General features: G+C 36.3%; 3 long non-coding RNA genes across 3 annotated transcripts; 2 read left to right on the plus strand and 1 right to left on the minus strand.

The window, feature by feature from the left end:
- The first annotated feature begins 1234 nt into the window (after positions 1-1234).
- On the plus strand, positions 1235-2056 carry LOC125387226. The gene is made up of 2 exons (XR_007227805.1): positions 1235-1586; positions 1712-2056. It is a non-coding gene; the product is annotated as an uncharacterized LOC125387226 (long non-coding RNA).
- A 14647-nt stretch (positions 2057-16703) lies between these two features.
- Positions 16704-21870, minus strand: LOC125384667. The gene is made up of 2 exons (XR_007223308.1): positions 19978-21870; positions 16704-19860 (listed from the first exon to the last, which is right to left on the minus strand). It is a non-coding gene; the product is annotated as an uncharacterized LOC125384667 (long non-coding RNA).
- Positions 21871-58277: 36407 nt separating this feature from the next.
- Positions 58278-69040, plus strand: LOC125387237. The gene is made up of 2 exons (XR_007227823.1): positions 58278-58451; positions 68025-69040. It is a non-coding gene; the product is annotated as an uncharacterized LOC125387237 (long non-coding RNA).
- Positions 69041-72089: the final 3049 nt, after the last annotated feature.

Here is a 72089-nt window from a genome sequence, read left to right on the forward strand (position 1 = left end):
TAATCAGAAATCATTTATAGTATACGTTACATAATTATATAGTACTTTGCAATAAAACATATGTATTTAATGAGCCGGGACAGAGTCGAAGAGAACTTTTCTGAACTTTGTTGAAATTTTGTTAATGTTTCGATAGAGTTTGCTAAATTTTTAATGATACACATTTGTGTTAGCGAATAATACGAATGCAGAAGAACAGAAACGCTAAGACAAGAATACAACATAAAACCGAATACAGTTCTAACATCACGTGATCGTATATGAAATATAATAAACCGTCTTAAAGAAACAAATTTTTGTAATATATATACTCCAAAATATAATTCATCCAGACTCAATATAGAGAGATGCGAAAACACAAAAGAAGAAAACGAAGAAGTAAACAGTTGAGTTGCTAAAAACCAATAAATTACGTGAAATATGATATCTAATCGTCACAAAAATCCATCAAATAAAAATAACACAAAACTCAACTAAATCCATAATAACATAAACTCAAGACGTGATCGAAATATCGATGCACTTGTAGAGAACAATTTTCGGTGCTGCAGCATCAACGTAGACGCATCATACGAAAGTTTCAAAGAATTTTGAAATTACGAGGATAAATATAAATGTTCAAAGTCGAACTACGTAAACGTTTAATTATACGGGGTAATTTGAACGCCCGTTTAATACTATAACGATATTCATTTATCGTAGGATATATTATAATGGTTTGAAATAATTTGAACATGTCAAAAGCATTATAATCGGAATTACCCGAAAACCAAGCAGCTATTGAATTAGAATTTAAAATAGGATATCGAAAACGTGAAATTGCGTAACAACTATTCGAGCGACGCACGCGCCAAGATTTCGCAAAGGATGCATCCAGTGTAAAGACGCTCTACTAATTATGAGTGAAACTATATGCGTGCGAATATGTCATGCATACACACACGTCTACTGACCTATACTTACAATTGCGCGCGTATTGGTGCAAAAGGCGTTATTTATGTCCTCTTTGTCGGGCCATCGATAACCGCTGTAGAGAACTGTGGCGTGGTATAGCGTGGCGTGGCCTAGTGCAGCCCGTGTCGGTGTATACGCACATAAATAATGCGAGCGCAATTTCCCATGTAATTGATGGGGTACCCCCACCTTCCTAGCTTCCCTTCCCTTTCCATAATGGTGAGTGAACTGAGCTCTGGATGTTAGCCACAGAGCACCCTGTGGGGCGTAAACTCGACAATGCCTTCGTCACGCCGCGCATTGTTTGCCACCGCCGAGAGTTCACTCTCGGGGTTGATTTACTGTCCCGAGTTCGCTCACGAGCCACGGACGGCTGCCGACCCCGCAAAGAGCGTGTACCGAAATTTTCGTCGAAAGATCGTCGCTCTTCTGTCATCCTGTTCCCACCCCGTTTTCTCCGGAGTCTCTGCGCTGAGAGATGGCTTTGCTTGCTGGTACGAACCATTAGAAGCAACTGCTCTTTATCCACGTTTTCCTTACCACGTTTTATTCTCGACTTTTGGACTCTAGTTTACCAGGAACAAAGATTTCATAAGTACATTTATGGTTACATCAACTGAGCTGATACCCACGTACGTCTAATGCGAACCGTATTTTCTTCAACAAGTTCTCATTTCCATAACAGCTAAGGATTCGAAACGGCTGAAGAAATATCGATTAATTAGTTTTTGTAATTTTCTACTATGTGTTTCCACAGACTCGTCGAGACAACACGGATCCTTGTTTTATCCATGTTCTCCACAGGACCGTTACTTGGTATTTAACGGTACAACGCGGCACGGGCATGGCAAAAGACAAAAATGTGTAATAAGAGAAGTGATTTTCGTAATACAAACGATCAAATTAAGAATTAATATTTTCTCAATATTTTAAGTCTATGTAAAACAATACAGAGTGAAGCTATAAGTAGGTATAAACTCTATATTTGCAATCTATATTTGCAATATATATCCATTGAGTTTAACGTTCGTTTATATGTCAACGCCTAAGACATCACTTGTAGGGCAACGTAAGCAGCCAAATACAGTTTTGAATCAGATGATTTTTCATTCACACTTATATATTATACACGATCTCCTTTCAGTCTTTTTCCCCTTCTGTTACCCTCTCTGACAGGCACAATTTCGTACGACATTTTTTATTCGCCACAAGTTCATGATCAACGTTTTCATGCAGGCAAGTAATATATAACAACTGACAACTCGCCATCAATTTTACGAACTGCATCATAAATTATATCACACCAGAAGGTGATATGATATACAAAAAGAGTTGAAATTTTCAGGGACGATGAAGAATTTTCTATTACCATAATTTCATCGCCTCGTATCCTCTTTTATCGTGAAATATCGGGTATTATACGGTAATTTCGTTTGTTCATTCACGACTAGATTAATTTATACGTTTGCGATATAAAACAAGTCGTAATGCGTAATACAATCGATAACCTAATGTAATAATACTTAAATGGCTTGTAGCTTTCAGTACACGCTAACTACGTTAATATCAAAATTTCGTTAGGAAATAAAGAGTTGTTCGATAATAAATAATATTAAAAATACAGAGTTTGTTCAATGGTGATGCAATGTTTAAGATCATCGGCATGGAACAGCCACGGTTTACGGTAATTGCGAGAAAACTAACCACTATTTACTTTCGTGGAATAAAAAATCGCTAAAAAGAGTCGACAGTGTCGGGTCGATTTCTTCGCCCTTTCTTTTCGACCTACATACATACATAGTCGTGAGTTGGAACGCGGAACACGTTGTTTCTACTTCTGTGTGCGCAAGTAGGTATATGTTGTCTTGTTATGTCGTCCTGGCAATCGGATCAAACATTAAGCCAGTCCAGACGGGTAGACTAGATTAGGAAGGGTTAACCAACGTACCAGTACGGTGATTTAAATCAATGACGGCGGCACATCTGCTGACAGAGATTAATGATTAGACGCACGAGAACGAAGCCTGAAACTCGGTGCTTTCAGAGATCGGACAGATTAGAAACTAATTTAACGAGCTGCTTTCATCGTGCAATCCAATATCCATCTCGATCCCTTTTACTATACATATTGTGCGGGTATCCACTACCGGCTATGTTGATTGATCAAGATCGACGATATCATGTACACGATATTTCTTATCCCATAAGTTGCGTCAAACTTTGACTTTATAAAAAGCAACTTTGATAAACCTCTTCACCAAAAGCCAATATCTTGTCAGCCATTTCAGTTTTTCCATGGCTTGTCTGTCCGATAACGATCCATTTTGATAGCGTTAAGATAATCATTTTATCAAAACTAATCATCGAAATAAACATCTCATTTTTCAAAAGATTTCAAACTTAAGTATTTTTAAAGTATCAGATATTGTGATTGCTTATTTATATATCTAGTTATCTACCTTTCTTGGAATTAGCAATTGTAATGTGTAACTATAAATATCTGTGGAAATAAATAAATGATTGATTTATTTATCTCCCTTATTATAGATAAGGTAGACCATTTCAACGAAAATTATATTGTTTCACTAAATCGAGTCATTAAATTAACTTAAAAATCAACGTAACAGATTAAAACTATACTTGCATATTATTGAAGCTTATTTTATAAGAATGGTGTAAACGTTTTCTCAAATGTAGTGATACTAATTTTTACGGCGTTCTTATAAGAAAATAAAATAGTTCCTTCGTCAAAATTTTCGTAAAACTTGTAGAAATACGTATGATGTGAAATATACAGATACATATGTTCGAGTATTATCGCTACACCAAAACAATATTGTCGCATTGCATATGTCGCAAATAGTTTGAGGAATACTTACCTGCACCGAATTACTGTATACATGTATAATACATAATATCTCTCTATATAACCTAATATTCTATGATATGTATACGACAGAACTTTTTAAAAAAAATTTTTTAAAGTACGATTTAAGTCGAACGGTAACATATTCAATTTAACACATTCAATAGCATCATAATATTACACGTAGCGGTTATACATTTGTGTAAAGTGCTTTCTGTCGTGTGGGAGAAGTTCTGACTGTGCTAATGGTTCGGTTTTTTTTAGATGTTAACAACGAGTCGTGTGCTTTCTTATGAAACGTAAAATATGTAGGCAATTGTGCTTTTAAAGGTGTTGGCGATAAAAGAGATAATATAGTTTGATAATTGTGATTCGTTAACGTATATCCTAAAATGAAAGCCAGCAATAGCGAGAGTATACTCGTATGATAGCAGTTTCGAATATCCAATGCGGTATATTGGGATTGGCGTTGCTTGTTTAGGACAGCGAGTATAGAAGTTTGACTTTCGTAGGGTGGTCACTTGCTGATTGTCAGCTCTCTGTCAGTCTGTCTGTCTATCTTCCTCTCGCTCTCTTTCTCTTTCTCTCCTACAAAACTCTAATGGAGAACGCATATAGATTGGGAGGACACTTAGCGAAGTTAGCGCCTGTGGCTACTTTATTTACGTCATACACATGTCGACACCGACGACAGTCCTATGTATACAGTAGCATTCGCTGGTAACTGACTATACAAACATTATCCGTATAGTTCGTATTTATGCACGGCTTCGCTATGTTTACAATCTTAATTATTCGTTGCTAAACTGGCATCAGCTCTGTCAGTCGAAACGTTCGAGCTACCGTACCATTTGTCTAAGGAAACAACTTTAACCACTTAACGCTTTTGGATCGGAACATGATTGCTTTGTACTTCGCCTAGAGAGACTGTTTGACAACAATAATAGTTATTAAACTAAAATCGATATATTTTACATGTAAAAAAAAATCGTATTAAATTTTGCATTTACTCTTTTAGTGTTTTTATCTCTCTCTCTCTCTCTCTCTCTCCCTCTCTCTCTCTTTCAGATCTTGCGATAAACTTTTATTTTTATTCAGACAAACTTACTTTAAACAAAGAAATATTCTGAGATTTATGACTCATTTATTTTACTTATTATTTTACTTATTTACTCATTATGTAGTCAGAAGCTTGGGAAAACTATTCATTTATAAAGAATGAGAAGACACAAAATATATACAAACAATGATTACATTGTTTGTAAAAAGGAAGGATGAAGGTGTGTTTTAACCATTTAAATATTTTCTTTATTTGCAGAGTATATAGACTTCGATACTACCTATAATAGATTTCGTTGAGTCACAATGTCCTTTTATGTTTCATACAAAAACATTGTTAAGCCCCTGTGTTGCCTTCACGCTTGTCCTTCGTGATCGGCACTCGAATATTTCATACCGACATTTTGAACATTAACTCTATTCGTCAGGGCTTGTGCCATCGAATGGCGTGGCAGTCAACCGTGTGACACTCGGTGCATACATGTACATCCTTTTGGCCTTCTTTGTGACCTTTACACACTGACAAACAGCTGTTCGATTTTGGACACAGTCATTACGTATACATATCGCCACGTTCCTCATCTTTTGTCGCACAAGAATGGGTTGTTTAGACAGCCTTCGTTTCTGGTATTTCTGTGACCAGAAAACTAGCCCTCGCAAAATTTCCCAGCAGTAGGTATTGTATAATATTTATTCATTCTTCGACATTTTATTATTTTACGACAATAGTGTTCTTTTATTATTTATTTCATCCCAAACATTTATCAGTTATACGCAACCAGACATTTCTTTTTTTTAATTTTTCTTTAAAAAATTGTATAACCTACTATGGGAAATAATATTTGTTTATAGCTGAACGTTTTTTTTTACTTTGTTTATAAATGATAATAATTCTATGTTTTGTCGCGTATATAAGTCGCTTTATTTACATTTATCATATCCATACATGTAAAAATATAATTATGTACATTTCGGAAAAACTATCGCGGATAATACATAATACATATTACGTACCGCAATTTCACATTATTAGCAAAAGCAACAAAAATATGTACAGACCATATTTTACATAAATTTCCAGTAAAAATATTGTAATGTATCATTTAAATTCTACAAAATCTTTTTCTGTTTGCGATTCTTTAAAAACAAAAAGTTATTAATCTACAAAAGAAGATGCAAATTGATTTTTTAATTATTTTTATCAGAGGTATATGTTAGAATTATTAATGCATGAAATTAAATAAAAGAAATTAAGATATTTATTTTCATATTTGAAAGTTACACTTTTATTCAATTTAATATAGTCTGATTGAGTACATATTTGAAACTTTTTTAATGAAAACGATGTTAGCAAACCATTCTAACTATTTTTATGGAGACAAAAAGAAGATTAGAACAATTTTATTTTTTATAACTACAAAAGTGGTATGGCCTTGTTCTTTCGTTTACATCTATTTTTTCGCGATAGGTATTGTTTGACCATGCTCGGAGTTTTTTTTCACAGTTACACAATAAGTACTTTTGAGATTTAGGAGCATAACGAAGTCGACGTATCTAAATCCTTTTCAGTCGATATTGAAAGCATTATTGTAACAAATTTTGTTATGTTCATTCGATAAATTTAGTTGTGTACAGAAAAATGATAATTATTTTAGATAGTTATTGTAACTTTGGAACGTAAGTACTATTACGTTCAGTGAAGGCCATTTTATTGAATATGATTATAATATTTAAATACTATGATGATTAGAATCTTTAATTTTTTCAAATTCTTAACAAAATTTAGTAATATTTTGTGTTATATAACACATGTGATGTGTATAAAATAACAGATTGGTAATGAAATATCTAAAATATAGTAGGTAATAGTGGTGTCCTAGTGAAAAGCATTCCATTCATTATAGATATCAGCAGGTATCTTTATATTTATGGCCGACAGTATACGTATATATCTACCTGCTTATTTTATGCCTCCCGAAGTATCCAGTTGATGTTTCTAAGTTTTATTCACTAAATTATTTACTTGATTAAACGTATGAACTTGATTAATTTTATGATTCTTTTACATCATAGAGGTTACTATAATTTCCATATTTACTTTTTGACACTACGTTTACGAAACATTTCTTCATCAATATTTCATTTCTTCAATCAATACGAAATAGTAAGACATTCCTTACATATGTGGAAAATGTAAAAAAGAAAAAAAGAGACCTTTTTGAACAGCTATCATTTTAAATCTTCGGTATAAATAGATACATAATGAAAAATAACATGACATTAATGACTTTAACGGAGCTATAGCAACGCGTCGAGGAAAGTTGAAAAAGATATCAAGCTAATTCTAATAAACGTTATCCTTATACTATGCGCAGTTACGATAAATCGTATTCATTGATTTCCATTTTGTCGTAAGATTCTATGGAATCGAAAATGCGAAATACAAAGTAAGATATACAATGTTATCTGTGGTAACATATTCAAAGTAAAAGTAGAAGTGCTGCTGTCTCGAAGCGTCTCTCGAAAACGACGAAGAGATCACGAAGTAGTGTTCTTATGAGAGTACTAGAAGATAGGATGCGTTCGACTACCGACGTTCGAGACTGCAAATTATTGTCAGCGTAGCGGGTCCCCGGAACCGACTAACAGTTTTGTAAAAAGCTTTTGTGAGTTTACCAGCATCGTAACTTCAACTTTGTCGCCGACAGCGTTTCTACTGTGGGACAGGAGACAAGCGAACCTGTATATAGGCGAGCTAGAGTGGTTGGTGGGGTTTGGACGGGTTGCACGGAGACGCGAAGATAAAGCAGGAAGGGCAAAAGAGACGCCCTCGCTGAAATTACAGCCTCGTAACTCTCGGTAAGCGGGAAAGAGCGTATGTGACAGCGGGCGGACAGGCAAACGGGCGAACTGGCGAACCGGCGAACCAGCGAATAGGCGGACGAACTGCGCATGGTTTCCGGGAGTTTTATAGCCATCAGGGGGGGTGTTTCAGGGGTGTTTCTGCCCGAACTACCCGCCGTTGCCTTACGGGGTTGCACCGTTACACGGTTCCCGCATTCTCGTAAACAACTGGCCAGACGTGCTTATCACATTTTCGCGATACGTAGCTTTACTACCTCGTTTAATCTCTATCGATTTCTACTTTCCTAATAAAAATGTTAAACGCTTCATCAGGTGAACATTTTGTATACTTTAAATTATGCTTTTATATCCTTGATAAAAAGCGTAATGCTATCGAACTCCATTTACCAACAAAATACATAGCTACCGGTAAGTACGGTTAGTTAAACAAATTCTCAATGTACTTAACTTATATAATGTGCATAACTTCAGTAACGTACCGCGATACCACTGTCTTAAGCGTAAGTGGCAGTAATTTTGTTTCGTTTTTATAAACAAAATTTAATATTGTGTTAAAATTTTTTAAAACTAATTTATATATACATTTCGATTCTGTTATTTATACAATGCATTATATATACCTAGCTACCACGTCATTTAAATTATAACGCTTGTATGCGAAATTTGTATACGGTGCAAATATTTATTTCAGAACGATGAAATTATATCCATAATTCAACATTTATTACTATGATTTTAATAAAGAATATATGTTTCACATATGACGAGTGATAATAAATAGATATATCTATCGCTTAATGAAAAAAATCATACAACGATAAATACGTTATTACAAGCAAATGTTATTCATGTTAGTCCTAAAATTCAAAATCAAACGAATATAGAATGGGATAAGACAAGATAATTAGGGTGTGTTAAATTTTTGAGCCACGCAGTTTGAAAACATGTAACAGTCGGGGGCGACTATCGAATATCGCCATTACTGGCTAGGTGGTCTCCTCTACCCCATTTCGGCCATATTCTCGACACCGGTGGTAAATCTGCAGGATGTCAAGGGCGAAAGGTGTGACATATCTTATCGTAAACGTCTCATAACGGCGTTGCGGCACTAACGATGCGTGACACACGACGACGTAAAGCCGTGGCGCCTTGTCGGAAAGCTCGCTCGGCTCGTAAACCGCAACTAACGCACCCTTTTCTTCAACTGCCGCCGTATTAATGTCGATCAGGGCCACCCTAGCATAAAATACGTTGTCTTTCTATTGTTTTCTTCCTCTTGTCGTTACATCCTTTCTTTTTTCAAAATCTTTACCAATACATAGCTAGTCCAGTTTATCATACAGATACCACTTGTGTATTGCTTTTCCTTTAATTTTATAAGCATGTATTTATATACGTATAATACGATATCGATGAAAGGAATTACATTAATTTGTATTGTTATACGGATATGTAGTAAGTTAGTCTTTGATTTGTAGCGGATTGTATGTTATTAACTGTAGTGAAAATGTGCTTACGTATTATTTTATGTTTTATATAACGAGAAAATTGTTTATAAAGCAGATTTATTTCTGCCAAAAATTGTTATTAAAATTCATATCCTGTCTGAAAGTCAATTATTTTTGATGGCTAATGATAGAGTCAGAAAACACGTTTGCTACTTTATAGGTATAACCTTAATGATTTGTATCTAAGCAACGGTAAGTCTAAGAATTTACAGTTGATAAAAAAAAAAAAAAAAAAAAAAAAAAATAAAGGAAATCGTCCATTGGTAATCTACTTATAAGCGGCGAATTTGACGAAAATATCGACTAACGTGTTTCTCTGGCGCCGCGTCGCGCCGCGCCGCCGCGCCGCCAGAAAGTAAATTAGGCGATCCTTTACAACCTTCGCTTCGGTCTTCGTCGAAAATAATAGTAGCTGGATCTTATAGTAGTTAAGGGATCGGCTGTATCCATTTATTAGCTGCAAGATGACGGGCAGTTTGGAAATCATCAGCAGCAATTAGACACGGTGGGCTCAATTGTTTGCTTGGCGGCACATTTGAGGGGTGTTCTTCAAATTATTAGCTCGACGTTGAATCGCTCCTGGCATCGGCATCGCTTTACGAGAGAAGGGTTCTTCATGGAACTAATGTAAACTGCATCCTATTGTCTTCAATCCGATCAGTGTGAAGGCCACATAGCTATATCAAAATAACATAATACTGGTATTAAAATACCAATAATGTTAGTTGCTATATTTCTGATGAGCGAGCAATAAGGTATAGGTCAAATCTTGGTCAAAACGATTAATTCCAGTTATTTTCGTAGCATGTCTTAAGCGTTCCAAATACCACTTGGTTGGATAAATTTTGGTCAAAATAATATATCATCATTCTCAAAAATAAACGAGTTATATATTTCATTTAAAATAAATTTCACGTCAAAAATTTATTTTATTTAAATTTTAAGTTTTCGCGGATGGAATTGATGTCCACTCAACAGAGATGTATTATACTGTACCTTTCCTTCTATTTTCTTTAACGGTATCTACTAAAATATTTAAGGCTTTTTCAGTACTACAATCCTAATTTTGATCTAGAACTATAATATCGATTTGTTCTAGATCTTTTGCTTGGTCGGTAATAAAGTACAATATTAAAAATTGTCAAAGCAGTCTTTCTTCGATAAATATTATATGGAATTAGTATTCCTTAGTGTATTGGCGAATACATCTCGTTAGTTCATATAAAAGTATCGTAAGCTGTTTATGTCTAGACGTAATTATGATAAAAAACTAAATGATGGTGCACACAATCGACAAGCTTCAAATTAATCGTAGTACATCCGATTTTTCTATCACACTGTGTTCGCAACTGAATTTTCTATCATATATACCGAGAAATCATAATATTCGTGCTCCTATAAATTATCTGTCAGAGAAAGGACCATAAATAACAGTAATTATTCATATAGTTATTTACATATCTAATAAAAATAGAACATCAGCCATTTTATTGAAGGTCCAGATTATATATAGCCCAAATGTAAAGTACAAAGGATTATAAGGAACATTATTTCTGGTAATATAATAATAATATTTTAAGAAAATTACCGACACAAATTTTTTTGACAAAGTTGAAATTTATTATAATTTATGGGACTTTGTTTACGAAAATATACAATCATCTTATTGTTGGAAAACTGTCCAGAGTAAACTAATAATAATCAAAACATGCCATAAAACCCATCTGTTTGTAATGACCGTAATTCTTAGTGGAGGTAAGCGAGGCTAAGAAGAAAGGGTCATAAAGAAGCGGCGTTGTGTGCCGACGGCAAATGCAAATAGAAAATCGTAGACCGGCAAGACTCGTAAAATAACACTGCCATAAATTATGCGTTTTCATTCTTACGAACGAAATGCCATCGATATTTCTGTCCTCGCACTATTGACCTCTGCTGCAGTTCCGGTTAAAAAATTTTAACATTACTTTGTAAACACGCACACGTTTGCTATCTGATATTTTTTAAATTCCATGTGAATACTTACATTTTTATAGTCACGTAGTGACAATTACAGACACCTATAGGCTAAATGAATATACACGTATATTACATGTAGCACAGTAAAATATTTTCATTATTGGGGACATTTTCGCGTTTGAATATTTTTAACATGTAAATTCTAACGCTATGTGTAATATCTTTGTAGGTTATTTGTTCGACAATTAAATTACAAAAAAGAAAATTAAATCGTAAAGGAAAGACCGAAATAGATTTAATTGTACCTGTAAGTGAAATAATCGTACAGATAAATGTGATATCACAATGTGTTAGAATAAGCGATATATCGAAAGTTGTATATGCAATTATGTGAATCGGGACATTCCGTGTGTCCTGAAATCAATTGGAAATTCATATATAGTGGCTCATTTGGCGGATTTGAGCGATATCCTGGCGACTCGATGGCGTAGAATTAACGACTTGCCTTGACGCTAATGCGGCACTACGAGCTTTTGCCGATTGTTTGCGACGCTGCTCGCACACACGTGTTGTGACTCAGAAATGATAACTGATGATTTATCCGTGACAGGCTGCAGGTACTGCGGATGGATTATCGTTCTGATTGCAAAGTATGAAATAATTAGGGAGCGGACCGTCGACCATCCATCATTGAGCAACGATGGCCGCTTGTCAGGCGCCGTTCATTTATCATACTCGCTCAGCCATCACCCTCTTCCTATTCCCATCGCATCGGCAATGTTCCATTGTTCGTATATCGGACGTAACTGTCCGTTACTGCTAATTACCTCCTGCCCCTGCGAAAGATTACGCAGTCAAGGTATCAAACGTATTAACGTGCACATACCTCTAGCGACTAGACTCTAGTTACTCACAACCATTCGTATACAGATACATGCACGCGTTGGCTTAGCGACCGAACAACGACTCCATTAACCGTGTTTACTTGGCCAAAGATCTCGCCTATCGGTCAACTATACAGTATATGGATGCTGTCGTATACGCCGCGACGCTTTGTCGCACGCGAATGCATTTCCACAATAATCTACCATGCAGTTAACTTGTCGCACGAGGGGCCGCACAGTTACAATAGACACTGAATAGAAACTGAATTCGTCCTTTATCTCTTGGTTTCTCATTTCATTCTATCTTACAGTTTAAATAACCAATTTGTAACGCGAATTCATGTTACAACCTAATAACGACAAATTTAGATTCGATTTTATAGACAATATTTTGTAATAACTGTATGGTTTTAAAAGTAAGAAGCACGCTTTTAGGATCATCAACAATTTTCCACTGCTGCCAAATAATGTTAGGATGATATTTATATAAATTGAATTAACCAACATATTGACATGCCTAATAAATACGTGTAGGTAAATGTTCATGTATTTTCTAGTGAAATTATTATTAAAACAACAAATAGAAAGAGACTACATATGTCCTTTTTTTTTATTTCTTAATATTCACAATTTGTCCATTTTGGACATTAGGTCGAATTTTTTAGCAGTTATATTAACATGTAGGTGGCTACCCCCAACGGGGTACCATCTTCGCGTTTGCTAGATTATATCCTTTGTGAGATTTGCTGAGTGCTTCCTTCTTAACCATCTGTCCATGTTTAAGGTGTTGAACGTTTTCGCAGCTAGCCAGTTTGGGTGTGTTGCTATTCTTATTTTGTAGTTTTCTGCGTATCTGCTAATTTCTTCCTTGACCGTTGGGATTCCTAGGTTCTTTTGTCCTCATTTCTATTGTACCATGGTGCGTTTACTATCGTTCTAAGAATTTTAGCTTGCAATGTCTCTATTTTGTTTATATAGCTCATTGCTGCTGTCCCCCATAGTGGTATTCCGTACGTCCAGATTGGTTTTATGACCGTTATATATATTTTTAATTTATTTTCTATGCTTAATTTGGATTTTCGACTTGTTAGCCAATGCACTTGTCTCCTTGTTGTCTATTTTGTCTATTATTGATCTAGTATACTGTTTCCATGTGAGTTATGTATCTAAGTGGAGTCCTAGGTATTTGACTTGCTTTGTTTGTGTTATGTGCGTGCCGTTCAGAAGGATGTTTGTTGGTGTCTGTTTTCGCAGCGTGAATGTAATATGGTTGCATTTATTGGGGTTTGCTTTTATTTGTTTATTTGTCACTTTAAGCAATCGATTCAGTTTTGACATCGTTTGCAGCTGCCGGCGTAAAAAAAATTAAACGTAGCTTTGAGTTATTAAATATTAAACAACAAGCAACAGAATTATTAATAATAATTTTATAATATATGTATGTCAAGATTACCGTGATTTTTTAAAATTGCAATCGCTGCTACTCTAACGTAGAATTACTGCAAGTTTTATTCTGACGTTATTATTCCAATATTTAAATAAATGTATAACGATAGTATATGATAGATTTGCAATATACCTAGTAACCCCGGAAACCAGTGATCTCGGATCGGAGCTACGATAGCTGTCAGCAACGACGATGATAATTAAAAATTGACCTGAATACGTTTTGATAAAGTTACTTACGATACGATAGATCAATAAAATTGAGATTTATCGCTATTGAAACTCAAATTTTCCTATCGAATGATAGAACTAAATTCGCAAATGTTGATATGCATTAGAGATAATTTACGGATAAATTTAATGGGAAACAACCGAGTAGCAGTGATTCATGTTGCAATTCGCGTATCAACGTTAATTGACTTTGACCTTTTAAACAGTGTAGGGTAGCGATCGATTGGAGATGTTGCATTGCGTTAACGTGCACTAGACTAAAAGGAAAGAAAGCTCTGGTGTATTTACAACTCGACATAAACCCTATTGTTACAGCCGTGACAGCTTGTCTAAACACTTCTAAGTATTTGACTTCCCTTCGTAAAGTTGGCTTTGACCTGTTCCGGTTTATGCGTTCAGTTTTACGCACATTAAGACGAGAAATTGTGCTTTGAATTATGCTCCTTTGCTACTGTACGTTAATACCTGACGTTTTTGTTCTTGTTAAAGGAGATAGCATACATTTCCATTTGCTTTTCGTGCTATCGAAAACTCGTTCCTTTAACTATTAATGAGATCCAATGTTTTCGGTATAATTATAATCAATCATATCATAAATCAAACTTTCCTAAATCATAGTACAGCGTGAGTCACGTAAGTAAATGTTACGCTTCCTAAAGCACAGTACCCAACTATAGTTTATTTATCTGTTAACATTCGAAACGATCCTAGTAACGTTTTGTAACATCGCACGAGTTCTCAAGACATTGGATTGTCAAAATAATTGGACAACGACAGTAGGCAAGGGGTTTCATAGTTTACATACAAAGATTTAGTTCGGTCAAAGAAAAGAAAGTAGAAAGTGAGAGCTTTTTCCGGAACATTCTGAAGCGGGAAAGTTTACAGGGTCTCGAATCCCACAGGAATCGTTCCTCTTTTTCTCTCCCTTCAACCGTACATCGATTCGTTTGTCAAGTAACTTTCGAGTTCGGGGGTAAGCCAATATTTCACGAGGAGCGGAACCAAGATTGAGGCTAGGAAGCGGTGGGAAGGCTGCTGACCACAAAGAAGATAAATTTGTTCCGCAATTGAGACGGGCGTGCCGTAGTAAATCTCGTCTATTAGGTATCTCCTCTTCTCTCTACCGCAGGTATAAAACTATAAATTGAGGTTGGAAAGACACCTCCACATTGAGAGTGACCACAAAGAATTACACAAGAACAAGAAGCTTTCACGTGGTTCGTTCGCTTACGCTCGGGTCTTGCCGTTTTACGTTTTGCATAACCAATGCATTCTATGATATCATTTGATAAACCATCTATGTTATTATTTAATATTAAATTTTGCATGGATTAAATATAACATTGTCAAAATACATTTTATCGAGATTGATCGGAGAATTTATGCTAACTATAAAATTATGTATTTGCATTTTGTAATTTTACTGTGCTTATTTTCCTTAATATTTATTCGGGTGTTTCGAATTTATGTTAACAAGTCTTGCGTTTTCTTTACACACGAACGAAATCACTGTTTTAGAACTTTTAATTAACGGAATCATAATAGGTGAAATAAAAGCTAAACAGAGAGAAAATTAAAACTAAGTAGAGTTATAAAGTGTTAAGTAATAAGATGTTACATATGCGACATTTTATTATATTTTTTATATATTTATACGATAATAAACATATCATACATACAATACATATATATTTTTTTAAATATATGATATATATTGTGTATATATATATTATATATGTTATATGTTTATTACTGTATAAATATCTGTACAAATAATAAAGACCAGTAAAGCTATTTATGAAAATATTCCAGCGCTTTAGTAAGATTTTTATTTGCCGCAATATAATCTCTCCATCAAACGAATATAGAAATATAAGTTTTTAACGATGCATAATCTGCAAACAGCGTTTTAAAATGTGTTCTTATTTACATTGATATTACCATTGTGCTCGATATAGAAGACGTATCGCGTGCATTAGAAGTCGTTTTGTCCCTGTCCTTGATACCATTTTTTGACATCGAACTACAAAGTGAACTATAGACTTAAGTTATAGCTTACGTGACCGGTACTTATAAGTTTTTTGAATAATTGCAAGGTACACAAGGGTATGTACAGGCCAGAATTCGATCGTGAACAGAGAAAAAATGTACGCTGTCAGAAAACGTCTCTACCTTTTTCTTCCCGAGCCGTGGTAATATTTTGCTTATTATGAATTATGACCGGGCATTTTTAAACACAACACAGTTCCGTGTAAATCGTGGAAGGATTATGAAATTCAATTTAGCATGCGATGTCATAGAGTCACAGCATGTAAGATGCAAATAAATCAGTCACGTAAGACCGTAGTTACGTTGAACATGTTCCCGATAGATCTCGGAACGTTCGATCTTGCTCGTAAGTCAAACGAAAAGTACAATGCGCCTACTCGATGTATCTACCATTAGCGTAAATGGTATATCGTGCGATTTAACCGTGGTACTTGTTGCAACGCATTCCACCTGTCACGAATCCTCCGAATTTGCGAGACATTTAATGTCATGACATTTTGTCTTTGTCGACTGGATGCTATTGGATTTTATTGTATATTTGCCAGTTAATATTTATGTTCTGTCGTTTTCTCTACTTTCATTTCTGGTATATTTTTTGAACATAACACAACGCAAATCACTTTCTCAATACGATGCTTCCTAAACCTGGCTATACATAATACTCTTTCCAAATAATACATATTCCGATCTGTAGAAAATTAAATTTATAATTTATAAATATCTTTGCATTGATTTACTACATATTCAGTTTCTAATGCCAAGACGCATTATCATTTTAAATTACTTCATTAATATCATGTACTCCCTTATTTGAATTACAAAATCTGCAACTAGTTAACTTTGGATCACAAAGTCAAAAATCGTAAAATCATTAATAAAAGAACATACAGGTAATAGCGCATATATTAACATACACGTTACATTAAAATCAATCTCGTATGACATTAACGTTTTTTCGCAAACTTAACTGCTAAGAGCCGGAAATAGGTAGGTACTGTACCAAGTGAAAAATGTCATAGTGATTATACACATTGTTACTACGTTATCTTAATTATGCGATCGAAGAAAGAGGTAGCAGGTGGGAATTAAACCGGAATTTCACAAATCGCAATTACAAACTGACTGGCTTCATTTAATAAAGGCCTAATAGGCCTTTATCGCGGCATAATTAAGATCGCTATTAATGTTCATGGGCGTTGTGTAAAAAGAGGGCAAAAAGTGGAAAGAACGTTTAAACCTGTACAACATCACTCTCCGATGTGTACAGATAAGAGATTTTTAAGAGCGTTCCGGAGTCTGTTGGATCGAAACGCACCTCAACGTTACGCAACCGCATCCACGATGCATGCAGCCACGTATACGTCGAACATTACCTCTGTCGGTTCTTAGAGAGCATGATGTACATACGTACGGCTGTTCGTCCGTTCGTTGGCATTCTGAATCATTCTCAATTCCCCGAGTTCGCCGCAGACGCGTGTTGAGAATGATACATTATTTCCCATGCGAATGTTTCTTTGCTGCGTAATGGGCGATAAATAACATAAATTAATGCCTTATTCCAGACATGTCGGTTATTTATGCCCCGGAATAACTTTATCCCGACGCGTGATTACCGGCAGGCACGCAGCCCTGCGTTTTATTCGCCTCCCCTCCTCTCCGGCCCCCGCTCCACTACTCGCGCCGCGCTCACTCGCACCTTCATCCTCTCTTTCTTTCTCTTTCGCCACCTAGCCATCGCCATCATCCTTAATTTCCTCTTCTCCAGTCTTATAATCCTCCTATCCATATCGTAGGTATGCGCTGATACTACCAAACTTTAAATTGTTTCGGACGTTCTCAATAGATTCACGAATTTCTATGATCCGTGATATTCATACAAATAACTTTTTTCGTTACGTGATACATCGAATCAATTGTATAACATCTCTCAAACGATGAAACTGGTCCATCCAATTGGAAATGTTTAAAAGTGTTCCGCCCTACCGTCTACGGTATAACTTCATCGAGTCGGAATTTCACGTGATGAATTTTATATCTTGAAGATGTCCGTTAAACGGAGGACTTTTACACTTCGACAATTTTTTCGCTACTTTAACGACGGTCTCTCACCTTTTTATTAGACATTTGCTAGGTGCAATAACACCGTTTCGCACGCTGAATCCATCAATTAACTCCAATCAGCGGAGTATATGCTCGGTTAATTATGAGACCTCATTATTACATAAAACAAACGTCTGGTTCTAAAATTGTTAGGAACCAGATTAAGACCGAACATCTTAGATGAACGCATGGATGTTGCACAGAAATTCCTGTTACATTCTCATCAGTCAGAACACGGAATACCAAGATTGTTTCGGTCGCACGAACACGTAAATACACGAGTAGCTAGCAATAAATCGTGGCCTACGGAACAAACGCGAAGAATGTAGGCGAATCTCCACCGCTGTTTCTATATCCGTGGCAAAAGAGCAAAGTTACGAGGCGGAGATTTTGAACGCGATAAGCATTGTTGCATCTACGAAAAAGGGTACACGTGTACCGTGACGAAATTTGACGTAGCAGACGGTTCGTTACTTCGATTCGTTTTCACTCGGAAATGACTTTAACATCAAGCAATCTGGATGAATTAACAAAACAAGGAAGACTCGTTATTATAGTGCCATGTACTTGCTTCTCAACGTATAATTTTCTCAATTATGATTCAATTTGCAATAAACACGAACGTAGAAATTTAGTTCTTTGCTTTACTGTTCGCCTTAGTGTCGGTATTTTGTTATAGTTACTTAGAACGCGTAACGTAGTTTAACAAAGTCGGAAATGAAACATCCGGTAAAAGTAAACGGTATATTAATCTTGTTTTCGTGTTCTTACATAGCGTTTCCTCGTTGGAAGGTTAATATGTAATAAGAAAAACAAAAATTGTATTCTAGCACTAAATCACCAACTAGGCGTAACGAATAAAGATATTTAATTAAATCAATTTACACTGACATGATACGAATAATATACGAGTGAAATTCTTGAATTTCTATTCCAGGAATGCTAAGCGATCTTTTAGGCATTAATAAGTAAGAAACAGTGTATAACGTAATGAGGTTGGTATGTATAATTACTTGTATCTACAACGAGTAGCGGCGTTCCTTTGAAACTGTATTCAAGTACTGTTACTTCTATGAGAGCGTCGATCAATTAATTCCAATCAACGCACTATTCAGTTAATTAAGAAATCTCGTTATTACATAAAATGGCACCCGACATATTTGTTTCGCTTATTTTAAAGAAAAAGTTATGACATACACGTTGTAAAGTTTATGGAGAGGATAGTTTCCCTTCTCAGTTACAGCATCGCACAAATACTGCATTTACTAACTTGTTTATACCGCTCAAGAATCGAAGTAACGACGTGCCGCTGTATTAATACGTCAAATACGTGTTTCTCATTATTATTATTCTATCAAATATTTCTACATTTTTATTACTTTCAATATAAAATTTAATCGATACGAATTTCGTTCATTCCAAGACAAATAAAGAACGCATCGATCGATAATGATAATATCTTCAAATATTAGATATTAAATATTTTACTGGAAGGCTTATAACGCCGATACATGATATTAAATTGTTAATATAATTATAATATTTGAGGCAAACTTAAAGCCATCGTTAAAATATGACAGATAGTAAATATGATTTCAATGTATAAATGAACATTAATATCAAATATCGAGGAATCTACAAATCATAAGTTACGATGATTAATATTAGAAATCTAGATACTACTACTTTCACCTTACCTACATTTTTCTTCCGTTAATACCCTTGTTGAAATATTGCACGTACAAAATTTCATAGTTGTACATATGTATTTGTATTTCTTAAAAAAGTTATGACATAATTCACCCAGAGTAAAAAATTCTCTGTATAACTTAAACCATTAAAATGGCTTAAAACACTGTCCCAGGCTTTTGAATAGAAGCCGTACCCAAAAAGGACTTTTTTCCAAGACGCGAATTCTTCTCAGCATTACAGCTAGTTCCATCTGAAATTTCAAATTAGTTCAGAATAGAATGCAATGTGGTATTTTAAATAAAATATGTTAATTACTTCAGCTTTTAAAAGTTACGTATACAACAACTGATTATTCATGATTACTTACGTCTAGTATTTCAATAATGAATAGTCCATTGTGAAAGTGTCAAAATATTATTGAGTATAATTCAACAGTGTTTAACAGGCACGAAATCAAAAAAATCGCTAGTAGGCAAAAGGAATGGAATCGCAAACACATAATGTTAAATCTAGGTTAAATTAAATAGAAACAAATTCCAAGTTGCAAGTTAGTTGAGAATCGCTTCAGATGGCGGTAAATACGTGGCCATTGTATAGTCGGTAAAGCTGTTACCTTTCTTTACTGTAATTCTTTTAAACAACGATTACAAACAGCCAGAAATCAAACATTATTTGTAGTTTTCGTGCATATATCTACGATATATATCGGCATAATTTTGTTTTACGTTTTCAACTCTATTCTTGGCAACCCTATACTTACAATTAGTACATAATACTCTTTCATTATTACAAGCTACATACGTACATACATACCTATAAAAAACAGACACATCGTTGATGTTTTTCTTTGGAGTTTCAAGGCGATTTTTTCGATCGGTATTTTATTTTAAGCGCGTTCAAAGATAATTTTATAAATATCTTAATATGAAAGAGAATAATAAATTTGAGAAATTTCTTGGAAGCTGTTAAAACATGTTTCCTTGGACTATTCGCTTTTTTAAGAATTAGTAAATGCTTTAATATTTAATTATTTAATTGTACGTATATTTCACGTACAAGTATAACAAACATATACAAGCAACGTAACTGATGAAATTACGATAGTAATAAAACTTGTAACATTTGAAGATAGAGCTCGTAAATACACGTATAAGTTGTTACCTTACATTGTTAAAAGAAAAACGATCGATCACAAGCTATAACACAAAGAATAAAAAATGTGGCGAAACAAACACGTTTGCGTGATCATCAAATAGTTACTGGAGCGATTAATACGTATACGCGGTTGGTAGTGGAGGCTTTACGGATGACTTTGGGTAACCTCTTCTAGATTCGAAGTTGTGTCGAGGAATTCTGTGGAAGGAGGTTGGCTCGGTGAAATATGGACTCGACGGTTGCGTCGCCGCCGCAACATTAATTGGTTCTATCGCCCAAACGAACACATGTCGGATTACTCGTCTCGCTCGGTTGGTACATGTACATACGTCAGGCGGCAGCACTGTCGACAAAGAAGAAGAAGCAGAAGCATCGAAGGTGGAGGACGAAAAGGAGGAAGAGGAAGAAGAAGAAGAAAGCAAGTAAGAGCAATAGCAACCACAGCAGCAACTATGGTGTAGCGAGAGAAAAAAGAAGGAAGAGAAGTAGAACGAGAAAAAGGAAGAACGAGATCGGGACAAGTCTGTCCTTTCATTAATCAGCGATTAAGCCTCTGGCCTCGGCCTTTATGAATTATTATGATACCACATCTCACGACATCGCCATCAGTCACGACTCGTCGTGTATCTCAGTAACTATCTCCGGGGCCGCCTGGCAGACGGCTTTACATTTATCACCGTCATCTTTTCAGCATGCTTGATTTATCTTCTCCGCATTATCATCTGGCACTTTGACATTTTGTTTGAATGGATAAGAGCGGCTAATGTCGTTTCGTCTTGGGAGCGGATACACATGGAATACGCGTGTCTGTGTACCACGAGTCCATGTATGTGCGCAAAATATACGTTTGTATTTCGATTAGCGCCATAGAGCTGACGAACTTTAACTTGCTAAAAAGCAATAAATTCTTATTCTTGGATATCAATATCAATCGTACGGGTGCACGCTACAAATCTAATGTTTTTTAAAGTAGCAACGGTATTTGGATGTTAAACTTAAATACCTACTTTCAGCCAGTATCGTCTAACTGTTTTATTAGTCTAACTGATGGAACTTTAAGTCCTAATTTAAAAGTCTAAGTCATTTTTTATTAATACCAAATAAAATTTTTTCTCTGCGAAGCAATTAATACGTATACATATAATAATACGAAATAATATGGAATACCGTGTTTGAAATCACAGTATTATTTATTATTTTCTAATTATTTTATGATTTAGTAATATTAAAACATAAATTTAGATGCTTACGATATCGTTAAGGGATGTATTAAGTAGTCTTAATGGAAATTAGAATCTTTGACTGAAATATCCCAGTTTTCTGCAAATATTAAATACAAATATTATTATTTAATCATACATATCCAGAAACAATATATTCTTCATTCATCACCAGTCAATGTAACAGTAAATCCATTAATCAAACCTGGTGACATTTTGACGCGCGCAGTTATTAATGCTTTTTCTTACCACAGTTAAGATTGGCTTCCCGGCTGATAATATCATTCGACCAAATACAAGACGTCGATATGGATCGGTCACTTCTTATAATTGTAATTAGTTGGAATGTTATGATAGCTTCCATAATAGGATGTTTCGTTAAATGAATGGATAATAAAACGGTATATCGTAGTAACTTGGAACAAACGAATGACAAACATGAGCTGAATGCGGTTCGTGCGAATAGTTTTCCACAATATTCATTTCATAGTATTATCTGATTTCGAATTTCTTATAATTCTTCTCGATATTTGTGTAATCAAATAATACAAATTCAATTATCATTTGAAGAAATGATTATAGGTATTTGTACCGTACAGTATTTAAAAATTTAATGTAATGGTTTTTGATAACGAATAAAGATAATGTACGACCGAAAGAAGAAAAAGAATAAATGAAAATATAGTAGACAAGCACTTACCGATTATAAATACGTACATGTTATGCAGTTGTTGCGAGTATTCTAGCAATATCGCAGAGGAAGACGGGAGTGTAGCTTTAGTTCGAGGTACTTTCACGTATGACACTGGTCTGAATTGTATTTATGTATATACCATTCTATTTTACGTTTCAGACTCTCGTGCCAATCTCTGATAAATGTCGTCATTAATAATCATAAGTGTAAGTTACGGTCGGACCAACGGCCCAATAAAAGCTATGGGGAAGTTAATGTCGAAAGAGAGAAAAAGGGAGACAGAAGGCCTGAGGATTAATGCTAATCAAGAATAAATTATAATCATACTAACACTCTCTTCACGGCCTCTGGGTTTTCGTTCGAAGCGAAGGAAGAGAAGCGGGACAGGGAAGGGAAGGGCTTTAATTTATTGGACAACCGAAAAGACATTGCGCGTAAGCGCATAACTTGTGTTTATCAGGATCCGGCCATTTACTCCTGAAACATATTACCGGTTTATCTGTTGGCCGGATAGCTATTTTATTTTAGAGACGTTTATCGTATGCTGCAGCACAGAATATATGTTTAAAATATATTCGTGTACAAATGCGTTTACACCCGTGACAGGAAAACGTTGGTGGTAGGTAAGCTGTCCTGCCTGTTTTCGCGCTAGCACCAACGACGAAACAGCCACGTTTCTGCTTCATTCTGTTTACTGTCGAACGGGCGCGTTACACGCTCGATAGCTCGACGACGTCGACATTGAGTGCCGATCATGCTGTTTACAAAATTATGCTGCGATTTTCTGTAAATTTGAAGCAGGAAAGCACCGTTACGCGTCAAATCCCCTTTTACACGTTTGAATATGTTAAACACGCGCGAAACGTTCCTACGTAAAGAGGAAAACCATTCTTCGCCGTAGTGCTCCAACAGATTTGGTTTTCCACAAAATATTTTAATAGTGGAAACTGTGAAACTTATAGTGCGAACGATCTCCAAACGCGTGAGAAGAATTATATCTGAAATTATAGGTTTTGGACAAGTTGGAAAACTTATATTCAAAGCATTGCACAAAAAAATTGAACAAACTTAGTAATTCAGTTTCTCTCGCTATAGATAAATATTCGCGTATGTTCGAAAGTGTCTCTCAAAAGCCATGGGATCGATGATCTATCAAAATTAATTCAGCAATACAAAGGAAAATGTATCACAAACATATAAATAAGAAAAATATACCATTGCGATATCGCTTATTAGGTATACGACTTCGTGTCTGTAATTGCCGTAGCAATATAATCTAATATATATATGTATATTAATAAAGTAAAGAATGATTCGAGCAATGAGTTTCTTCTTGCGAATAAGAACTTGAGAAAATAGTTGTTACAAATGAGGAATTTATCGGGCACGCAGCCGTTAACTATCCACTCTCGTTTTAGCACCTTGCTGGTACTAGCAACTTTCGTTTTCCTCTTTCAACCAACTATGAATATACAACTCTCGTACCAATAACTTGTCGAGAGATATTCGAACAGCTATTTATTTATTTTAGTTAAAAGTACGAACTAAAATATACCTAATACTTTGGTTGGAAGTACAGACGTTTTGAAAATAATGTTAAAATAATATGACATAGTTTATCGATCAATCTGATATATAATAAATTACGTATCTAAGCATATGCTGGGATCATGCAAAAAAATATAATTTTTAAGTTACACAAGTGTCAACAATTTAATCTGAGATCGAGCCATTGACGTGATATTGAATTATAACATCGTAAAAGTTGCAACAACATTGCTATTTTATCTCGGCCGTGTCATAATTTTAAAAACTAACGTGAACGATAAATGATAATACGAGTACGAGCAGCGAGTAGATTATAAACAATATAACATTGTTGATGTGGTATAGATAAAAGAATAAACAGAAATAGATCATCGACGGATCAAGAGGTACATACGTATGCCACATTTATCTGTAAACTTGAAAAAATGTCTTTGCCGCAGTTATTTTTGAAATAGTAGAGAGATAAAACTTGCTGGATCGGTGGTATAACACTTAGAAGCGAGTCGGGAAGATAGTAAGTATATAGGGAGAGAGAAGATCGAGCAGAGCACCGCTTATTTACTCAAGCCGCGAGTTGATGTATGGTCCGCTGCTGGACGTTGTCGGTGCCTTTCATTCGACCGCCTCTTGCAGAGACAAGAGATAACCTCGCCTCTGATCAACGACTCTCTACAGCTCTCTAAAGGCCCTCGCTACATGATCCAAGCATGGGGCTGGCATGAATCTCGAGCCATACGTGGTGGAACCGAGGCCCCAGGCGCGGATCGTGTAATGGAGAACCCGAAGATCGTTCCTCTTTCTGGCCTTTCGAGCCAAGCTAGCCGCGGACATCAGCCTGTGATTCGACCAGCAGCCAGATTTCACTGCTAACGCGATAATTAAAGAGGAATGACCAGCACGATTTACGGTACCTAATGTGCTGCGGTACTGCTCGTTAACTACACTCTGTTAGCTAATGTGACGTAATAGTACTGCGAAACGAATAAAACTTGTTACATGCGTTTTATTCTCGTGACAGACGATTTGAGATTTCAAACGATGCAATTCTTCACGAGAAAATACATTCCGTGATCGACAAAGTAATTTATACCAACGGTCGAATAATTTGTAAACTTACTCAAATAGGTACGTGCATCATTCGGTTTGGATTATTCTCATTTCATTAATCGTTTCTTTTCGTTTCATTGGAATACAGCTACGTACAATTACCGCTCTCCAAAAATTTAAATCGTGTCTCTTATGCGCGGTATGTGCGAAAATAATTATGCAAATGAAACATCGTAATGTATATGCATTTTTGAGGTATAAAAGTAAAGTGGTTGAAGTGAAAAGATATGTCTGGTTTACTCGCTATTTTCGGCAATCAATCTCGTATTCGTATCTTAATATTGATGAAGTACTTTTCAAGATATATGATCCTGTCACTTATTATCATACTTCAATGTTATCTATTTAAGAAATCTGATAATAGCGATTTATCCGATTAAACTTCGATACGCGAGAAGCAAATATGAATTACTATAACAGCGCAACATATACATACGTTCTCTATCCGTGTAGTCGACACGTGTCTGGAGATTATTCGTGATACATGACGGACGTTGCAATTTAGATAATAATTAGAATATGCTTTGTAGAAAGGATCGACTACGAAATTACGCTTCAAAGGGAAATGCATTTGAGAAAATTTAGCGAGAAAGAACGAAGAGTCCGATAGTGTGATCGTTGGCCTTGTAACGCTACTTATAAATCCGAGCCTGACGGTAGAACTATCAGAGTCCGGCATGGAGCTTCTCGTATAATGCGTGTGGTGCTGCCCACGGGGATATACATGAATTAAGCGACGGTTATTGCCCAACGAAATGCACGTTGGAAGTTTATCACTGGACTCATACACGCATACATGCGCTTGTTAACACGCCTGCTTACCGTAAGATTACGCAGTATAACATAACCCGAAGCAAACAAAATAACGCCAGTGTACGACGATTTTCACGGCATTCCTTTATCGCGATCAGATGTTCCGCGCCGATTCGACTCGAATGTACACGTGTTCGCCTTCTACCTTTTCGCGAGTAAATGTTTCCTCGGCCGTCATAATGATGTCATCGTCGATGCGCCGCTTTGCCGGCAAGTACGTATTTCAAAAACCTTATGCTCTTTATTATACTGTGAAATGTTACTGGTGCATCGTATATAAGTAAGTACTATATAGCACGCGGGAACCGATAGATGTGCAAAACCGTTTCCGCCGTCGTACATCCTCGCTGGTTTAAAAACCTCTGTGCATCCGTGCAATTTTTCTTTTGCCCCAACGTCTTTATAAATTGCGTTGTATATTTACGTTCCATTGGATGTGGCCATTGGATAAACTGTTATTAAAATACTTGCCCGGATTGAAAATTCTCTTCTACAATGATAAGATAACTAATAGAAGAATGATAATATAACTAAGATAAGCGACGTGTACCTGAACTTTATTAGTAGGATAGCGAAGTACATTAACAACTTTGTGACTTCGCAGTAACATTAGTGTGTTAAAATTAGATCAGATATTTTTCTAAATGGTACTAATAACTTATCGAGATTAAACTTGGTGACTATCGTGATATGAAATTTTAGTTTCAGCAATTCATGCGTTCGGAAGATATACGTATAACAAATCCTGATTCTGATATACATATAACAAATACCTAAATATCCGACACTATTGGACGTTCCATCTGGCACCTAGACATAACTCAGATATAATCCAATCGAACCGTTTTCATTTTCAAAAGTATTTGTTCTATTGACCGAAACATAAATATGTATGTACAACGATTATGACACTCTTGATGTATCTACGTATGTACCTCATATATGCTATTCGCATATCTCACTAGTACTTATTTCTTGGAAAAGCCGATTGTAGCTATTCGGAGTTAACTAAGTTTAATTCATGCATAATACAGCATATAATTAGGTAATTAACAAGTAATATTTCAAGAATACGCTAATTGTCGAACTCAACTCTAATAGCATCGAAAGTCTTGCATATGTATATACTTACGTGATGATCTGTATCTTTCAAACGCATAAATTGTCAAAACAAGGATTTCATATTTCTGGTTTATACGTCTATGAGAGTATAATAACGCCAATCTGAACGGATGGTATACCATTATGGGGAATGGCGGTGAAGAACCATATGGCCAAATTTGAGGCCTAACAGTCTATTATTTTACGCTCCATCGTTAGAAACAAAAAAATAAGGAAGGATCTATACGTCATTAGAGTAAAGGAAGAAATAATTAAGGCAACCAGCGATTACAAAAAGAGAATACGCAGATTAACTCATTAGCCAATAATATATAAGATCAATATATTCCGTGTAAGCTTAAAAAACACACCCTGAAAACTTAATAAACAAATAAACAACTGTAAACAAAAATGGAAGCATCGTCGTCGTGCTATTTTGCCACGTTAAAACAATTTGTCTAATGTCTACTGACAAGTTGCAAAGTATATAGCAGATATAAAAATAAGAAATTCTGGTTTACCCACTTTCCTCGCGAGACTCATCAGGTTTCATTTCAGTCTGAAGCATGTGTCATTAAAGTATAGCGCTTTATCTTTAAAAAAAAATTATATTTTTGTTACAAACATTTTATTCAACTTTGAATAGTATGTACGATTTTACTTACACGTGTAGTATTCTAGTGTAATAATTGGTTTACATAACGTAAGCAATAAATGGACTTGATACAACTTCTACCCAACTAAAGAAAAGTTGAGTCATGAAAGATATATTACGTGTAGTCTAAAGTAGAAGCGCTAGAAGATCCGATGAACGATTACAAGATGTCTAATATGGCTGTGGTTACGAAGCGGCGTACAAATAACGTGAGCAATGCAAACAAGAGAAACTGGAGGGAATGTTGCAAAATACGGTCGAATCGAATCTCGGTGTACGAGCGTTTGGAATTCTCGCGGACTGGCTACCGATATAGCCGGTAACAATGGAAATGGACTTGGTGAGTATTGAGTGGCCCCCACAAGTGGTCGAACATTCCAACATCGAATCGCTGGTAGAGTTCGAAATGTGAACATACACGCATTGCAGAACGAAGACCACAAGTGCAGTTTCGCGCCCCGTTTCTCGTATGCATGCATACCGCATTGCTAACAGATCGGCCAATTTTCGACGGCGATATGTTAAGACCCCCTACAATGTAATGGCTCCAAATCCTCGGAATACGATATCCACGAAGGTCTTTCGGCTTCGAAACGTAGTATAACCGATTTCAGTCCTTCTGATATTCCGATGTGGTTTCCGTTACAACGCAAACGGTGTCCCAGACTGACTCAAAATCCTGATAGAGAAGGCTGACTGCGGTCTCTCCGCAATGCGACAGTATTGTTATTTTCAATTTGAGTTAAATGATAATTTTATCGACAGTCATTTTCTTCTTCTTATTTTCTATTGCATACTCGATAGGTGGCAAATTTTTAAAAAGAGTCTTCTTTAAAGAGAATTAATTCTGATCTACCGAAAAGATTTTTCGAAATTCGAAACATTAATTAACGTACCTAGTTACGAAACAGCGTGCAACACGACATTGGATAGAATAGTAGAATCTTTAAAGTAAAAATAATAAATCAATCGGAGTGATTTGTTATTTCAAATTATTATTTTCTATTTCACATTATAATATTAAACTCATAAATATATCGGCAGCTATGTATATTTCAGCCGTATATGTAAATGGTTTACGAGTCATTGAAAGTAAGATACGATTACACTTAATGTAGAAGTTTTTTATTGGGGGGAATAAATTTAAATAAATTCATAATCTTCGTTTAAAGATTTGTCTGTAGATAATTTACTATAATATGATAATACAGCGGAGGTAATAAACAAAACGATAATGAAAACACCAGCGCGTCTTAAATTTGATCTCTCTGGTGTAAAACATTAATACCTCAATGTCGTTAAAAGATGGGCGACGTTATTTGATTTTAGTCACGTTTAATCGTAAACTATATAACAATTTTTATGCAATTATTTCCATTTTTAGTGCCATTTTATAAGTATCTAATTTGATAAGTAACTATTAGAACCATAGAATGTTGGCCAATTAACGTTGGAGAAAGGTTGAAAACACCGAGCCTTTAGACTAGAATCGGCACATGAATTTCAAGCGTATAGGGTGGCGACGAATCCTTTTGGCGGCAAATGTTACCGACGCATACAGAAAGAAGGGGAAAGGCACACAGGGTGGAAGCGGTTTCGATGAACAGAGAACCGCATTGTTTGTCGCGGAAGGCATTCTCCGCAGTCGGCTGTCACCGGAAACATTCATTACGGCGCGTCGCCTGCTAGGAATCACTAATGTATTCGACGAGAACGACGTGGATGTTCCCGCTGTAACGTTTCCGAGGGAATCGGCGCTTCGCCGAATCGGGAATTCATATGGACAAAGAAGCTATCGGAGGACTTCTCTCGTGGTTGTGCGAGAGAACTAACTGGACCTTCCGTATCTTTCTACCTCTTTCACTGAATCCTTGCCATTCACTTTTTCTGCTTGCTTATACGCTATATAATATATACGAACTGGACTGTTTTCTCGTTTAGTTTGTATTTTCTGTTTTGCGTTAGATTTTCACGCACCAAAGTATGCATCATCGAGATATTCGAGTTACATGTGTTAAAATACATATACCGTAGAACATTTTTATGAATATATTACATGCGCTGTTCAACGCTTTTTGCAATTCCATTGCCATTGTAACGAGATACGATGTCATAATTATAGCGGTAAAATTTGAAACCAATCTAGAAATGTATTAGGTTGTTCGAAAAGTTTCTTTCGCTTTTTGAGAAAATAATAGACGCACAACGTTTTTTGTTTTATATTATTTTTTCGAATTACGTACGATCCATTTTGTTCTCTTGAGATAAACACCGCGACATTTCACAGACTTGGTTTCACGTTTGTATGAAGGTGCACTGTTGTAAAAAACATGTTTGCGAAAGAGAGACACTTTTCGGACATGTAACAAAGAGTATATCGCAAAGCTACTCTTACTCAATTTCATTAAATGTAATGGATAAATGACTGTTTAGATAATTTTGTGATTTAGGCGAAGTGTGTTGACAACGAACGTATTGCAATATATTTATACACATTTTCAGGTTTGTTTCAAACTTTACTAATTTATCACGCGGTATGTCATACAAAATAGTTTGTATAGCATATACATGGTACTACATTCTCGGAATAACTCTTCACAGGTGTTAAAATGCATTAGTGTGCCTGTATAGGTAGACAAGCCAATGCGCTCGAAATACAATAATTCAGAGAACTATTTACTGAGGTAGAAACGTAATGAAAATATGAAGAATAAAAAGATGATGAAGCAACTTCCTACATTTTTTATTTTCTCTACATTTACATTTACAGGGAAATGTAGACTTATTTCTTACCCGAAATATAGAAATTGTAAAATAAAAAAACACACATATTATAAAAACAAATTATTAGATTCATTGGAAGAAGTAAAGAAGGATTGTGAAATGAATGTACAATAAATTAGTAATTTTTTTGTTAATTCTTTTATAAAATTTTATTTGTAATAAAACAATAAAAAGAGATTATTGAAACGATTCGTGTAATGTGGTGATGTAATTACGATAGCTATAACGAATAGGGTAGAAATATAAATACGAATAGAAAATGAATTTAATATTTCCAAATTTGTCGGTCAATCAATCTAAGGATAGAGAAAAGGAAATAGACAGAGAAGTGAATGTTAAAAGCTTTTTTACGTAGTGACGCGACGCGTCGGTAGATATACATAGGAACATTATAACAGTTTGGAAATGTCTGATTGTCAATTGTCTCATTGGAAATACGGATGAAATAAATATTTATATAATCTAAAGGATATAGAGAAAGCGTTAATAAAACGAATATATATTTGCTGTACCTACGTATTTTTTATTTCCATCCGGATTACAATCTGAAAAATAAACAAACGAATTATGCAAAGATTGTACCATATCGTTTGTAGGATTTTAATCTTGTTGGTATAGTACGGTTAATAGTAAGATACGTAAACGTTTTATCGTCAAGATAAATGAAAAAATATTGTAAACTGCAAAATAAATAACTGGAAGAATAGCAAAATATCGAGAAACATTATTTCCATAAAAGTTCAAGAAGTGTGTTCAAAGAACGATTTAATAAGAATATTATTGAAGCCCGTTGGAGAGCGTTAAGAAGAAAGGCGTCAACTTTGTACGTAGTGGGAGGAGAATCTCCGTATAATTTGACAGCAGCCACGGACCCTAATAATTTCTTGTGAAAGAAGGCGGAGCACGCTGCGATGAACATATTCGACTAACAGAGTTATATTAGAAATGTTCTTTTACCGGCTCGAATTGAAACGAAAAGAACTAATGACTATACATATAATATACGTATAACCAACATTAAATATCCGAACATAAATGTAACGATGATATCATTTATAGGATATCTCAGATAAGTAACAATTTTTCAATGTTTTTGTATTTCGTTGCATTTAAATTCGATACTATTTATCAGTACTAAAGATAATACGTAGTGGAATATGGAACGGTTAACGACAGCTGTTTAATCATCTGAAATCTAAAATATGAGCTGGTTACTAAATAATTTTGGTGTTCCCGTTGATTATCGAGTACTAAATATTCATGTTTACCGGCGTAAACTTCAGCAAGTGGAAGATATGCCTGTCAAAGTAGAGATCATAGATAATAAAGCTGAATAGGTTTAGTTTATAGGTTCCCTGAATATCGTTCGCGAGTTAAATTACTGAGCAGAATTCAATGTTCATGCGAGTGTTTTTCGCAACCTTCGCGTTTCCTCACGACTATTCTATCATCCGTGACGTAAACGAATGTTAACTAAGTATAGCCTTCTATGGAATACAGTCGTCATTAGCACGTTTTTTTCCTTCGGCTCGATTCGAATAGATAGAGAAAGAAAGGAAGAAAAAAGGATTAAAGAGCACGACGAGGAGAAAAATAATTTAGCTTGCTGGCCGAGGCAAACGTTATTATCTCGGGAAATCGTTGTAACTTGTAATTTTAGAGCAAACTTCTTGCAAATACGTGGAACAGCTAACGTTACCGAAAGCGTGTCCGAGACAGGCAGTTTGTATTGTCGGTTGTTCCGTCGTATTCGTGCGAATGTACATACACGGAAGTGAAGAAAGTAGAGAAGCAAACTGTAGTTTCACGGGTGCTAGAAAGAACAACAACAGTGCCGGTTAAAAGAGCTCGAACGAGCAAGTACAAAGTTTATAGGTTCTCAGAACGATCCGGCCGGGTTAAGTCAAATCGAATGCGCGTGAATACCTACCATAACCGTCACTTTCTTCGTGGCCAGTCGATGATCGAGTAAGCGAGCAGCAAGTATAGCTTTGCCAGAGATTCGAGTCGTTGTTGGCGGGTGTTTCGTCCGAGCTTGGGGAGTTTGATAGCGAGAGAAAAGAGCGTTTCTCGGTCGTAGTGGCGTTGCTAGCAGACCGGTTGTTATCCAACCATAAGTATACAGAGCTGCGCAAGGGGGGAAGTGCACACATCGGTACCAACTGTGTAATTTGAGGGTAATTCCGCGAGTCGTATAACCTGTAGGTAATGCCGGCAGGCAGGCAACCAGCCAGAGAGTGCATCAGTGCGCTGCTCGTTTCGTTTAATTGGTCGTTCCCGGGTTTACGAGGTTTCAACCGAGGCGCTACGACGACGAGAGATGCTACGCGTTGCAAAGGATAGTTCAACTGCCAACCACCAGCTCAAATCTACTCGCTCAGAGTTTCAAGCATCGCTAGCACCGCTTTCGTTGAAACTTTGTCGGCCGGACAAATCTTCCGTAGGCTCGCCCCTTTGCAAATTTCCCTCTCTACTTTCTAGATATAAACGTCTGCTCCTATTTGCTCTTGTAAATCGTTTCAACTTGCACGAATAATTATTAATGAACTATACCTGCGTGACATTCGCAGCACTCTTAATGCTTCGTTTAACATTCGTTCTTTTAATTCTTTTCGATTTTTTTAAATTTTGAGATGAAATTACGATACTGACATCGATAACGAGGAAGTGGAAGGATCATGGAGCAGAATTAGATGTTGGTAAAAATTGACAAAATAACGCGTGGTATGAACGTTGAGCGCGCGATCGACTTGTAATGATGATCCTTTCTTCATGTACCGGATCGAATCATCGAGACCTAAAGGTTTGCTATGTAGATAGAGAAGCGAGTAACATACGTACGTACGTAGGAAATGCGAGCAGAGGGTTTAATATTGCTAGCCAAGATAGAAGCAATAAATGCTTGTCAAGTAAATCAGGATGAAGCGCCATCGAGGAGCGCGTAATGGCCGCATTAAGTGAATAACTCACGGTTGCAGTGTCAGACTCCGGGGCGCAACGTGAGCTGTGCGTTGGACTGTTAGGAACTGTTAGGGGTGATAGCGGTGCCATCAAACAACTTTACGGCGTTAAGTGCTCCCGAGACCGACTGTTGATATATTACCAACCTAATTTCTGCCAAATACCTATACGCACGCTGTCTCTCACCGAAACGTGTGTATTAAGTGCATCGCAGCTATGGTCTCCATTCGTTTAACCTGTCGATGGAGGATAGAAACAATATTACGACTAATATTCGCAGCATGTACAAACGGTAGTTTAGACCTCTTTCCTTCTTAATTCTTTCTTCCTTAAAGTTTGCATCACATACTTATTTGCAATATGCTATAATTAATGTTTAACAACGTTCAATATATCGAACGAGTATTAAGTCGAACAATATGTTTACTTGGCTCTCGCTAGTGCATGAGAATAAGTAGACGAGTAAAAAAGGAAAGATTTCTAGAGTTTTAAATACTTCACAGAATTTAGTGTTCCGACATTTAAGCAAGATAGGGATCATAAACGAATGACGTGTTATAATGTCGATGATTTACGTCAGTAGACCGTAAGGAATTTGTCATAGTTCTGAGATAGGGCAATGTGTGACCTATGTACTCCACAAAAATTGTGTTTGAGAACAACATTCATGCCTCTTCGAGGAATTTGCAATTATATAGGTACATATTTACTTTATATATTTACAAGTAATAATACTTAGGCATAACGACCATTTTGTAAAGAAACTGTAGCTAATTGTATCTAGTAGGAAACCATAGTTAATACAATAGTGAATACTGAATCCTGCTCTATTTAATTTAAAGATTAAAATAATTTTTTCATGAAAAATCGCTAGACAATACCCATAGAAAATGTAAAATTATGCGTGCCGAAACTTTTAATAGAAAGGTACAGATTTAAAAGTATAAGTGACCTAATATATCGGCATTTTAAGAGTTTTTGAACTCTATAAGCGATAATTCTTACAAATCTGGAATAAGAAAACGATATAATTAGATGTTAAGAAAATGCATAGAATCAACTGGAAATATATGATATTGTAAAGAAACTACGTCAGACTAGATTAAAAACAAAACAATATTTCGTATACACTACTATTGTATAATCTGTATGTACATTTATATGCATACATGATCAAAAGTAAATGTTGAGATATTTATTACATCAATGTATTAATTATTTAAACTGCTTTTCCCATTTATGATATTTTATTTCCTTATTATATTGTTACGTTAGAGCGACTCATCGCAAGACGCGATTTATTTGTAACAATATAAACTTTAGTGTATATACAGGAATGAGTTTTATAATACAATTACAATGTTTTCACAAAATACAGCTCAAGAACATACGTCCGCACTCGTCGTTTAAATATTCGCGGTCGGTAGCAAAACGACCATCCAAATGAACATTCAATGTAAGTCGATCTTGGAGGCATTTTTAGTGCGATGCAGAGAAACTTCGTAACGTCGCAACGATATGTATTTTTAAAATAAATGATTCTATATTAAACTGTGCACTTCATTTTACCATGTATCCCTCAAATATATCGTAAAATCTGTATAAACAGATTATCCTATTTATTAGACATACTACTAAACACGGATTATATTTGTGGGTAAAACGTAAAATTCGAATTTTGAAAAACAGTTCATTTACTCATTTGCCCATTTTATTCGGAAAATACCTAATGTGCGAAAGTTGATGTATAAAATAGCATAGTTTGTGTGCAAAATGAGGACTGGAACGGCGACGACGTGGAACGGTAGTCGGATGAAAAAATGATCTAGGGATAGGATAATAGCGGCGCGTTAACCAGAAATATTTCACATCGATGCCAAAACGACATCGTTTACACCAAACGCCTTTGTCCGAACCGTTCCTCTGCCTTGGTATCCCGCTCGTTCTTAGAATTAGTGACATGGAAAACATGGCAGTTCGACGGCGTGTAGAGAGACAGTGATATACCAGGAAAACAAGCGTAAGAGCGCAGGAACTGAGGAATATATTTATAGCCGCCTCGAGCTATTAAGATAATTTATCGGGGCCATTACCGAACAAACGAGAGCATTAATCTATTCTAGCTTCATAAAGAGAACTTCGTCGACGATTTTGTAGCCTGCGCGCCAAACGAGCACTTCGGAGTAAATTGATGGATCCCCCTGACCTGGCTGAGGACCCTCCGTAAATTGCTCGTAAATTTTTATTTATTCCGCCGCAAATAAAAGTTCGAGATGAAGGGCGAGAGGGAGGAAGAGAGGAAGAGAGAGAGAGAGAGAGAGAGAGAAAGAAGCAAGCAACAGTGTGGGAGAATGAAAGAGAAAATGATAAGGACTAGAAGGAAAGAAGGAAGAGAGAAAAGAATAACGCGGCTCGGTTCGTGGCTTCGATTTCCCGGCGCTCGCATCACCGTTACTCAACGATTCCTAATAGCATCGCCGATTTTCCACGATCATAATTTTTAATCGAGCCCTGTCAACGCTACCGAAGTATCGCTATATTATATTCTGCGATATTTGAAACGCACGTATCAGGGTATCTTTGTAAAACGAAATACATACGACACAAGTATATTTCTATTTATATTTATACATATACGCAGAAAAATACAAGGAAAGAACGGCAACATATCCAAACCAGCTGGCTGCTGAAACGAGCAGAACTCTCATAGAAAGAAAACTAAAAAGAAAACATCTCACTGAACTCACTAAAGAAATAAAAAAAATGTATACATATATTAATACTATTCTTAAGCCATCTAGTTTGTTTACTTGTTTGGTAATTGTTCTTTTACCTTTTGGCATATTATGAGTTAATCAGAGATAAGGATAGGTTTACGTTCTTTATTCTAAAATTAGTGTATCTAATTATATAATTAAAAATGAAGCAATCTAAAATACTTCGTTCATATGCTTGAGGTGGAAATATCGATATTTATACATGTACCCTGTTTGCTATTTAATTTTAAATTACTTTATAGCATAAAGACTACAAGTTAATTATAATTATAACTAATATTAGTACAGAATCATCTCATATTTTAATCTTAATTTAGGTGATCTTCTCTGCTTTTGTTAGGGAGAATAGAACATTGTAAATACGCAAGCTATCGTACGATACAAAATTTAACTTCTTGCTATAAATTTATAGATTCTGAGAGTATTTTTTCTTCAATTTTCATTCGACTCGGGCATAAGCAACCTAAAAAAGAAAGACCTTAAATTACGATTAAAAAGATAGCAAAGCAGCTGAAAGATTTCAGTGCGAAGGAAGATAATTGCATCAGAAATCATCCGTACCATTTGCATATTACGAGACGGAACCTTGCGAATATCATAGTTAACATTCGAAACCAAATTGATTACGCGAAAACAGAAGGATATTGCAAAATGTGGAAAAGGTTGAAAACAAGTGTGAAAGACAGGAAAGCGAGGAAGACTAATCGATAAGGTGAAAGAAAATTGTATAAGAGAACGAAGCGATGCTCATCGTACATCCGCCTGGAGAAATGATCGAATAGGCCGGAAAGGATCGCGTCGGATTCGAAACCCAGTGGCGTGACGGGCTGCCTACTCGCGGCTAGGTCTGCATTGATCAAAGCGGCAATTACTGTCATCGTAATATTACTCGGGACTCGGGACGTTACTCGTGGCGAGGGTAAAGCAGAGGGGCAAGGCTAAATCGGCCCTCAGACTCTCGGAGACGTGGCGTGGCACGGCTCCTCGATGTTCTAGCTACATAGTGACGTGCTTAGGTACGTCGCAAGTAGGTTCCGAACATTGATCGACTAAATTCAAACCCTCTTGAAGAATTAATTTCAAGAAAAAGAAGCGATACTTACAAATAGACTGGAATCTAAACGCGACAGATTTAAATTCCCTATGAGTACTTCGAGGAATAAGAAAACACTCCGAAGAGGAATCGAACCTGGTCGAATAGGTTCGAAGCTTTACAAGCGTCTTATCGGAAACTCTCAATCTGTTGAAATCAATTTTCTCAGCTGTCATTTTTGAATCGCTTTATATGCAAAGGTTAAGATAAAATTCATTTATTGTTCTATTTATCGTCTACAATTTTATAGAATATTTCTAAAGTCCTAACAATTCAATGATACGGAAATACCATTCTGACACTCGCCATTTAACTGCTACTTGTAAGGGGTTCGATTCGTTCAAATATAGAAGTAATTGCAAGTAAATTTTTGATATCTATCGATAATCGTTCCAAGATTCGAAACAAGTTTGCGAAGATCGTACATTTCGCAATTAAAATAAGTGAACCATTTTTCCTATTTTACGAATAGGATTCGAACACGATATGAAGTGATCCTGTCGTATTAAATTTGATTTGGATTTGTGAGTATACATTGAACTTGATCCCATCACTAGTTCTAGCTCGTACACCATCCTACGTCACCGCACCCCCTGGGCCATACCGCTTCGCCGCCGCTCGTTTCAGCCGTTTAAACGTTACTCGCTCGTATAGAGGCTGCCTGTGTAGCTCGAGTAATGATTTCCCGGAATCGCGTTTGATGTGGCGGCCCGTTATTAGTTTTCTATGGGAGAACCAGCAATTTTTCACGTCGCTCGTTTTTGACCCCCGTTATGATTTGTTGGCTTCGGATTTTACACCGAATACCAGTTGCTCGTGGGTGGAGGAGCGCCGATAGTCACCCTCACTCGCCGACGTCGTTTGCCTCTATTGCCCGATCCTTTTCCCGTGAGCCAGCGTTTCCCAAACCGCGTCATAATCTGCCGCCTAATCGGTTTACTCTCTGCTCGCAAATTAAACGTTAACAATAACAACTGGTCTAAAACGCTATTCAAAGGGTTACCATCATTGAAAACTCTTACGATAAGAAAATACTCAATTGAGTAACTGTTCTCTAAACAAATCTCACACATCGTCGGTTTACTTTAAATTATTTTTTTTGTATTATGCTTAAATATTTATACGATACAGCTGAGTGTATTACATGAAAAATTAACGAGATGACGCATATGAAAGTATATCATTTCTCTTAGTTAAATATGGTCTGTGTATGTGTTTTACGTTATTTATTTAAATGCTATATCGTATTTCTTACATTTCATGTCAAAGCAGATAGTATAAATCTAAAGATAGCTGACTGTTGTGTGGAAGGAAATTTGAGAAACACTGTTGCCGACACGTTCTTTCGAAATAATTCGTTTCCCGGTTGAATTATGACCGAAATACTCGCACGACTGCGGAATGGTAATTCTTACAAATTCATGACGCGGCAAACTGATAACGTTGACGAATTTAATTACATTCTGATCATGCCGTAATGAAATTTAAACAAGAAATAAATTAAATATTTCACGATATTTTTTCTTCTATTAATACGAAAGCGCAGTATATTTGCAAACTCATTCATTTAGATCGATATATAATTTTTTATCAATTTTAATTTAGACATACTCGAGCAAGTTCGGACGAAATTTTTCTCTAATTGTTCTTTAAGTTCTCTCTTGTTCTTGTAAGAGAAATAAAAATCTCTATTCCCTTATACATTCTTTATTTTATATAATATTTAAACATTGATTAATTTCTAAAATAATTTAATCCGTCTAAACTGAAAAATAGGAAGATGTTTTGCTTCTCTTATGATAAAGGCGTGATTTAAGAATTCCAGAGATTAAAAAAAAAGTGTTACTAATTTGACTGCTAATTTCTGTGTGACACGGTTAGAATTTCGGAGACCGAGCAAGGGAAGAAACATGATAGGGTAAGATGGTAGCTGGAACGTATACTGGGGGACATCAGAGCTGCTGACACAAAGCGATAAATCCAACACGTTTTGGAAAAGAACAGGGGGAAAACTCGTAGCCGGTCAATAAACGTCAGAAAACGAAGGAAGCGAGGCAGGATATAGAGGCTTAGTTATGGTGCGGTTTCGTGAAATTCTTAGTGGGATAAGGTTGAAAGCTGCTTCTAATAATGGTATAGTCGCTCGGGGGTCAAACACGTAAAAACAGGGCGAAGATTTATGGTGCACCACGCTTCGCTCAGCGTGATGCTAGATAGAGACTCCAACGAACGCGCGGTAGAGAGGGAATGCCGGATCAGCTTGGAGTTCCAAGTACAAAGAGAATAATGCTGTGAAACAAGCGCAATGCAGTACTCCGAAATCGTGCCACATTCAAGAAAACCAGCAGGTACCAATTGATTTTCCTCGATCTCTTGTCACCGTCTCGTTTTTCATGCCTGTCCTTCTTCGAATACGTTCAACGAGTAATAGACCAAGATCGTAACAGATTTCGAAAGTTATGTCGTTTTTCTTTGTCATGTAACCTGAAGAAAATTTTTGGAAACCTGAATGCAACGAAAGTATTTCTGTATCTTTGTACTGGAAAACATTTAACGAGTAGGAACGACAGATAAATCAAGGGTATAATCTCCTTCTATATTATTCAGTAGTGACTTGTAATATCTAATTATGCGAACAGAATTTTCCATTATATTATTTGTATTATTGTTATTTGTATCTATTTATAAAAAAACTGCATGTGACATTCTTTCTCTTTAATCTTCTTAATTAAAATAAAGCGTGAATGTTGAATTAATTTAATTAAAACGAAGTAAGAGTAAGCATGATTAATTCAATGTATATATAAACATTGCTATGATCGTGAAAATGTAATTACCAGAAAGCAGAATAGAAAGTGCCGAATAGGAAATTGTAAAAGTAATATAAGTGCGTTTAATTAAATAAGTTAATAGAATACAATAGAATATTAATACGTAGGGTTATAATAAATAAATATGGTGTTAACCGGAAGACATTCGAAGCTGAAAGGATTGGAATAAATAAATAGAAAATTGAAGAAGATAAAAAATATAAACACTGAAGCGTCATCGTAACTCAAATTTGACCACATTTTGATCTTAAAAATACAAACTGAGCACAAAGAAAATAAAACAATAGAAGTCATCGCTTGCGTTATGTTTACAAAAACGATATAAATTATTGTTCTTAATGTACAATTAAAATGCAATTTTTAATTAGAACGTTATAAAATAGACAGTTTGAAAATAATAGGATAAACTTTCATAAGATTTCGGATACTATTATATGTTATACATCTGATTTACAAAAGTTTACAATGTATTTGATGGTAGATTATCTTTGAAAATTAATGTATTGGAAGTTAGTGTACCTATTCGGACAACCAACTAAAAAGAAACTGTCGAAAAAGCCCTGTAGCAGCCATATACTCATTTTCAAAGCTATATTTTTACGAAAATGGATCTTAGACTTTCAACTTGCAGTTCTGCGCAACCTTCCGTAGGATGTCCTGTGGTGTGAGCCAGATACCTGGTCGTGAAAATCACGGAAATATGTGGGAGGTCTTTATTCAGGGTGGAAATGGAAAAAGAAGAAAAAGTAAGAGAGAGAGAGAGAGAGAGAGAGAAAGGGAGCGAGAGAGAAAGAAAAGAGCTAGCGTGCATTCAAATTGTACTATGCTTGTACCAAGAGTGCCTCTCTAACTTTGCAAGCTTATAAGATACAAAGAAAAACAGATAAATAACGAAAACATGAAACAAAGAAGAGTAAGTAGGAAAATATAATAAATAAATAAATAAGTAAAAATATAAGTAAAGTTACGTTGATGGACAGATAGGACAGAAAAGTGAGGTCAAGAGGAAGATGGGGAGGGGAAGGAGGAGAGAGAAGGTGTCAGTGAAAGAGAAAGAGAACTCCATCTATTTTCGCCTCCCTGTTCCAAGCAGAAGCAGGATGATTTATGCGGAGCGAGTGCCGCGTCTCCACGCTGCGGGAGAATTCTCGCTTTCAGTTCTGCACCCAGCCGTGTCGCCAGGGTGGCAGAGTGTGGCATTGCCTTCACTCTCTCAGTCTTCTCAACATCGCATCGCCGTGAGCACTACGATGCATCTTTCTTGGATGACGTGCAACTACCGACCTTCGTTCTGCTCCTCTCTCTCTCTCTCTCTCTCTCTCTCTCTCTCGCTCGATCTGTCGCTCTTTCTCGTTCTCTTCTTTCTTTTACGCGCGCGCTCACACGCGTGGATGCTTATTCAGGAGAGAGGCTAATCATAGAGCAACGACAAACATTCTGAGTTATGCATGTTCTAAATGAACGGTTCGTACAAAAGCGATACGTTAAAGAACTCGCTTCAACCAAGCACACATATTTTTGTGACGGATGCTGAAAGATTATTTTAGTTTTGTTCGTACGCTCGGCTTAAAAGCTTCGTGTGCTACTGACCTTTTTGTCTTCGATCTATTCTTCGGTAAATTTATCATGGCCTTCCTAAACGAATAATTTTGGATATTTATGGATATTTATCGAATATCGTGGCTACTATTTCATTGCAAACATTTCTGTCGATGCTGCTGCTAGGAAGTAAAGCGGATATTATCCGATTTATAAAGTGGACCTTCGCATAACGCATGGGATGCGTTCCAAGTTGTAGCAAACAGCGTCATACGAACCACATGTATTACATATGGACTATGAGTGTGATGTTACACGAGTCCGCATTAGGAAACGCGTTATACGGAGGTCCACTGTATATCACTTGATTCGCGAGCTACTCGCATTCCAGGCAAACGAATAATAATATTGATTACGAACAAAAGAGATGGAAAAAGTGAGAAATCAATCAACTATAATATATTTTACATGATTTAATACTAGAAATATAATTTCCTTATTTTTATAGGATTAAATATAGCTATTCTGTCTACATCTTAAAACCAATTGCTAAAAACGATGCTATTATTTTGAACAAAACACGGGAGAATGCGCTGGTTTTTCTGTAAAATAACCAATTTATGGATAATTATGTGTGTTATATATAAATAAGTTGGTTGAAAGTAGTAACTTTTGTTGATTTGTGAACGAGTCTAATTACATGGTTCTCCCAATGTTAATATACAAAATATTCATCAATTTAATGAATTAGCGCGGGTTATGTACGTAGGTGCCACAGTTGAATCGAAGCTGCACACACGTCCATTACTCTTGCGGCAAGGAATACAGACTGCTGCGAATATTGCTAAAGAAAGGTGCTTTAAATTATCTTCGATGAGTAGAGTGGCAACAAAGGCACGTGTTTTGCTTCTTCACTCAGGATCCATTTATCTCCGCCGGTACAATACGGGCCGCGTTTGACACATCTATCAGCGCACAATACACATCTATCAACCCAACCCGCCCCTTCTTTACTTTCCGCCCTTTCTTCTTCTTCTTTTTCCTTCTTCCCCCCGCCCCTCTTTTCCTACTTAGTCGGTGCTTGTCTGACAGAACAACCTTCCAACACGCCGCAACCTTCCCCCCACTACACAGAGTAAATCGAGAATAGAGGCATGACTGATATTTCGGTCAGCTCTTCCAACGTGATTATTCTTTTCCTGTTTTAATTTTCTGCTTACGAACGATCTATATATCTGCGTATTTGTCAGAAATAACTCCTATTTTTTATAAGAAATTTTTAATTGACGTTGCACATCGTTTCACGTCACATCCATTTCAATTGTTCGGAACATCCGCTGCTTTGTATGTTGCAATGATTTGTAAATTATAACAATAGCGGGTCAACAGCGCGTAATATATGTGGAAGTAAAACGAGTGCAGTGTCATTTGTTTATCTGCAAACAAGGTGTAATGCTTTAAAGTCGTTAAAACATTCTCTTCTATTGCTTTCGATTAAAGTAACATTCGTCCATTATATAAGATAAATCGGTTAATTTGAATACCTTAAATATCGCATTTGTTCTTGACGATGGAATATTAGAGAAACATTAATTTCAATGTTCGTTGGAATAGATTTGTCTCCATTAATGTGTCCCCGGCGGATATCTATTTCTTTCTCATATAATTGTTTCATTATTTACATCTAGTTGTAGGTTGTTAAACTGATCTTGACCTCAGTTATTATGATAAAGATATTTAATAATGATACAAATATTTTCATATATAACCTTATTAAGAAATACGGATAACTTTCAAACCTCGGAAAATATGACTATGAGAAAAATTGTTTAATTGTCTTAATATTTGTTAAGATAGAAGACATCACATATAAATATATGCATGCAAATATCGTGTAAAAATTATAACGATAGCGTGAAGTAACAGTGGACTAGCTTTTTCTTTGATATAATGATTAAATGAGCTAAAGAATAGATTATGGAATGATTTTTACTTGTGATTATGCATTCGCTGAAATGAAAAAGAATTGACAAGAAATTTTTAATGCGGAAAATCCATTTTTTATTAACGCCAATCTTGTAATAAAAAAAAATGCGACGTTTTAAAATGAAAATGAAATAAATGTCACCGATCTATCTCCGCGTGATGTCAAATGAAAAACCAATTGCCATTTTATAGTTTTATTGTAACTTTTTAACGAGACATTTATGAAATCATATTTAAATATATGTATAACATTCGTTTCTCTTTTTTTCTTGCAGGAGATGTTAGCTACGTTTAATAGGACAAAAATGGGATACTTTGTGTATGAAAAATTATTTATAATAAAATTTTTTTTAAATAATAAAAACTAAATGATACATTGCCTATACATATAATGTCAATGTAACAAATCAAAAAATCGTAGATAAACGATATCGATAATTTGATGAATCTAAAGTGCAAATTATAGTATTACATCTTGGTTGATAGTCTCTGTTAACGAAAACTACATTAACCTATTTGGGCAATGATGTCAATAAACAATTTAAACAACAAAGAAAGAAATTTATATATGTATGTATAAATAACATACGTATATATTAATATATATAAATATATAAATTAAGTACATAAGTCCCATAGAAAGTGAATAGTACAGAGTCCAAAAATGAAAGATGTAGTTACGAATAGTTTCATGATTATGACGGTACAATAATGAGCATTATCGCAAAAAATATGCAGTGTAAATGTAAAAAGGAATAATAGAAGGAAAGATGTCCGTAAATTAACGATTGTAAAGGCTGTCTTGGGTCAAAGCAAGCCGCTAAGCCATGGAATCGTCATTATCGCTCTCACGAGTGGTGACGCTGATAGATGCCACCTCTAAATGATGATGGATGGCTCGTATAACTGTCGCAACACACAGCTACCCGATGAGCTTCGTATCTTGATTTACTGCCTGTCCCTTTGCCATTTCGCAATTCCACGTATACACAAGTATGCCAATTTTTATTATCGCCGCATCTCTCTTAATTTTTTATAGCGGTAGAGAAACAGTCTAGTCTCAATTAATTTATTTAACAATATTAAATTACTTCTACAAAGTCAGACAATTTGACAATCGGACTAAGGATCAAATTTCATCTTGAATGGTAAGTCGTTGGAGAATATGTTGCTTATATCGAAGATGTCAACATGAAGAGTAGCAAATAGATGTTTAACATGTTTGTAGCGTATACTGCTTTAGTTACTAGCCGACAAATATCCAATTATTGCTCGATAGAATTTCACGTATAGATAATGTATTAACAAAAAGGAACAACTCTATAAAGTTATATTTATTCTATGTAAAACGAGAACAATTATCATAAAACGAAAATCAACCGTGACAATAACACCGTTCATTTTTGTTCAATTAATAATAGTTGATTCTATAATTGTTTACTTTCTAAATTTTCTTGTGAAAATAATTTAAGGTAATATGTATACAGTGACTGATGAAACTGTTTGAACGCTACTAAAACTTTAAACAAAGCTTAAATTCTGGAAGTGATGTTGTTACTGTAAGAGACAAGTACCGAGATTATATGCATATGTGTGCAAAATTTCAAGTAAATCGGATAATATTTGCATGTAGAAGTTACAAAATATTCATTGCAAAGCATACTGAAATAAGGATCGCAGAGATGTTCAAGCGGCATTGATAATTATACGGATTTTATTTTATACTAATATTTAGTTGGGTCTCCTTTGGCATCAAGTACACTTTTTAGACATTGTGTCATGCGCAGCTTTTCAGTTATTTTAGTCATAATTTTTTAATTTACTGCCTATTTCCGCTCACAAAGATCCAAATTTAGTGGACCTGTATATAACATATGCCGTATATTATACAATAATGATTTTTGTACAGTTTTAAACGTATGTTTGGAGTCGTTGTATTGCTGGAAATAAAAATTTTCCAATACAGTCAAACTCCATTTGTATGAACTCCATTTAACTAAACGAAATTCTAGTTAATGCCCGATTAACTGATCTTTCGCTGGTTGAATTCATTTATCTGAACCTGAGCTCCCATTATATGAAAGAAAGATAGTAGGTGGTGGGGATAATTGATGAGCTTCTGTTATATCAACTCCAATTATATAAACTGTTTGTCCCCCGACAAGTTCTGATAAATGGAGTTTTACCGTTATCTGAATTTTGTACCACTTCCTTTTAAACCATTTTCAAAATATTTAAATACTTAAATATTTAAATATCAAATCCTATGTATGAAAACGGCCACTGCCGTGCTTTACCGTTGGATGTATTCATTTGAACTTCCTTCAGACATATGACTCTCATTCGTTCTAAATACGTCCAATTTCTTTCCCCCCAAAGAGATAACTTTGTTCCAGAAACCATTATCTTTATCTACGTAGCTTTTTACACGTTTTAAAAGCTTAGCTTGATTCGTCTTGTTAATAAATAGTTTCTTCCTTGGTATTCGGAAATCATTGTTCCGTAAAATCCTGCGACATAATTCAACATAAACATAGTTTTTAAAATTGTAGGCAACTATTTAAGCGAACATCGAAGCCAAAGTATTTTCTATTTCGTGTAATAATCTTCTTTTATTAGTCCATTTGTCTTTTATTAGTCCAAAATTATTAGTCCAGTTGTATAGCGTTTTATCTATAATTGCTTCTTTGGTTTCGGATTTTGTAATGCAATTAGTATAATATAATGAACTGGTATAATAGATGTATCTACATCTCCCTAATTATACGACTATACGATTATCCATCGTTTTCCAATTGTAACAGATATTAATTTCCTCTCGCATATCTGCGTTTCTAATTCTTTGGAACCCATTGTCACTATACAAGCTATTACAAACTAATATCATTCACAGTGAAGGACGAAACTTACTAAACGATGTTTCTGCGCCAACAGAATCCACTAATGTTTATAGTTTCTGTACGAGAACATTGTTCGCTCGCTCGATCTCTAGACGTTCGAATATTTTTGTGATCCCGTTTCAGTACACTTATGCAATCAATGTTTCACCCTAAAACATTATTCAATTCGCTTCTGTATATATGTAGTAATTTCGGTAGTCTTGTGCCTTTAGCATAATTGCGACATTACCTTCAAAACTTAATAGTGGACACTCAATTCTTGGGACGCTTATGTACATACGTTCGAAGTTCAAACGCTCCTGTCACCAATGACCATCGTGGCGTCACAGGAGAAATCGTGGACGGTCATATATAACCAACGTGGCAGTCGAAGCGTTAAGAAAATCACTGGTCGTTTCACAAATAATGTAAAGATTTGAACTTTAGATATATTTGGTAGTAAAATTTATTGAATCCAACAGAGTTATAACTTCAGAGTTATAACTTCGGTTCAGAGTGTTATAACAGAGAAAGTTGAGAGCTCATTTTAGGAAGATTTATATATTAGGTTGTCCGAAAAGTTCCTTTCGCTTTATGAGGAAATAATAGACGCACAACGTTTTTTGTTTTATATTATTTTTTCGAATTACCTACGATCCATTTTGTTCTCTTGAGATAAACACCGCGACATTTCACAGACTTGGTTTCACATTTGTATGAAGGTGCACTGTTGTAAAAAACATATTTGCGAAAGAAAGACACTTTTCGGACAACCTACTATATAATGTATAAATATAAGAAATATAATATAATATAATTTAATGCCACGCATGAAAACTCACCAATACTGGTATTTATTAGACAAAAATACTTTTTCTCCGTTAACTCCTATTTTTCATATGAGTAATTAAAAGGATTCAATTAACTAAACTAGCTGCATGAAATAAAATGAACCATAAATGTATTATACCTAGGACGTAAATTATAGAAGTTATTTTAAATACAACACTTTGAAAGAAAATAATGGCAGTATACATACGTAGATCAGTAGATTTATCGCGAAATACAAGATACGTACCTTTAATACCTCGATTTTTTCTAATTTTACTACTTGGTTCGAACCTTATCTACTCGTTTAATTTATATCATCCGCGGGGGACTTCGAGTTATCGATAACATGTCAAATATATGATTTATTACTTCTTTATCACGTTAGTGCCAAACATCCGCCTTTGTGATATTTTTCTACAGCCAGTGATATCAAATGTTTAAAGATTAAATAAAGAGCGCAGGTTTTATTGATAGAGAACATTGATAAAATGAAATCAAGATTGGCCGAATTTAAATTTTTTAACTTCGAAATAAAAATAAAAAGAATTACATACGTATGTATGAACGGATTTTCTCTGAAAAAATAATTCGACAATATAGAATAACGATTTTCTGTTTACGTTTTTATTTTCGGCAAAATGAAGCTTGAAAGTTGTCCGTGTACCTTTTGGCTTGTCCGATCGCACTATACATTAGTATTTCGACAGTATTACGAAAGATACTGATTGATATTACATTTTAGAGAAATTAAAATTTATATTTGAAGATATTGCTGAAATTGTTGTTCATCTCGATATACATAAATTATTGCTCGTCGAATTACGCAAGTATGAACTGACGTTAATGAACTTTGAGCCTATAATTGCACAAACGCCTGTATAATTCTCTCTTGTAATTGTTTACGATTTATCTGCTCAGCGTACGTAAGTTGTTTAATACAATCCCATAAAAAAGAATACAATGAAGTGGGTCCGAGATCATCGAGATCAAGCATGGCATTGCTAATGTGTACATGATCATAAACATAGGAGTAAGCCAATTCAACGCATACCATTAAAGCGCGATCAGTGAAGTCAAAAGCAGGGCAAGTGCATTCGTAGGCGAAAAATTTTTGAACGTAACTTTCTCGAAAATGGAGCAGCAAACGAAAAATCGTTACTGTATATTTTCGAATTATTTTTGCATAAGGAATCCACATATGTCCGATTGTACTACCCTGATTGTACCGATACACTCTGTATGTAGTACGTGTGATATTATACATTAATGTACTATACACACAGTTTAGCTGTTCATCATTTACTTGAATCGATCGAATGATTAATTTGTTGGTTATGCAATGCTGCTCGTAATAATTAATTAATTGAAACGAATCGTTATCGTGGCGGAAATATTATCTACTTGAGCATAATTATCGTGACGCAACAAACCGCAGATGTTTCCGACGAGTTAAAGTTTAAGTTGTCGAATCAAACCGTTTCCTAATTACGTTCCATAATCGTATTATATATTACGTTAGTTATATCTTCAATTGGTAATATAAAATGCAACATATCACGAATAAGTACTTAGCTACGTATAGAAAATTTGAGACGACTCCAACGAAATCCAAGCCCCGATTCTAAGTCTGTTGTTTAAATCGATTCGCTTTCTAAGCGGTCTTTTTCGATAATAGATAATGATAGTATAATGCATACAAAATTATGTAGATAACGGGTTATTTAGCGTTCGCGCCATTAACTATACTATATCATTAGAATCGTACGGTATGGCATATCTATAAACGATGTAGAAACCGGATGCAATTTCGAAAATATCCGCTATTACGTTGGCTATACCTGCTACTCGAAAGACCATAGATTATACGAGATACTTTCGAGAATTTTAAATGAAGGTGAAAACGCGAAAGTGGCTACGGTTTCGCCGGTCCCAACGTAGCCAGTAATAAACGAGAGCTTTTTACTCGAACGGCGTTGAAGGATCGAGCTGATCCACGTATCGCGTGCAGATGACCCCCTTCCATGTTCCTTTTCGTTTAACGTGGCACGGCCGCGGGACATCGTTCATCACTCTGATGCATAAGCCTCCATAATGCTTGACAGCGAGCAACGAGATGACCGTACCAGGCCACGGACATTTCCTTCTCGCGTGGCTGAATTAACGCCTCGTCATTAGCAGCCTGTCTCAAACTACCTGATCGCGGCCGAAACTTCCATGTCCCATGCCATGCCATGCCATGCCATGCCGTTGTGACACGCCTTTGTCCGCCGACATTCCTCTACTACCGTGCCACATCTTTTACTTCCATCTATTATCTACGCAATTGTTTCGCAACTCCCACGACAATGCAAATTTTCATTTTCTAAACTTCAATGTATTTACGTACCTACTTCTCGTTTAACTATCATTACCTTGTCTTACAATTAATTCCTTTTTTAAATCACAAACTAAAATTTAAATAATTTTATTTATAACTTGACTGTATTTTCCATCTCGGTAAGTAACGTGGATAGGACTATACTAAAACATTCTGTTTTACTATATTCGCGATTCATGTTTATTTCGCGTAAATGAAACGTATTCGCGTTTATTACATTTACTTGATCGAGAAAATTTCACTTCACGAGATATACGAATTATGAAACAAACACGGAGAAGAATTTCTATCTTCTTCTTATTATTATTTTGCGTTTTACGTCGCATCGACTACGAGGTCATCAATATTGATGTTGGCTGTGCTTGTACTTATCGAGTTTTTTCCTTTCTATTTATTTTTCCTATTCTAGCTAAATAGAAAGAGTATGAAAATATATGTGTTCTAATAAATCAAACAAAACTTAATAACTTAAGTTTAAGTAAGTAATTAAAAACTAAACTGCTTAATAGTAGAATTATTTCGCGTAAAAACAGAGTGACATTTATCTTAAGACTATATCGATATATCAGCCAAATATCAACTATGTGATTGCGGATTTTGTCATTACCATCTTATGACAAAATCCGCAATCACTTAGTTGCCAACCCAATAAACCGTCCATACGATTTGGTCATGTCTAGGTCGATTATTTTCATCACTTGCGTCGATTCTATTAATCGTTTTGTCTGAAAGTATAATTAATTCTGTTATTAACTAATAGGAAAATACAACGGCACTGTGATCGATTGGTTGACCATAGACAAAAGTATGTTAAAAAAAGATCAGCGAATAAGTGTAAAAATAGATCACGTTACCATTTTTCAAACGTAAGTCTCTTCCAAATGAATTTACATTATGTAGTTGATCCGTGCGATCGTTCTTTTGATTTTCTTGACCAAATTTCTTGACCGAATCACGTACTGCACGCTATCGAACTCGTTACAGGTCGAAACATCGTTTCACGATACGTATATCGTATAATCCAAGATGAGAAAGTAAATCGTTAAGTCGGGGGAAAGAGACAACCAATTAAAGAGAAGGAAGCAACGGTCAAAGTGTCGGATGATCGGTAAATTCAACCAGGGAATAACATTGTGACGTTCTCTCGGCTATGTTGTTTCCCAATTACGACAGAACGGTGGAACAAAATCGGTCGGGCGGGGAAGAAACGCAAAGATCAAAAAGGGGAACACTAATCACGTTCGACGTCCGTCAGTCATTGAAATTCAGCGATCCCTCGTGGCTTTCCGCAAATCTAACCGCGGGAGTAGTTAGTCGGCGCAGAGAGGAGAACGACACTGATCGATAGGTTCCTAACGGACGGTTGAGGGGTTGTCGAAGCCTTGACCCTGCTCTTCCGTCGGCAGCTTTAATGCTCGCGGTCAGCGGGAGCCGACGCTCTCTCCGCTCGTCCAGATCGGAGCTCAGCTGTCTGCTCAGATAGGAATCTGGTCGGGGCTTAATGACGGCTCGTGACGGACGGGTATCGAAGCCGGCAGCACTGGCCAGAAGAAGAAGGGTTGGAGGAACGCGGGAGTCTGGCGTGTCACATCAACGGCGCCGCGAGATCTACGGCTTCAGTTTTACCAAACGGATTGGATTCTTTTCGTTTTGGTAGCTCTCTGCCTGTTCCACTCTTGCTACCCCTTCGCGTGTGCACACGTATATATACAACAAACCCGTACACGCGCGCGCGCGCATTTCTCTTTTCTTCTTTCCCTTTCTCTTACTCCGTCTCTTTCCTCTTCACTCGGTTTATCTTTATGTTTCTCTCTACATGCTGTCAATCCAAACAAAGGCAATCGGATAGCCAAGCCGATGCCGACCATTCGGTCGTTGCCTGAATCGAGTTACGAGCGTTTTATTCGTCAGTGGAATGTCCTTCTGATTTTGAATTCCACCAATTCCACCCTTTCAGCCTTCTCACAATCGATGGATTACTTCACGGTATATACATATAGTTTTCGGCAATGATTTTACAGAAATTCTTCATTACTGAAAAATATCTCACTTCCTGAAAACGTGATTAATGTATTTTGTTAACGCCACCGCATCTACTTTACGTGTCTCGCAACGAGGAAAATCTATTTTAATAATGATCTAGCACTTTACACAGAAATAATACTTTCTCGACGATACGTCGAGCTTATATATTTCCACATGGTTGTATCAAACAAAATTATCCTGCGATCGAGACAAACGTTTCGAGTAACATTAGTAGTTTTGTACGTACCTGTAATTACCTACATAGTGCAATACCCTACTAAGTGTTACATCGTAATATGGTTCTAAAGCAGTGTATATAACATATAAATACGCACACAGTGACGTATAACGAGACCATTACGCGACCGTACCACGTAAGCGCGTATACTCTGCATGTTTTTCCTCTCTGTTAGCAACGAAAGATCGATATATTTTCTCACCGACATTGTTGCTATGTTGTGTATTGTACAGTCTCGAAAAGTTGACGAAGAAACGAAACATGGGTATATGACATAGAGGCGGATCAACTTCTATAATTCTATAGACGTGTGTTACATACTCGCATGTATATCTAAATAGTATACATATCACGAACATGTGTGTGTGTGTGTGTGAATCTATTATATATAAATTAACGAAATAAGAAACAGCAATATTAAGTGACAGCCTTAAATAGTAAATAGTAAATTCCAGTAGTCGGGTGAATGGCGGAATGGATCAAAGAGCGCCGAGCATCTCGAAGCTTCGGTTCAGTCAGCTCTCTTCTTCTGGAATAGGCTGAAGGGGGAAGGTAATAGATTGCCTCTTTCTGACTTTTATTGTACCAGAAAAAGCTTGTCAGATTCAACGTAGAGACCCTATACTCTCCATTACGTACCATGAGAATGGACGTCAAGGTGAAGAAGTTGAGAAGGTGAGACCAAGTTGTTCTATGTTAGAAAAGAGCGTAAAGAGAGTAAACGATTTGCAGGAATTTTCTTGAAGAATAGATCGCGTCAACGTCGTATCGTAGGGAACTAATCAGTCTAAATACCGTTCGGGAACTACCATCGGGTTAAATACAGAATAAACTAAAATTTCAAATGTAAATCTAAATACGTGTGTGGAAAACGCTCCATTAAGTGCTGATAATTCGAATAAAAATGTTTCATTTTTTATTTTAAATACGATTGTATATTTTTAATAAATTTAAAATGTTTTTATGTAACTTTTATTATCGTCGATTTGTATTAATAATCTCTTTTAATTTATTGGTCTGTGTATGGATACTCTGTCATTTTGTATGTACATATGTACGTACTTTTAATACTAATGATCAGTTCTAGTATCTTGAATTTTATTTAAAAGGAAATAATATTATTAGACAGCCGTAACTTTTAAATTATTATACTTTGAAATAATATGGATTAGTAACTTTTGCCTGAATGTGAAATCGTAATCGTGAAATGCTTCTCCCGCGTAATTGATGGTTATAAGCACTTCTACATTAATTTCCAACTATCCATCGAGCGTTGTACTCATAAATCACGTCATACAGTTTTTAGCGAAGTTACACTTTTAAGAAAGCGGTTGATTCATAAAGTGAACTTGTTATCTCCGTAGCTGGCTAACGTAACTTAAGAAAATTAAACAATGATCTGCAAGTAAAACTTGTTACGTGGTTGAATATTCGATGTCCAATGTCCCTTTCGATATCTCTTTCGCTTTCGAACATTCATCGCATTTATACAAGGTTCTCCACAATTTATAAATATTTTACTTCATTTGGCGCATTCATCTAATTTCTCCTCGGCCGCGCATTCGGAATTCAGACGAACTTATACCGTGCTAGTAGAACCCTACAATTTCCTGTACAATAGAAATAGTATCCTTAGTTTTCAGTTTTCTTGTTCGATTTTAGTTTTAACGATTACCTAACGTAATGATTACCTATACATTGATGTAAAAAATATTTTCCGAGAATATCAAGCGACTCGATTACATTGGAAGATTTGGAGAAAGAGTGCGATTCTCCGCCGTTGTTCAAACAATGCGTAATTACTTAAACATAAAAGATCAAGATAGAAACTACGTTACTTTGGACGAGTGGAAATACAGAAAATTTTAAAATATTTACATATATACATAAGCCTTGTTATCGGTGGAACGATAAGCTTGAAGCCTAGTATTCGACCGAAAAGTCAGATGTTTCTTGAGATAAAGGCTTTTGGCATTGGATCGCGAAGAAGCAGCGGAAACAATCGGTTGATTGCTGACCGTTGAGCCTGGTGAAACGGAGATTTCAAGATATTCCATAAATGTAAGATGTTCGAATGACTGCGGTTCCGGCTGGCAGGTTCGAAAAGAAGGAAAAGGAAAGGAAAGGAAAGGAATGGAAGAGAAGAGAAGAGATGGGACGACAAGACGGGAGTGGTGAAGAGAGCAGAAAAGAAGAGGGAGGAAACGAGAGAAGAAGAGAGAACGAAGCACGTAGCACGAGGGCCATCAATCGTCGCGAGACGTAGACGAAGAGCCGTGGCCCACGGCAAAGCGAACCGACATCAGTCGTCGTCGTCGTTGTCGTTGTCTTCGTCGTCTTCGGCAATGTGAGAGACGAGAGACGAAGCGCTCGGAGGCCGAAGACGCGTAGACGCGCCGGCAGAAGCCGCTACTTAGCAAGCAGGCAGCAGGCATGTGTCTTAAACCTGGCTCGGACCCCCGCCTTTCCTTCCCACCACCAGCGTATCAAAGGGCCGCGTCTCCTTTGGAATTCTCCAGTTGTTAACATTTAACAGTGATGCTTCTTCACGATTTTTGTCGCACATCCCCAAACCCCTCATATCGTTCTCTCTTGTTTATTCTTCGTCTTCGTCTCTCCGTACCTTTGCTGTTCTCGCATTTTATAACGAGACGATTTCAACTAATGTAGGTGGATGCCGCGCTGTGCCGACCGTTTTTCGTCAAGCTTTTTCTTCACGGAGTTACCGGTACCCGTATCGCCGTAACACGAAATCTCGCGCTAAATTATGTTTAATGCACGCGTGATAAATGTTTCTCTATAGCACGTGCATACCCAATCAACGGCTCGCATGAAAAATGATCCTCGTCTGGTCATTATACATCGGGATCTCGCTTCGATAATTTATTACGCTTACTATACGTCCGTAGTTATTTTAATTGTACAAGCGATAAATACACCGTTGATTCGCGGTAACTTGTATTTGTAGGCTTCTAAGTATACTTATATATATTTCGAATCGATATAAATGTTCATCGTCTTTTTGCCGGTTGCCCTATCGTTTATCAACTAAATCTTCCATCCGATCTTCCGAATGATCCAGCGATTAGTTAGCGTTCGATAGGTAAGTATATCATAGAACGCAGAAGCGAAAACAAAATATATCCAATATATATATATGATATTATATTAGGTATATAGAAAACTATATTTTAACCTCTCTTATCCATTTGTACCGTGCAAAATGCCATCTTCGTGGGGCAATTTAATATTTTTCAAATTAGCCAGCACTTCCTTCGGACTCTCAGCGACTGGAAGCAAGAGAGTCGTCTGTCTCTCGCGGTAAAACGCGCGGAGGAAGGGTAACAGGGTAACTTGTGAATCCTCCGACTCTCGTAATGCTTTCGTGAAGACAGGCAGGAGTTGCGGAGGTGGCCCTGACGTTTTTACGACGAGAATTCGTCTCTATAAAACTGTCTTGGCCTTCCTACGCTGCGCCATGCGTCTCTTTCTCTCGTTCTTACTTTCCAGACTACGGTACAACGTTGATACAATGGGCATGGTGGAAAGCAAGAATAGCTGACTAGTCGGTACAGACGTACGAGTACAGCGAGAAACCATTCGCTTTAGAATCTAGTCGAGGCCGTGACCAAAACACGATCACGACGAAACGCAAACATCTTTTTCAAGCTGTACGATGCGACGATTAGAATCGAATAATAGAAATTGAAGTAAATAATCGATCGATGGTACATATCTACATTGTACGATGTATGTAATCGCTTTACTTGCTTATTTCTTACTAAGATTAGATAACAAGATTTCGATGGATCTGTGTATCTTCGATTATATAGTAGGTAGGTATTGGAAAAGCGGAATATAACGATACCAGAATCTAACGAATTTTACTACCGGTCAAAAAATAACGCAATATTTTCTAGAAATAACCGTTAATTGTGCAGGAATTATAAATGAAAATAATGCAATGATGCATAAAGGTTGCCACTGTCGTTGTGCTGTAATTAGCAAGTTGAAAAATAAATAATTAATGCAGTTGAATATAGGCTTGTTTAAATAAAATTTACGCGTAACCATATTGATTTCACAGAGTGGTACGTTTCTATGCTTTGGAGGTGGAGTTGGAAATCTACTGCGGAGTTGGAAAAAAGATAAAAAATATTTTATAAATAGAAATGTAATTAGATTCCTCTAGTTTAAATTAAAGAAAAGAAATGTATGTGTGTGAAATTTATGTAATGGGAATATCTCCTAGCACGTTTAATCGCGGAATATTTATGGAATAAAAGTACGGTTAATCATGCTACATCGATTGGCTAAAATTATATCTTTTTATGGCAGTAACGACAGCGTAGCGTTTCCTGTAAAAAAGCTTGTCGTAGTAATTTGAACCACTTCGATAAATCTTATAAGATAATCGTAGTACAACGCGGCCGTTTCCTTTGTAAAGCAATCACAGTTCCCCTATTCAGTAACTTGTCTTTCCCTTACTGGAATCAATGAATCGACGGAATGGTTATACGGTTAGCAAGATTTACGGGAATTTCGATGGAAGGGACACGTATCCCTTAACGTCATTAGCAGCTGGAAACTTCTTCGAGCGAGATTCGATCGACTCTTTCCGTCTCTCGGGAGGCGATGTTCTTCCCGCCAACGAAAAATCGCATCGAGCGATTCGAGACATGCTTGTCCCGCACCTGGAATGCGAGTTCCTGGGTCGTTCGAATATCAGAGATCGCTCAGAAAAACGTCAGTTGGCTTCTTCGCGACGCGAAATACTTCCTCGAAGCGAGAACGACTGTCGTGTCTGGTTTGTCCACGTATACAGAATCGTTAGCGTTTCGCTTTAGATATCGGTGTTCTTTCGTTTCTTTGGAAAACCTGTAACTCTTGTCACCCGTTTTATCGAGCACATTTCCTATTTCCTTGATCGTTTAAACGATCACTTATTTAGAAAAATAGCCCGACATTTTTCCATGTAGGTATATACTTATTTCCCCCCTCCTAAAATCTTTCTTAACTGCTTCTTCGAAAACGTAGAAACGTAAAGTAGGTAGGTACTCGATTAAAGAAAAAGAAAAAAGAAGAAGAAATCGTCGAACGTGATTAAACGACTGTGTATTTAAGTATAATGATAATTTTCGAATAATTACTCATTAAAGTTATTTTGATTTTTCTTTAACGTTCAATTGCTGCTCCATTACTTCGAACAATCTACCTTGTTTTTAACGGATAAAAGATTTTGCTAATTTTATCGCGTTCAAAATTATTATACGAAAGGTTTAACCTGCCATCGTTTTCGTTTAATGCAATTTTCTAGTAGGTATCTGCTCCGTATAGGTGAGTATTCTTTCACTTTGTTTTACTTTATGCGATGGCATAACGACTGTTTCATGGAAACAGATACGCGATAATAAATGTGCATTCGACTCTTTGTCAGCAGTGGTAAATAAGAGTATTATTTGAAGGCGTTTAGGTACCTACGTCGTCATCTTTCGATACTTTGATATCTTTCGTAGAGAATTTTACAAAAGTAGAAAAAATAAAAAAATCGATCGAGGATAAAAGGATGGCAATACCGTGATTCCACTAACGAAGTATAGCAAAAACGATATAGTAGTAGTTTTATTCGTAGGCCGCGCACACGCCACCAAGTTAATTAGCTTATCGGTGAATGGTGGAGCCAGTGAGAGCCGAGCGGAAGACTGTCAAGAGACGTCTCGTCAAAACGAAGAGACCAGAGAAAAGCGAAGGTCATGGAGAGATAGTCCGGAGCGAAGCGTAGCAAAGCGTATGAAGCGGTACGGAGCGGAGTAGAATGCAGAGTGGAGTGTAGAGCGTAAGATTGCGGTGCATTGGGCGCGCAGGCTGCACATTGCATGCTAAATATAAAAGCAGCTTGCGGGCAGAACGGGTCGGATCGGAAGAGTGCGCGGCGCGGCGTGGCGTGGCATGGCGTGGCGTGGCGCGCCGCGCCGTATGCCTACGCCATCTTGCATGGAAGAGTCATTTGCGTTAGTCCTGCCCACAGAGGGCAGCCTGGCTCCGCCTCCAGTTGCCGGTTGTACATAAGCAGAACCATCTTTATTACCCTCGGGCACTAACCGTAAAGGAAACGAGTCGAGAGAAGCGGCGAACGAGAGAGCGAGCGAGAAGCGAGCGAGCGTCGAAGAGGGTCGAAGAGGATCCGATGGGGCCGACGCGACGCGACGGGCCGAGTCTGCTATCCTGTACGTACACGTTTGAACGAGCCTATGTATATACGTGTGCACGTTGCCGCGCGAGTACCGAAAGCTAAAGGGAGGGCAGTACGTCTCTCGTGGAGATCGAGTGGCCGTTTCAGGGATCGGTCCGAAGAATTATGGTATGAAGTGGTGGGGCATGACGGTGCCGTAGGCATAGTTTGTCTTTATAACGTCTGCGCGGCCGCGGCTGAACTTCAAACGAGCCGCTGATGGCTCAAAGTGGTTGACCGGGATATAAATCCACGGCCCACCTCGCTCGTCTGCTTGGATTTTCTTTCTCTTTTGCTCTCGTTTCTTCTCTTCACCGAGACTGGATCTCGTCCTTCCAGCTTGCTCGCTTCGCTTCTACCTTTGCCTTTGCCTTTGCCTTTACCTTTGCCTCTGCCTCTGCCTCTGCCTTTGCCTTTGCCTTTGCTTCTGCCTCTGCCTCTGCCTCTGCCTCTGCTTTTGCCTTTGCCTTTGCCTTTGCCTTTGGTTTTGCCTTTGCCTTTACCTTTGCCTTTGCCTTTAACTTTCACGCTCCTCCTGTGCATACGCTTCAGCCTTTCCCTTCTTCGTGCCCGAACTATCTTATTCTTTTGCTATGCGCGATATATTTCCTCTTGAAAATCGTCGCGATAAGTAGTAGTATATTTATTCGATGATTTGTATTCTATGCTCGATCCGTGCTTTTTACGATAATGTTCGCCTCGCGTTTTGATGTTCCGATCTTGTCGTAGGTCGTTACGTTGTTACGGACGACTCGTGTTTTTCGACGGAATTGACGCTGGGCTATGTCGAGTCGTGTGGAGGCAGTGCTGGAGACCGCCGCGTCTCGAATCTCGAACGTGTGATCGATGTGCACGAATAGCGAGCAAATATCGATCGATGACTCTTTTTGTATCCGAGACACGACGTAGCCCGAATCGGACAGGGAATTTTCCGCTAACCTTCGACCGCACTTACGCTTTTCCTCTAATCGCCGATCGATCGTTTTCCTCCATTTCGCACTTTCGTTTCCATTTTCGATAAAACGACAAGCGTTGAGATACGAAAGATTTATCGGCGGTGAAAAATTCCCTGCGTTTTGATTTTTGCGGATTCGTTAAATAAAGATGCGATGTAAAATTTATCCGTTTTCGGAAAAATAAAATTTGGACTCGTTTGGTTACAAATTGGTGCATACCCGATTTTCCAAACGCGATTTTGAACGAAAAGATAGTATTCTTTACTTTAAACTTATTTTTACGTGTAAAATAATCCCTTGTTGATTTTCTAATTCTGTACAGTCACGAATTAACCAATTCATGTTTACTCGACAAAGTTTGAACTTATTTTTACGTGTAAAATAATCCCTTGTTGATTTTCTAATTCTGTACAGTCACGAATTAACCAATTCATGTTTACTCGACAAAGTTTTGAACTTGAGTTTCTCAAAAACGATTCGTCACATGCATAAATCTTTCCGATTATAGCATAATCGCCGAGAAGCCTCGTATACTTTGCTCTAAAAGTTAAAATAAATTATTGAAATAATAAGTTGATCGACAGATAACAAAATGTCAATTTTCCATATCTAGATACAATTAGACTTAAGTAAATACTGTGAAATCTTGACACATAATATTTGTAGATTTATCGTATGATTTCGATAATGTTAACTGACAGTTACTAGATATTTTTGGTTTGTCAATACGATATAAAAAGCTGGATGAATCATATGTATGAAAAATTTAAGGCGTAACACTATCTTAAACTAAACGGAAAATTTAATAAATGACATCGATAAAAATTTTATTTACGTATCGTTTTATGAGCGCGAATGACGTAGGTATTTGCGTAAAGAAAGAAGATTATATAAGATTGATACAAATCGCAATAGTATAAACTTTGTCTTTTAAAAGATAAAATTTTATACATCTATCTATCTATTTTATACATTCGATATAAATAAATAGTATAAATAATATAAATATATGTATGTCATAATATATAATAGTATATAAATAGTATAAAATATAACAGCATGCATAGTATATAAATGTAAATAATATAAATTTAAAGGTGAAATTAAACTACGATAGATGTACATATAAGTTTAATCTTTTATTCGTTTGAATTACATAAATATATAGAGGACAAATAATTACAAAAACGAATGGTAAATTTTGTATGATATAATTAAAATATTCATTACTACCTAATATAAAATACCAAAAGGTCTTAATCTATATACATATACGTAAAATCTGTAAAATCGGTAAAAATCTAATGAGAAAGTTCAGACAATAAGATTATATTAATAGATAACAGGTATGTTCTTCTTTTAAAAAATATGTCTACTTATAACGACATCTTTATTGCTTCATAAAGTAGTGCAACATACTTGTTACTTTTAAAAAATCTGGAAAATTTGACTTATTCCATCGCATAACATTATTTAAAGATGTAAAACAATTAAAAAGTCTCTAGCTTCAAAAGTAAAAATTTGATCAAGTCGTTTAAAGGGAAGCTCAAAGGTGAAATGGATGAGAAATGAAAGGATTGCGAGTGTCTGAAATTTCGATGACATTCGTAAGAATTTGTTAAAGGGAAATAGAGGAGTCGATCGTTCTGTCACAAACGGTATCAGTGGCGCGACATCCGCTGAGCGTTATCAAGCAACGCAAAGAGTCCAACCGACATTTTCTTCTGGCACATTCAACATATCCGGCATTATCAGTGCACCGTTAGTTGACAAAGCACGATCATTATTCAAAAGGACGCGAGCCTGGAGGGCGGCGAGCAGTTTTGTAGCGGAAGACATTGGACAAATGGGGTTGTTCCGTGGACAGGCAGGTTATCTCGGTCAGTCGTCGAGTAGCCACCCCACTAAATCACTCAGTTCTCGCCCTCCAACCCGACGACCTCTGCCGTTGGCACTCTCAATCTCGATAATGTCTGGAAACATCGACATGCCACGTTTGTTTGAACTTCCTTAAGAACTGTTTCCTTTTATTTTGCGTTAGGTATATCAAGTTGCGCGTTCGATAGAAAATACATAAACGTCTTATTTATTGGATTTGGAAAAAGTTACGCATTTATAAACTACGAAACTATAAGTATAAACTACGAGGAATATAAATAATATACGAGTGGCTAATTCGGTACTTGAAAGAGATCCTTTATGTTTAATAATGAATTAGTTAAAAAATAATATTGTGACGATAGATAAAATTATTTTTAAATTTTATTTTAATCTTTATATTTCCTACATAATGATCCAGATTTTATTATATCACGCTTTATTTAAAAAAATAATTATTTAAACATATTTCTCTAGTAAATCTTCTTCTTTTCGTTATTGAATGATATTGAGTTGCCATATGTATACAGTGGTTCGGATTAATACTCGGACACCTGAAACAAAACGACTGTTTAAAAATTGGACCAAACGATTTCAGCTTTTTTGAGAAGCTACAAGAATTAATATACCAGACGACGCGTAAAAATATGTTTCTTTGAAAAAGTTGCAATTGTCGGAATCGCGAAGAAGATGATAAAGGTCGCTTCTTTCAACTTTTTTATCTAAGCTTGTAATGAAAATTTAAACGATACGTTTTGTAGATTTATGGCAATAATGTATATACACGCTAAAAATTTTAGAAAGATCGGTTGATGCAAAAACAGACGACAGGCATCGAGAGACGTAGGAATATTTAGATTTAGTACTGTTACAAGCAGAAAGTCGTGAAAAACTGTTTATAGCTCGTAACAACGTTGATCGATTTCGATGAAACTTTTAGAATCTACATATACGACAACAGGTGGAAATCCATTAAAACGAAAAAAGACTTTTATCATCTTTATACGCGAGGACAAAGGAACCTGTCAAATACCTATCTATCCTTTCATAAAAATGTTGAAAGATGTTAGTGATCAAAAATAATCGCATTGCACGCGACTGTAAATATCATAGCAAATATCGAGCTCGTATCTAAACTCAAATAATCACATTCGAGCACGTCATCCATCACCAAAGTTCCCAAACTTGTTCATCGTAAAACACACGGATGGTGAACGAGATTCGATTCCATTTGCCGCTCACCTCAAACCCCTGATCATTGTTTCTCTGATTCTCAAATTTTGCTACTCTCTCTTTACGGTATGCGTCACGTAATTTCTTAACAATGAAATTTAATTATAGTAACGATAGCAAACAGATGTATCGTATTTGATAAACATTATAGGAATCAAAATAGAAAAAATAGCATAATGTTCATGCTATTAACAATTTCGAAGATGAAATTATTTATGCGGTTAGAATATATCGGAACAGCAGTCATTCGTTAAATATTGACGAAAAAAGAGACCCAGTAGACCCAGTTCCAATGACCTTGACCTTGACTTTGACATATACTGTCATGGATATTCTCCTGAGTAACCTCTGACTAAGAAGGTTTTCGCCGTCGTTCGTTATTACTTCACAAGTTATTGACAAAAAAAAAAAAAAAAAATTGTGAGAAACAATATATGGTATGTATGATATTTATGTACGGTAAAAGAAATACAGCACGCGTTTATCGTTTACTCCATTGGCTCGTAAAAATTTAATCTAACTCAATACCAATGCCACACGTGAGGGAAACAAGCGAGCAAGGAATTTTTAAGGAAAATAGATTTTTAGTCGAAAATTGGACCCTCTTTGCTCGCACGTGGAATTGGTATTGGGTTGAACTAGGTTTTTACGAGTGACCGGAGTAAGTGAGCAACGCGTGCGGTGTTTCTTTCAAATAAAAACCGGGAGATAAACGCGACTATCGCGTCGACTGTGTCTGTGTTCGTAGTCACATATATTTACGTATAGGTAAAATACGATGTACATAGCAGTACTACTATATCTTTCTTAATAACTTTTTAAGGAATAGCGACCGACGAGTTTGTTGGAGCTTGCTCGCGAGAGTATCCTTGATAATAAAGTATACAGGATCCGATGGGATAACATGTAAAAGCGGATATGACACGATTTTTTATGCAAAAATAAGAAAAAAATATAGAATAAATTTTTTTGATTGTTGGCTTAATTTTCGAGAAAAAGCAATTTAAAAACCCGCAGCGTCCTCACGCTGTAATGCCATAGTTACGCCACCGAGCGATATATAACAAATATCGTGTTTACAAAGAATGCTGTACGATGCGGAGCGATCGGTTTTCGTTCAAACACACACCGATGAGTTACACGAATAGAGATTACATCGATATGATCTAGGAGCCTGTAAGGGTAATTTATTAGCTACTGTTCGGTACTACAGAGAGCGATATCCTAATCGGCGTGTTCCGAATAGAAGAACTATTGTAAGAGTGCAGCGAAGTCTTTTAGAACATGAATGTTTCGTACCGTGGCGTCCAGATTGCGGCCGTATGCAACAGCGAGTGCTTATCGAAGACAATGTTTTGGAAGATATTGACAACAGTCCTGCAATTAGCGTGATATCACTGTCTCGTAATTATGATGTCAGTGAGAGGACCATCCGTTGCATATTACGCGATAATAGAGTGTACCCGCATCATGTAACACGAGCACGTGCATTATCAAACTGTGATTACGTACCACACGAGTGGTATTTTCACATTGGTTATTTGAACAACATAATAGTAATCCACAATCTACCTCGTACGTTTTATGGGCAGATGAGGCACAATTCTGCAGATATGGTGCTTTTAATATCCATCATACACATCTATGGTCCTCCACAAATTCTTGTGCAACGCGAGAGACCCGTTTCCAGAAAAGGTATACCGTTAACGCATAGGCTGCAATAGTTGGTAATTACATAATCGGTCCGTACATTTTGTCAGATATTCTAACGGGATAGACTTATTTAAATTTTCTTCGTGAGCACTTATCGACATTGTTAGACGATGTGCCTTATGGTATACGACAACGACTGATCTTCCAGCATAATAGCGCTATACCATACTTTGCCAATGAAGCAAAAAGATTTGTAAACGATGATTATCGTTATTGGGTAAGCCGTGAAGGAACGATCAACTGGCCTTCGAGGTCCCCGGATCTAACACCCCTGGATTTTTATTTGTTTTATTTAGCACATTAACGAAAAAATGTATAGTGTAGGTATATAAAGACGGGACCAATTAACACGAGTAATTAATCACGCATTTGAAGAATTGAAAAGCCGAGATACGTTGGCAAGGATTCATGATGTGGTAATTAGAGGGACATAGCTATACATCCGACAATGAGGACAGTTTCAAGAATTTTGTACTTGATAAAATAAAACTGTTTTCATTTACGAAATTTCCTTCGTTCCTCTCTCTCAACTCAGTAATTTTTAAATGCTGTCTAGAGCGTTCTTTATAAACAAGATACGCATTATGCGTTGCTTGTATCGTGACTTTGCAATAATAACGTCGTGGTGACCCATTTTCAAACTCATATTTTCAAACTCGATTTTTTCGAAAACCAAGCCGAGAGTCAACAAATTTTATTCTACTTTTCTTACTTTTTACATAAGGAATCACGTTGGACCCTGTGTCAAGGTCGAAATCATTGTGACTGGGTGCCCTTTTATCAACATTTTAATTCATGTAATCCGTGTAAATCTGTAATTTCGTGAAACGCGAAAAAACGATGCATATCAGAGCTCTTTTATACATCGTCAGTAATAAAAATATACGTACCTCTATATACGTATATTTCTAATCCTCATATGAAGTATATAATACACAACATATACGCAAATATACGATACACAATATCGTTTCTCCAACACATGGTAACGTTAAGAAATTAAGATGATTAAGCTGAATTGCAAGGTGAATTTTTTATTAAATTCCACAACCATACCTCTTAATATCTTGATTATTTTTCTCGGTATCGTAAAATGTATTTCCATTAATGATCCTTCCAATGGTTTCATAATAACGCGTTCGAGACTTCTTTATTAAAATTAATGGCTTACGTTTATTGAAGCTTACAGAGAATGTAATTTTCCGCGAGAAAAGAAAGTCGACCGAGTTCTACCGTTGAAAAATCTACTTTATTAGCTGTATAGTAGAGTATACGGTACACAAATCATGTAACTTGGAAAAAACCGTTGGTTATAAAATAAATAATCGAGAAGAAGTTTATCAATCGTTAAGCTTGAGCGTAAACGTGCTGTAAAATCAGCATGCCCCTGTTATCTATAATAAAGAAAACGGTTAGTAGAACCTTGTATTCTTGAATTTTACGCATTATTAAATATCTATCAAAGTAAACGTCACTGATGTGCACTGTGCAGCTTGGCAAAGCAATCTAAGAGCACTCTGGTAGAATACGTCTTTGTAAAATTATGCACACTCATTAGCACGTAATAAACGGTAATGTGCTTCGCACAATCTTTATACCGTCCACTATGCTTCTTTCAACAGTTAATGCATTTCGCTTTTCCATCGGTACATAGCGACATTAACATATGATTATAAGTAACCTTTTCGAAGAAGTATTGCCGAAGTATTCCGATAAAATGAACTGTCTTCATAAAAGGTAAGTCATAAAAGGTAACTGTCTTCATAAAAGGTAAGTTAAGAAGATGAATTGAATTATTATTATTATAAATTGAATTACGATAATCATCGTAATATTTTCTGCTTATTATTTACATTTCAGAATTTAAATATATCTACATCAATTTCTAATAAATTTCGATTTATTGCTATTTTTATGTAGAAAATACCTTTTGACATACATCTTTTTAGACACATATATGATATATTAATATATTATATAGCGCAAATATTCTTTGTACAAGTAGAATTATGATATTTCTTCGTTATTCGTTATTGCAATTTAATATGTATAGGGCAAATTTATTATATGTCAGGAATAGCGATAACTTGTTAAGTTTTTTGTATATTAATTTTGATATTCTCCATGATTACATACATAATTGTCAGTTAATACTTGTGAGGAAACAGCGAGCATAGTTTACAAATTTTTTAACGAGGAAAACATTTTTAGTCTACTTACTGCTTATTTTAACTTTTCAATATTGAATAAAAAAGTATAAAAGAATTCAGTCATACCATTACATAGAACGTACCTCATAACCGTCGTCACGATTTTTCAAGAACGTCTGATAATGTGAAAAAAATGTTTCTAGCGAAAGCTAACTAGTTTTCAAGCGGTTATAAATTGCAATATGAAGAAATTCCAAAAAATTTTTTCCGATGGAAGGTCAAAACACATTGAACTTTTTATGGCATTGTGTATTGTTTACTTCACAATGTTCTAGATGATGCTCAGACAAATATCTTTACAACTTCAAGTTCGATGAATGAAGCACTTGTGACGAATTATAACTGACGCTTCCATGATGATTTGTGTATAATACATTTGAGTAATGTAACTGAGATTATATATATTCATATCAGTTATCTTCTGTGACTTGTAATTTACGAGCTGTCTCATAAATGATTTGCCTCTTATTTAGTTGCAATTATAGTTCAATGATCCAACTGACACAGTTAATGTAAGCAATGTATATATGGGAAACAAAAGGAAACAGAACACGAACATAAAAATATGTATGTATTGCGTATCAAAAGATTTATTGTTTTACGATAATTTTCTGTATTACATATACAATGAATGTTACACTGACGAATCACTGATAGATAGAATATAAATTCATCGTGTGGAAATGTGTTCAAGCGATTTATTTATAAAAAAATTTATCATAGTAAAAGACCTTTCACATTTAAATAAATTATTTGCAAATGTTTTTTTATTAAATGAAAAGAATCATAGTAAAAGACCTTTCACATTTAAATAAATTATTTGCAAATGTTTTTTATTAAATGAAGAGAATTATGCCTATACGATTAATAGTTTTCGAAGTGACATTTTCATTAACAATATCTCATTAATCCTTGTATAGGTAACCAAAATGTTCACCGCTGTTGAGCAACAGGGGTAGCCGGCTACCCCAAGCGTCCCATTCCGAAACAAGCGATATATAGCGATAATTTTACTGTCATTCATTTCCGATACTCTTAATTTTAATATAATTCCACGATAGAGTCAATAGTTTCTGTCATTGGCATGTATGCGTGACGCGCATTGTTCAGCCTGATTCATTTGTTGTTAATCATTTATTTTTTTATGTTAATAAATAAGTAGCATTAAGAATTTGCTATTCTATATAATTTTTTTGTAAAATTCTCATTCATATAATTTGTCGGTTCTATTGTTAATACAGCTATTATCAAACATTTTTTGCATAAATAATATCGCTTCTATGATATTTTGTCAATGTAGAAAATTACTAAAGGAAGTATAGAAATGAGTAATCCACACAAGCAATTGTGTATTATAAGCGATTAAGTATTGATATTGCGTGCGAGCCTATTAAATATTTTCTCTTCAATGCCACGATCGAAATGGATTGGTAAATCTTTTTGTGCCATTCATTTACGCCTCCTAAATCGTATCTTGTCATTCGTTTTATTTTAACTTCCCAAAAACCGATACAAGTTTTTAACGACTAAGATGAATCGTATTATCAAATGAATCGCGCGGTTTTATTAACTTTAAAGGAGGACAAAAGTAATCGAGAAACGGACATGATCGCGAGGAAGAAGGAGCAGGAATAGCGATAAAGGGATGAACGAAAAGAAGGAAAGAGGCAGGAAGAATGAAATGGTGGCAAGCGGAAGATGGGGAAGAAGGATAAAAGCGAGAAGAAAGAATGGGAAGATAAGAGGAAAGTCTGCGAAGCACACGATGTTTCCGTGGCAGAAGCGGCTTGTTTACCGCAACCACTATTAGCTCCCAATCCAACTACGAGGCACCAAGTCCTGCACCGGGCTAAAGACAGGGATTTCGCTTCCCTTTGCGCGCAAACGCCGTTTCCTTTATTTATTTATCTTTGTCCGCCACCCGCCAGCAATGCTTGCTCAGTTGTCTTTTCTCCGGCTTTCCATTATTCTGTCGTAGGACAGTTTACGTTAGCACTGAAACGATTCGTCGCTTTGAAGCTGTAACCCATCATCGTCGCTGTCTCCGAGGGGATACACCGTTTTTACCTTGCAACGGTCTCACGACACCGTTTTTCTTGGAACCTCTTTCTTACCAACTACAAGAATATACATCACTAACGTTATATAAATTTAATTTAAATGAATATAATTACGCGTACAGGATTGTCAAATCAATTTTAACGGTTTGCAATAAACCTTTTTTCGTGTAATAATTAGAGATCGAAAACGTGAATGAATCATGTTAACAAGAATTAATTTTAATTATTATTAATTTCTTATCAAGTGGTTGAGGGGAAAGAAGCGTTGGCACAAGCGCGACTAAGTCTAAGATACGAGAGAAGAGAAGTTTAAACTGGTATTTCTCTTTGATAAAGGAGATCCTTAATAACGAATTTAGCTTGTTACCAAGTGATTAAGAAGAAGGAGTCACACTTATTCTAGATCATAATAATAATTATTATATGTATATAAATATTTACTATTGTACATATTGTTATAAAGACTGAATGTGTTACAAGTATCTTTTCCGTAAAATGTTGAGAAACGATGAAAATAAACGTGTTTCAAGTTAACAATCTCTTTGTTACATAATTTAGCGAAAATTGTTTCGGATACCGAAATTAAGTGCTATACAAGGGAGGCTCGCATAGTGCATTATTTGATTTTGTATACCACCAGCTTTATTTGTTGAAATTTTAATATCATTTTCAATTTTTAATGGAAAAATGAAATTTTGCTTGTCGTAACAAAAGTCGCGAATAATATTAAAACAAAATCAGCGGTATTTGTATGAAAACGGTCATTAAACTGCCTTCAAAATAGTTCTAAGAACAGTAATACGTTCTACATGCTGTTTCATTCAAATCATTTTTTTTAACGATGTGCCTTGTAAATTGAAAATATTTTCAAGTTTAAAGTATACCTGCGATATTATCTATATACACATTTTATTAATAAAGGTTTCTTCACACGTTAAATAAAAATATATTACGATATTACGATAAAAACATTCGTAGATGTTTTTGTCCGAAAGATTTTTTGCGGCTCTTAACATTTTCTCAATCCTATGAAGTTAAGTAAACTATGAAAAAAGCTAAAGGTTCAAGCGGATCATCCGCATGAAAGATAGACAAAGAAGCTGATATTGCGACGAGTATGAAAATGTCAATTCTCTATAAATCTTATGGCCTTTGAAACAGAAATTAATCAGGTAGAGTGGCGAAGTTCGGGATTATCAGGTTTCACATCAACACTGCGGTTTTGCCAGGCCGAGATCCCCGAAGTCCTTTCTCACACTCCTGGTTCGGATCAGGGGTTGGATAGTGTTGGCGGGGCTGGAATGGATCGTTGGCCTCGAGGGTGTAGGTGGATACGTACGAATTGAGAAAGGGTAGGTTTTCTCTCTGTCTGTCCTGTCGGTTTTCTGCTGTTCGCGTTCGCACTATCCGCTCTACTCTTACCCCGTCTAGCTCGTAAAGTGATCGGGCGTTTATTCGCCACGCTGTCGGGGACAAAGTGGACTGCGCTCCCTGTCGACTGCTGCTATTTGTCTTCTGACAAGGAAACCTAAAACTACGATCCTTTTTCGCTAGTACGTGAACACTATGAAAGGTTAATGCGGATATGCTATGAGATCGGACGCGTGTTAGCCAGATGTAACACTCAACTTTCGTAAAAGATTCCACTAGTTCTTGCGCACGTGACATCTTTCGAAGCCGTTAGAAAATTGCTTCTTCTACACGACCATCTATATGTCAACCGTTTATTAAGTAATCTCGTCGAACGAATGCGAGTCCTTAAAAGACACGATTAGCTTCGTTTCTGAAATATAAAGATAAACGATACATTCGGCTACCCATGCAACAACGAAATGTAATATCTTGTTTGCGCGATTAAGAAGGAAATACGCGGTCAAAGCGTATTAGTTTGAGGAAGGAGGAGTAGCTTTGCAGTAGGGATGGAAATGGATTGCGAGCAATGAGGGACTGAAGCCACAAGCTCGTCAAGCACGAGGCAGACAAGGAGACAAACGAGGTACCACTAATTGCCGCTATCGTTCGACCGCGATTCTTCACGAGCATTTATCACCGAAAGAAGTTTCGGGGTGCGCCCTCGGGCGAAAAGTTGAAAGAAGGGATCAGAGAGACGAAGTTGGTTGCCTCTTCGAAACTCTGTTTCACTCCAGAGATCCGGATTGGTATCGAAGCGATATATCTCGGGATTGGCTTCGCAGTGGCGGATAGTCTGCATCGAAGCAACGATAGGGGAAAGGGGTGCCACCTTGATAAACGAGGCCATAAATAACAGTAACGTCTCCACCGAAAACTCGGCCGGGTAAATGTATATCCAGAGGCGGCAGTGGCAGTGGCACCGGCAGCCAACGGCAGTGGCGGAACAGCAGCCAGCGAGCGGTTGAGGGAGTCGCAGACTCCGGTCGGGGAGGTAATTTAAGATCCTATTGAGATATTTATGGGATCATAAAGCGGAACTGGCTGCTTCTATCGCCGGCAGCCATGCGTGAGTCGCGGTCCCGCGAGCCACAGTAGTTTGTATCTTTGTTTATAACCGACTTAGCACCGTTGTGTTTTACTTTATTTTCGTGCGCTCGATCACGTCGACTTGGAATCGCCGGGACGCTACCGTTCGAATTTATTACGATGCGACCAACTTCGTAACCCGCGTCCCAGACCTACCGCTTGTTTTACCGATTCCTTCCCCTCCTTGTCAGGTTGCTTTCGTCTCCTTCGACGCGAAGAAAGGACTTTTGCCACCGCTCCTTTCTATCCATCGAATTTCAAACGTCACGTCGCGTTGCATCTCCATTTCCATACTCGCTTATTTCTATTAATCGGTAAGAATATCTTTCACAAATTGCAACGCGAAACCTTCAACCACGAAAAATAAGAGTTTCGAGGCAAGCCGATTCGACGAGCTCGGGCGAAAATACCGCGCGTTTATTGAATAGGAATCGCGACCGAATTGGCACGATTCTAGGAATTTTCGTTGGTGTCGCTACGAAATGTAGCGAAGCACTTAGTAACCGACGTCCTAAGTAAATCAACGAATTAAGCAAAGCGGTTCAGAACGTCGGGGAATACCGCGTCGCAGGCACGCTATTAAGCCACACTTTCTCGACACTGATCGACCGGACGACTCGTGCTGTAGAAGCTCGAGCGGGACACGAGTACCCAAATTTATTGCAATACGACAGGCTTAATGGCGTAGGCTGAGCTGGATCGCCTTCCTGTTTTCTCGCGTCCACTTCAATTTGATAATGCACGCTTGCGTCAAAGAATAGGTAGGCGGTACACGTTTGAAAGCGATTGGGCGTGATTCATTTGCTGACAATACAGACGTGTAACGCAAGAAGGATGAATCGTGACACAATACGCACAGCACAATTTCACGGCGATCTATTGGTCTTATCGCCAATTCAATTTCTCCTTCCGATATGTTCCTGTCACATACATACATGTATGTATTAGGTATTCGTGCGACGTACATGTTAAAATCGACAGTTTTATCTGTTAGTTAATAATAATGCAATCCATGTATTCGATCAGATAATATAAAACAATATTTACAAACCAGTAGAAAATAAACGTATATTCTTAGGCGAAG

Source organism: Bombus terrestris, chromosome 3 (genome assembly GCF_910591885.1).
Source record: "Bombus terrestris chromosome 3, iyBomTerr1.2, whole genome shotgun sequence".
NCBI classification, from domain to species: Eukaryota; Metazoa; Arthropoda; class Insecta; order Hymenoptera; family Apidae; genus Bombus; species Bombus terrestris.